This window comes from Dreissena polymorpha, chromosome 4, assembly GCF_020536995.1.
Source record: "Dreissena polymorpha isolate Duluth1 chromosome 4, UMN_Dpol_1.0, whole genome shotgun sequence".
Lineage (NCBI taxonomy): Eukaryota > Metazoa > Mollusca > Bivalvia > Myida > Dreissenidae > Dreissena > Dreissena polymorpha.
Window position 1 is genome coordinate 66778851 of NC_068358.1, and position 72089 is coordinate 66850939.

The following is a 72089-nucleotide window of genomic DNA, read 5'->3' on the forward strand; positions in this document are numbered from 1 at the left end:
TTACTATTTTTTGCATACTATTTTTTTGTTGTTTTTGTTTGGTTTTCATCAACATAACAAGCATCAAGAGGTGTCGCAATAATATTGTAAAACGACTGCAACTATCTAAACGACCTTGCGAAATCCACATGATACATTCTGATTTTATACTTTTAAATAACTGCATTTCGAACCGTAAATAGTTGAAATTGTATATGTGTACATATGTAAATATGGAATCATATTGATGCCTTATTCATAAAACATAAACTAATTGCTGAATTGATTTAATAATTATATTACCATTATCAGCAAATTGGTTATAACACGAAAAGCTAAAGGTATGTAACTCTGTATATACTAATTTGTTATTGCTGTTCATACTCTAGACCTTGACCATGCGTTGAGTTGAAGCACATAATATGGGCTTTTAAATTAGATAATGAATCTATTGGTTTTATTCAACGTACCTTAATTTTGGACGCACTAAACATAGATTTATTGCGTTATCTTACTGCTAAACTATTTAACGTCGATATAATTATGCCCATTTTCTTAGATTTAAGGAATGCAATATTACGAAAGCCTCGTTCATGATAAATATACTCCGTCCAGATCAATTTTCAGAAAGGATAACTGTGCGTCATTAAAACATTTAAAGCAGTTTCAACGCAAAAATAATACTTTCTAATACATTTCACACGTGAAATTAATTAATCATGTAAAAATGAAATTAGGAAGCAAAGTGTAAAAAGTGTACCTATTTCCAGCCACAATTAAGTAAAATGCGAATACACTGGTTCCATTTCATGATTATTATTTGGTTCAGCTTTAACTATATTTAACGCTTCAAAAAAGTTATTTTAAATCTATTGCTATTTTCGAATTACATGAGTGTCCTTATATAGAAAAACATAGAGAATTCTATACCGGTTTCAACATTTAACGGTAGCGTGTTCACATGCTTTAATACATGTACTAACGAGTATTAACGAAACTATATAACTCGATCTATAGTTACATAGTACATATCTTTTTTAGTATTGACACCATTTAGCTGGTAGCTTTGTGATGCTGGATATTTCATGCCAGATGATAAATGGAGAATCCATGCACCATACACACACGGGAAATAGTTTCTGTAATTTCGTGAACACGTGAATTGAGTCTGTGATACAATTATATAATGAACGCATAGATAGACGTAATAAACATGATTATATTTTGCATACATTATTCTGATAAAATTTCCGTTTAATATAATTGATATTATTGTGTTATGTGTATTATGTGGATATTACAGTAAGAAAATCGTTTTATAACATGTTCAATCTTAATGCAATCCACTGCATAGTTGTGTTATAAATTCGACCTGAAGAAATAAAATCTGACATGAGCTATTCATTTGATAAATATTTATTTAACGAGGCTGCAAGAAAGCTATCATTTAATTTGGTCAAGGTCACAATGTAATTATCACATTATATTAATTATGTTTTGTATAATCTGGAAAAAAAATCCATTTACGTTGATTTCTATGCCATTAGATGCTACTCCCAAATTCCAATACAACGACGACAACATTTTTAACGATAATCTTTGTTATTAATAAACGTTAAGAAGGTGTATTGAAATAAATTGCAGTTATATTTAGTTTATGTCCACAAATAGAACTTTTAAACAAAGTTGCACATTATTTGATAGGAAATAAATACAGCTTACATCGATATGGCAATTAACCAAAGAGAACAGTAAACAACAATCACCTTCAAATATTATTATCGTTAAAACTTTCAAAACCAGGTATTTACTACCCTGTAATTTATTGAAGTATACGCATTTGTATAATTTAAATTGATAACATGAGATACATGGTGAATGGTATTACCGGTGTATTAACATTTAGAACAATATTATTATTCAAAATAACTTGTACATGCCTGCACAATTGTGTCAATCCGGTAGGTGGATGCTTTTTCTACATTTTTCTGTGAAATTTTACATTATTTACTCAGCATACAGTATATGTGTCGTGTTTTTTCAAGCCACTATAAGCGGACCTAGATTTTACAGGAAGTGGGTATTACCGGTGCACTGTGTATTTCACCTCCACAAAATCGTCATAAACAAGTACTGGTCAAAACTTCTATTACATGTATTTTATGTCACACATTCATTTTCACTCATGATATAAATTGTCAAAAGAAGATATGCCAATCTTAAATGCAAAATTTGAAAGTCTAATAAGAAGTATACCATTTTTTTTGAAATATCAAAGATTTAAACATTAAATGAAAATAATTTGATCATTATTAACATGTACAATTTTTTGATTTTTTTTTTCAGTTATGATTCTACAATGGAGGTTAAAGGGTCGCAGTGTGGACATTTGAAATCTGCTCCTCTTCACACACATTTGATTTTGGTGCATTATTTAAGATTCAGCCAGTGTTGGCATTCGGAACACTCAGCCCACTGAACAATTTCTAACACATAGTCCAAATGTAGTGACTCTGGTTGGAATTGTTTGCATATGCAGCAGAGATCATTTTCTTCATGTGCATCGGAGTCTTCATCAGTTGGAATAATCATTGAATTGAGGGTTCTGATGAAGACTGATAATGTTTGGATTTTACTGAGACATTTTGCTCTCCCATCTTAAAATAAAGGAGGGTTGCCAAGAGGTTATATAATAAAAGATCATTTATTCTTTAATTCGGAAAGTAAGAGTTATTGCGGATACTATTCTGGGCAGTATTTTAATGTTTTGATCTAGTGAATTGTTCGTTTACTTCGTAAAATTATATGACAATTATCGTGTTTACAAATGTGTGTATCCCTTATAGGGGTGGCATATGGTAAGAGTTGTTAACACTTTACATGGGTAAGTAGCCAGTGAGATGGATATTGTACCTTCTTATATATGGAAATCTTCGCATAAACAATTGTCTATAATGGTGTTATCCTGCACGTTTGATGTATAGCTATTAGTATCGCCAGTAGAAAGAGATTATCATAATGGAGTTATGTTGACGTTATTTCTGTTTCAAGCGAGAATAATTCGTCATCATTATGGAATTGCGATTTTTCTTGTAGAATACAATGCTAGCAATAACATAACTGTAAACTCCGTCACACACATATAACCGTTACACGTTTTCACAATTATATTCTAGAGTAGTAAATTTAAACATTTTCTTAAGATCGTTGATCACAAAAAAGCCCTGACCGCCTTACTTGTGTTTGTATTTCACTCACCTCGGTTTTGACAAAGTGAATAATCGGGTCAAGAAACACAATCGTACCGGTCAAGTTTTGTGTTTTCTTGGATACATATTACATCAAACGTTTTAGGTTCTATAAAATCCGAAAAATTGGATGTAGATTGTAAGCATCATATATTCAAATACATTTGAAATGTCACTATAACATACATTAATATCTAATTTTTTTTCAGGAGCGGTTATATGAGCGTTCGTAGTTTTAATGAACGGCGGGAGATTAACATGTTCGCAGTGCGTTTAATAGGAAGAACACGGAATATGAAGATATCTTTCACAAAATGCCACATTGCCCGTGTGTCCCTAAACGATAGACGACTGAGTGCGGTCGTTTTTGCTGGTGTTTTTTGTCTTCGGAACGGATGTGTAGAGAGATGAAGACTTTGGAGACATGCTGGCCAGGTAACGTGAACCTTCATCACGTACCCAAGTTGTTGGTTTGCGACGCGCGCGTCCTCGTCCCTATTTTGCTGACGGCGAGCTTTACGGATTAGCGTGTGCTGGTCTTTGGGCCTGCGGTAGGGTTTCCTGTTCTGACCCATTCGATACGCTATCGATGAATTCTGGGACCTGTATGTGATGACCCAGCTCAGGGCATGACTCTCTCATTTTTAATGGGAAAATATTACAATACATTGTCTGAACGCTGCTCTATGCGCGCCTTAACTGCTGTTCCTCTGTGCAGCTTGTGAGAGCAGGCTCGCCGATAGTCGCTGAAACCGCTGTTCTACATTAGGGGGGAACATCGGCGTTTCTGAAGCCGCGGAGCGTGCTGTGCTAATATGGGGGAAAATCGTACTGTTTCTTCATGGATTACCAGCGCAGCAGGCCAAACCAGTTTAACATTCAAAGCGCCGTATTTGTCACGCGCCGCCATGAACTCGGACCACACTTGTTAAAGGGCGTCGCTTATTTCGCGTGGGGTAGTCTCGAGAGATGCCAACGGAGATGACACGTCACAGAATTGCGTTGTCCATTATAGCGTTCACGGCAAGCAAGTCAGTGAATGTAAATAATATGGCTCTACTACGTGAAAGTTGTTTAGAGCAGATATGCATATTCCTGTGCATCAACCATAATTAATAAAAAAAATGTAGCCCGTATTTAGAAACTTCACCTTGTATAAATTCCTCTTCTATACATGTGTGCGTTCTTCTATGGACTCAACATAGACCGACATGCTTCTGTACGGACTAATAATTAATTGGTGCATGCGATTTGTCAAAGAGAAATAAATCTTGCGTGACTGTCCGCCCCATCCAAATAGACGGATTCGAATATGTTCTATTGAACTTTTTTTCCGGATACCGATTTATGTGTGTATGTAACATTAGTTATTGATCATTTGACTTGATATTTGATATTATATTTGCTTATATAAAACGTTTTGATGCAATACTACGGTGAATTTAAACAGCGCTCTCATATCCTAATATTTAAATGATAATGATTGTTTCTTGGCTACGACCCGGCCTTTCTTTCATTGTTTACGTCCTTCTTCTGATCTGTTAACAAAGAATTAGCAATAGAGTTAGTCTTTATGCTATGTTTGTAAGTCCGAATACTTGGTTTCATTGATAATTTATATATTATTTAGTGTTGGTCTTCTGTTTTGGCGGCGAACCTACGTGTAGATGTTATGTCTTTCGATGTTTGTCGCACTTTCGTTAACTGTCGTGATATTTTGGTGCATCGAACGGGACCGTGTTCTCTTTTTATAAGGACACACGCATTTTTTTTACGAAACTTACCCAAATAATTTGAGGTTGTTAAGTGTTTAGCGGCGACGGGTTGGAAAACGCATCATACATTTATATGGAAAAGATAGTAATAAATACTACGATCATATTACAGATTGTTTGGAAGTTTGTTAAAAATGGCTCTGAAGAAAGCTCTGCTTACAATACTGTGTGGAAATCTACGAAAACAATTTAAATATACATTATAATTAACCTCGCAGTGTAAGTACCTTGATGTAGATAAATGCCGATGTGATTAAAATTTCGGATATATATTATAAACGTAGTTCGGAACTCACTGATGTTGGAATATAACGCTAAAAATAAAATGTCCCTATAATTTGATGCTTGAATACAATATATCATACTATATAACATGAACAATACATGTGAACAAATGTATAACAGCCATGTATCTGACATGATGTACACATTGCATTTTACAATACAAAATCAAGCAAATTGTATTTTGCGATTTGGTACTTGTTCATGTGGTTTCGTGCAGGGTAGGGTCAGGGGTGTGGGTGGGAACGGCAAATTTCGCAACTAGAAATGTTGAAACCATGCTACACTGACAACGGCTATCATAATATATCCAAATGTATGCAACTAACTAGGTACGAGTTTTTTTATTTTAAACCATCATAATGACAAATTAGATGAATATGTTGGTGTTTTTAAAGGAACATTTAAATGATGTTTTACAAGTTAAATGTTAAGTAAAATCAGATATTTATTAAAAATGTAATATGTACATATATTGTTTTGGAAATGGTAAAATATAAGCAGACGATATTGAACTTAAAGAAAATAGGCAGAACACTGACACTTTTTTAAAACGCATATAACGAACACAAACACATGCATATAATATAATGTTATGAAATAAAATAAAATGCGCATACCATATGGGAACAGAAAAAAACAACAACATGCAGTGATATAAGCAGAAAACGTATTCAACAAGTAAACAAAGGCAGAATCAATTAAATATTATTGAGTTCCCACATGATTTAAAGATAAGAGACAATCTGGGAAATATCAAAATATTGATTTTAAATAAAACAAATAAAAACAAGACATTATGGAATAACAGTAGTAAGAATTTTATTTTTTATTTATTAAAGCAATAATGTTTTATTATATTTTTTATTTAAATAAAGCAAATGCGTTTCAAATATAATAATAGTTAATAAATTGTTAGTATAAATTATTTAAGATGTGAGAACTTTAAAAACAAAGACATAAATGTTATATTGTTCACCAAAAAGCCGTCCGAAATTATTCGATGTATTCGTTTAAAATTCATACTTTGAGTCATAAATGTTAGTAAGATCAATATATATGCTATTTTTACCATATCAGATTTATCAGATTTGAAGGATTACAACAACGTTTTAAAGTTTTAACAACAATTTCAATCCAATGAATGAAACACGAAACCATTCTGCATTTACTGTCTGTGTTTACATTATCGCGGTTTTGGTCTATGTCAATATTATAAGCGTTTAGCTCATGCGTTTGAATAAGTTCCATCAACGGCTGAAGAGTAAGTCAAACCGGCCTAATATCGAACCAGTACATGTCTTCAAAATAATTATTTTTCGATGTTATATTGCATTTGGGGTAAACATTATACACAACTGACATATGGACACACTGCCTACAAACTTGAAGGATTTTCATGAAACAACGTAGCTTAAATGGTCCTTTTAGACGATGTGAAAGAAAAGGTAAGAGTCATGTACAAATGCTCAATGTCAAGGTCACACTAAAAGGCTCAATATTGGCAGACAACAATTCATGTCTAATTCATAGACTATGCCTTTAGACGGATTTGTAATGAAACTTCCATAAACTATAAAGGATTAGTTATATGATGTACAGAAGACACCATTTACCATATTACCTACATATGATTGCTTTCATATAATTATTCAATATTTGCATTTTATAAGTTTTGCTGTCAAAACAAGCAATAATGAATAGCAATATAGATACCACCATTCTGCTGCATTTGAACAACGCAATAGAACTATGCAATGAACATTTCATAGAGTTATTAAAGAGTAAATTACACTGATTTCGAATGAAACAATAAATATTTAAGAGGCATATCGACGTAGATACGTTTAATGTCTGCCAGAATTATCGTTAAATACATTTTCTTTGAATGATTGATTTAGAAAATAGGTACTGTTTGATAAGAGCGAAGTTGAATACAACTATGAGTTAACATATTCTCATTGACGAGCTTGATTTTACTAGAATTTACTTCAAAACCTCAATCGAGGTTGGTATTGAAAAACAAATTAATTTGTATTTGTCGTCTTACAGTGTAACTAAATACACATATTTGTGGAATGAGGTAATATTTGTTATATCAATGTGTGTCTATAATTAGGGAAATTACCGTCGATATTCCCCTTTAAAAGTAAATATGGCATGCTACAAACATACATCCAATACATTAACGAAAGTCAATCGAGAGCAATTAAAAATGCTGAAAATGATTTCCAATCAATGTTACACATTCTTACGACCGTTTGACCGATCCAAATAAAAACAAAGACTATTTATTCTTCGATGCTTTGTTTTTATTTATGTGTTTATGTCCAGATACACTTACGCCATGTGCACTTGATACGTAAGTTGTCGATTCTGGTGAGCTGAAGTTATGAAATTTAAAGGCTCATATATGTTGTTTTTTCCGCAGAAAGAAACAATCTGAACTAGGAACACACGGAGGCTTTAATTATTTTGGTATTGTCTCACCAGTGCTGTGGCGAGTTTTATTGGCGTTTTTTGAGTTTGTTTGACAGAGAGTTAATATTGTTGTATTTATATTGTACTCACTTTTGATAATGCTAAGTTGAATGTAAAAGCAAACGTTTTTTTTTAAATAAAGAGAAATGACCTTATAAGTTGTATAAATAATTGTTTGCAAACATGCGTACCAAATTTCTATCTCTAATTTGCCGTCCTGGCCATAACTGTATTCTCCTCTTATCCCGCTGTCCCATCGTACCTGAATTGGAAATGGCACATATGCTCATCAAAGTAGACACTTAAGCTTTTCGCTTGCATTATACTTTAAAGACGTGATAGGAATAATCAATGCCTTTAGCGTTCAATGTAGCAAACTCAAGAAACTGCCAGTATATCAGGAATAAAGCATCATATCATTTTCATTATTGTTCTTCTCTAGTTCATTTACAACATAACACCCACTATAAATATATAATGATTCCAACTTCGATCACCGCCTAAGAATGGTCGATGCCAAGCATTGGGGGTTACTTATCGTTAACGACATAAATATTGGAACGAACTCATTTTAAAATTACACAAACCATATGTTATTATTCAATTTGCATTATGTAGAAAACCAATGTTGTAATGCATCTTCTGCGAGCTACACTACTTAAGATAACATAACTTAATGTTTGAAAGTTTACGACAATACGATTGCTGCAAGCCGTTTATCGTATTGAGATACGATGAAAATGTATCACAAAGTTAAAGTTTACAATCGTTTTAACGTACGATACTTTGCATTCAGTTTAATGAAAACACCACACACTTACCCTTGCTTTTGGCGGTTTCATCTTGATAACAACACCTTTGTTCCACGCGTGGACATTTCTAAATTTGCCATCTCGACCTGACGGTGGGTAAACATGTTTATAATATCTTGATATCAATCGTCTAAATATTTGCGCAAACAAACATTGCCATGATGTTATGACATTTAAATGGGCTGCCATTTAAAAAACTGCGCGAATAATCACTATATACACAGGTGACGCCTGCAGCATACACACAATCTAAATTCTATGTTTGTCTATTGAAAGCTGCATACGTGTTTTGTGAGTATTAAACGGTTTGTGGTAAGCAATAGGCAGTATCCACGTCCTTGATTAAGATAATTAAAAACCTTACCTGGTTTTACATGACATCCGACAGCCATAAGCTCTCCAGATTTCAGTTGTCGAACGTCATCAACTACCAGGACATCATAGAACCCCTGCCCGTATCTGTACGTGTAGGTTCTAAACTGGTTTTTGTCCCACTCGACCCAAACCCAACAGTCTGCAAAAACAAAATGTATATTGTAGATGGTATTGTTAAATACAGCACTGATACAAGTCAAAACCAAGCATAACAAACCGCACTCAAACATAGCATAACATTGATTTAACATTATATAAGAATGAACAAATCACAAAACATGTTTCTCAGAAAAACGTACCCTTAGTATTGAAAGCCATACATAAACCGACGCATTGAAACTAAAATGTAAATAGTTTAACCAATATTTAACATAAACATAAAATAAACCATTTTCCCAAAATTATATTTTAATATTTATTGAAACGAATGGATTATACTATTTTTATGGTTTTATCTTTTCATAAAATAAACCATTTTCCTAAATATATATTTTAATATTTCTTGAAACAAATTGACTAGTTTTATTTTCATTGCATACTTTTCCATACAATAAAACGTGAAACGCATGCTTAATATTTAAAATATTATACACGGCAATATTTAGTTCATCAATTTAAGACCAACGGTCGATAATGCAGCAGTGACAATATACACGTGATATACAAACAAGTGAAAATAAAACTTACATAGAGCGAAATCATCAATAGCATTATTATATTTAAAACTCAGCGATATATACAAGTATAACATAATAAGTTTCTAATAAAGCTAATATGTTATGAATTGCAATAAATATTAAAAATAAGTATTTACAAACATATAAGAAAACGTGGGATATGGACAAAATTGTTTCCTGCGTTTTCAAGAATTATGCTCTTACCTTTTCACAATTAAATAAACATTGAGAAACCAATAGTATATTTATGTCGTTACTACCTGAAATAACAGGGCATAGCTTAATACTTCTAATAAGTATGTCATTGAGAAATATAAAAGGTCACTTCCACAGAGAAGAATATAATAGACAAATCATAAACGAACAGTGTTCATATCCAACTGTATACACCTGTTGCGAAAGAACAACTACGAACTATATCATTATTCACGGGTATTGTTTTCAACCAGTTTATGCCTTGAACAGCGAAAGTTTGAGCGTCACTGTTTGAATGCAAACGGTATTTCAACAAGTATCGTTCCATATGTAATACCGTTCAAAGTTTAAAGTCAATGTTGAGGTAAAAAAAAGTCCGTCAGAATGTTTTAAACTTTTACACACGCCTTCATTTGACTGTATATATATTTAAATATTTGCAGACTCCGCTCCTTAATACTATGTCTCGCTATAAATTGCGATATTTGTTAAGGTCATGACTTTAAACTCCATTAAGTAATCCACGTAGAAATGAAAAACCGGCCTCCTCAGTTCGCTATATATTTTTTGAAGAAGTTTCAAATTAGAGTTGTCTGGTGTTTGACATCTTTAAACGTGCGTGTCAACATTTAGGGGAAATGTTCTAAACAGTCCTAAATTCCTCCAAAGTAGCGGACATACTTAAATAGCGGTGTCGGTGTCAATATTTAGTATTTAATGTTGTTCAGCCTTTAGCTGTACATGTGAATTCTATGTTATGATTTCAGTCGGTTCGTCCGACAAGGGGGTAACTATCCATCAAGAAGCAAAGCGGCTTGAAACGGGTGTATAATCAATTCCTTAATGTTACGCGGTAAGCAAAAAGGATCAGTTTGATATGCGGTTTTACCGAATATAAAATGACGTCGTTCTCTAGTATAAAGTCTCATTTGTCATACATACGTGTATTTAAATCCCCCGCGAATAATATCAGCGTATTAGAGAGGATGCAAATTTTGAGACGACTGTGAGTTGTTTTTAAATATTTACAGAATGGACATGCACTAGGCATTATTATTTTCATATCTCGGAGATCTCTCGGATGCGAAGCTGGTATCACAAAATATTACTTCCTGCGAGATACAAGTTGGTTTTCTATATTAACGAAGTATAACGCATTCCGAAAATTCTTATACATTTGATCAAAAAGTGTTATTTATTTAATAAACACAAAATCTTAAACCTTTCCGCGTCCTGAACCATAAGGCCAAAATTGAAAAAGTACAGCCATCAAAGGAAACGTCGAATTTAGCCAAGGGTCTTTTTAATGTTCACATAAGACCATAATTTCTATTCTTAACAAAATATTTTAGAACATCCGTCGCTGACATAGTTTGGTAGACATTGAACATTAAGTGAGAAAAAATATTAAATATGTATTTTTTATCAACATTGCAGACTGGGCTTTGGCCTAAAACCTATAACCAAATTAAAACGGACATTTTAGTTAGCTATCCGTTTGCCCCAAATCAACGATTTTATTATTTCGAACACTGTGATTTCCTTGTTATTACCATGCGGATACGAGTATTCGATTTGCACACACTTCATCTGTTAGTTTGATTTTTTGAGTGCAAAATGACATACTTGTTGTTCCAAATGTCTTGCGTTTTCATTTCCTTTAACGTAATTCAATATATTTTGAGATTAATTTCAGAATCTGATACACATGTTTCTGAACATACAGTTCGGTCGTTGTCATTTACTGACTGAAGGCTGTGTAACATGGTGGTTTCGATCCTGTGGCGTTGATTGTTGCGAGAGGTGAAGAACATGTTTAATCTCATCAGTTGGTTGACCCATTTTTCGCCTAGTAAAAAGGCCGTATTCTTCACACTCCCGGTAACTGTACCGCGGTTTGATCCATTAGCCACATATCTTTGTCCTTTTGACAGATTGCGCATGTTAGGTTACGGGTTCATCTCGATGCACTGGGCCGCTTACGGGTAAAATACCCAGTTCGTATAGACATTGATATGTGAGAAAAGTGCTTGGCTTGCAGAGGTTTTGCATGTCGTTTCGTCCTAATCGGCTGACTGTGGTTCCCATGCGTGAGTTGCAAGTAACTAAATCAATTCTTATTTCGTTAATGAAGACTACAAGCGCTCAACCTATGCATGACGAAATCCCTCTTCAACCCCACTTATCACTCAAACAAAAATCAAAGATATACACTTGTTCTGTTGAAAAAAAACCATCAATGTTTTATTTTTTATCTAGATATTCATAAAGGATAAACTGAACTTTCAGTTAAATGTTCCAATATCACTTTTACCTAAATCGGTGTAAAACTGGTATTTACCTGAGAACAATACATTCAAGAAACATAAACTAAGAATATACTTTTCTACACAAACCGACTTCTTATTGAGAAGAAGTTTATCACTTGGATTTTATATTGTAATGCTTTCGAAATAACTTGTTCACCTCATTACGATTAGTGAAACTAAATAATAAACAAAACCAGTATCTATAAACAATTTAACTTGGATGACCGTTCTTATATTTTAAACGGTGTATAGCTAATTAAATACTTTCTTTACGCAAAGTATTTAAACGCTTAAACTTTAATAATGCCATCTTATCAGTCACTGCAATGCCTGCTTCATCAACTTGTTCTTATTGTGTCAATGCTCGCCTTAATTGGGGCTTTACAATATTTTACAGTTGTTTTCTAGAAAAATTTAACTTTGTAAAGCACGGCCATGTAATTAAAGACACTTCTTAATAAATATTTAGTCTGAAAACATACATTCTTAAGCTATAAAATAGCTTAATTATGTTATAAAATAGCTTAATTATATAAATTGTTGCTGCTTTTTTTATACAAACATTCCATTTTAAACCGGACCAATAGCTTATAATGCTACATACCACTATTTACAATGCTGTATACCACTAGTTACAATGCTAATAACGAAACTTATTTTTACGAACAAATCTCTAACCGTTTTCACAATGTCCGATCAGAGTACCAGGTCCATCCATGTCTTGGTTGTCCCATTTCCAGTCAGGCCCCCTGCGCACTGCGAGAGCCGACGGTGGGAAGTGTTTTGCAAGGTGCTCTCCAGATACGCGTTTTTAGGTTGTCTTGATGCCATAACATCCGCAACATGTTTTCGCGTCGTAGTAGCAATGTCACAGTGTATCTTCCTGCGGCTCGGATTATAGAAAGTGAGAATATACAAGTGACCTCCTGCTAAAATTACTTCCATGTCCAAGTTGGAAATACGGAATGAATTCAATTCTAATGAAGAATATGCTGATGATCAAATTAATTAGTTAAACACGCGCTTCAATGGTTAACTCAATTGAACTATTTAATATTAATACATTACTATTGACTATTAGATTATTTAATTGATATTTAGCTACAATGCGTCATTTATTTTAACTTAATATAAATAGTAAAATATCTTCAACACACTTGATCTTCAGATGACAAAGTCCCATCTATCATCAGTACATTACTGGTCGGATCGCCAATCAACTGTTTTCGTCTAAAAAATATGGTTCACAGTCCATAACATGAATACAAAAGTCATCGGTATGCGACAAAACATTGTGATCTGTAAAAGTATGCGATATTAAAATGTTATTGTTTATAACAAAATTATATTAGCCACAATATGCATAAAGCGCTTGTATTTATATATAGGTTTCTTACACAAAGGTAATTTCGTCGAGCCAATCGTCTCCCATCATTAAATGCGAATACGTTCCTGTACGGATCATAAGAACGTATGCAGCCGAAAAAGGTCTAAATGAAACAATAGTTTTGTTCTTCGTTACAAATAGTCATCATTTGTTATAATTTTACCATACGTTTACTAATATATTATACAATTAAACTACACAACTAAATATTTTAAGAGCAATTCAAAGCTGATTACAGCATGACGAAAATATTGATATAATTAGAAGTGAACGATGTGTTTTCTATTTATTATTATATACTAAGTATTATGCTTACTAGAGTACCGTCTATTTTAAACAGCATAGGCTGTAGAAAAAGAAAAGTAACGAAAAAAGGTTTTATGAGTTGTGTGAAGCATTATTAGTACTTACTGATTCATGATATGGTATTTCAATAAAGAAGATCGAAATTTTTGCATCGTTATATGCGTCCAACGTACACAATAGATTAGCTCTTTCCTGCAAATAACCGTGTTCATTTGAAGCATTTTACATAATTAACTGTCAAATCAACTCAAAATTACATAATTATGATACATAATTCATTTAAAGTTATCTTCATGAAAAAATTGTATACATTACATTATGTCATAACAAAGAGCGGACATAGTGAAAATAAATGACGAGAACGCATTACTTCGTCAACTAGACTGTCATTTACTAAATCTGGCCCACTTGACAATGACATTTCTGTTGGCTGCCCATCCGTTATAACGATGATCTTATGATGCATACTAACATTGTTGATCAAACCAGGGTAAACTGCAAAAAATTATTAGATTAGGGCATAGTAAAAAACATACTTATAAACCCTTATTGTATATCAAAATAAAATAAGTTGTTAAAAATCTACGACTAGAAAGTTGGTTTTGTATAAATCATAGCATTATTTTTAGTGTTTTTATTCATGATCAAAGTTAAGGAAAAGGTGTCCTATTACCGGAATAGGAAACATGATCTGGTATCTGCGTCAGAAGACCGAACTGATAAGTAATTATACTTTGTTTGTTACGCCATGTCAACAATTTTATTCGTTCTGAATATTTAGAAAACAAATGATGCATTCGCGTAGCATAGTTCAGGTGAACAAAATCAACGTGGGCATGTGAAGAATACATAAATTAATTACCACGTTGCAATCGATCCTAAAACAACGTTTTCTTTTTGCACAACACCTAATTCAGTCGCGCAAATCGATAAAAATTAACGCTCTTTGTAAATTAAACATTGTTTAAAAACTAGAATGTAATTTGATATGAAAGCCAAAGATGTTCACAACATTTCCACATTTTTCTTTTTACTAGGTTTTTATACTGTATTAAACGATTCTGTATGTGTTCTGGTTGCATAATTTGTTGCATTTACACATGGTTACAGGCGGTGAGCAGAGAAATACGATCAACTTACATTGAGCTGACTGCAACATCGCACTTGCTACCAAGAGCCCACCGACAAGCGGGCTTGGACCACCAAGTTCGATGTTATCTAGCAATAGATAGACAATACAAGGTTTTATATACACATACAGTTTGTCCCTTAAGCAGTTGATTATTTAAATTATATTAGAGTTTAGCAATAACGTTCGACGGTTCGGGAACCCATATAATATGGTATCAATTGTAAACTTGCCTATGCTATTCCTTATAACTTTGAAATCTTTCGTCAATGGTACTTCTATTTGAGTTCGATGTCCAAATGTGACTAGTCCGACGTGCTCGTTGAAGTGTCGAAACGGTTCAATGAGAGATGCATGTTCTTCTACTCCTGTATATAGATGTGTATTTTTCGAACTCACAAAAAAATATTAATTACAAAATTGTACACAAAACAAACACTGTTAACCATATCTATCTACGTGATAGTTCGAACTCGTAATACATTGTTGGCATTTTCTTCGTTACAATAATTGACATTGTCATGCAAATACAAATGAAACTTACAAGAATTGTTAAAGTTGACTGATAAAATTGTAATACGGGGCATCTCTCTCGAAGCAGTAGCAATCAATAGTGTTAAGATATAGTATTATACACGTTTTTGTTAAAGGGAATGATTTACATGACAAGTTGGTAATTCATTATTGTCGTTAAGTTCGTGTTATATCCATGTTCGGTATCTGATCTATATATCTTAAATAAAAGATACCCGATAGAAAATCATTCACGAATGTGTTGGCATGCTTCCACAAATCCCCGGTTGTCATGCTTTCTGATATATCCAACAACAACACTGTGTGGTAACTATCCAACGGTCTGGTTACGGAGGCGACTAAAATAATAAGACATTGTTCCCATGTTTATGAAACAATCTTTTAGAAAAATCTTGTAAGAATAGGCATAACCTTCGCATTATTTAGAGGTTAATACCTTGTTGCTTGAAGGCCAGAAGTGATAATCGGCACGAAGAGTGGATAATCGCCCCGAAGGCCGTAGGCCTGAGGGCGATTATTCACTCCAGGGTCGATTAACACTTCTGGCCCTCAAGCAACGATGGCATTAACTTCTTTAATACTTAATTCCCGTTAGCTGTACTATTTATTACAGAACCAGCTTTCCGTACTTTAATTTTTATTCAGTTGATCGCGCAATTTATGACGTACTCATGTGACGTAATACTGTGACGAAACACAGTTTTAGCTAGACTCTCTGGATTTTAGGGAATACAATTCCGTCGTGGATGAGCTATATTTATTTTTAACAGTTAAATATGTTTAAGCATCGAACGAATCCAACACTTATTTCGGATTGTGTGTTTGTCATGCATTATTAGGAATCAATTTTGTGTAATCGCTCCGACAAGTCATTCGATTTCGTAAATCGTGTTTTTGGTTAAACTTTAAAGTGGTTAGAATTAGATATAATGGTTTAAAAAAGTGTGATTTAAAATCAATATAAAATAACGGATGGAATAACAAAAAAGGAAGGTATGGCACATCGTTGCTATTTTATTATAATAAACATCGGATTTAAGTTGTCGAGGTAAGTGTTTCTTTAACTATAAATAATATATAAAATAACTTTTGCTGTTCGATGAATTCTGTTAAAGCTCAAATAGAGGCATAAATCTAATGTATATAAGAGTTTCAGTTTCAATCGATATTTGTATTATCCAAACTGTGTGCTACGTGTCGTTAACATTATGCCCGATTGTTTCGTTGAGTTGTGGTTAATTGTATTGATCACCGTTGGCTGAGACTGAATATGGACGCCATTTTGTTATTACGTAACGCGTTGGCCGTAACGTCACGTGCTTTAGCTCCGGGGCCGATTATCGATTATCAACATTTGGCCCTGCAAAACTCTTTGTCGTTCCATAAGATTAATTAGTTTTATTAATCACCAAGTGTATGCAAATCAATACTGTGTATTATAGACTCTTAGAAAATGAAGTTATAAATTGAACAGACAGAAACCACGTTCGTCGATAATTTGAAATTTATATTAATATTAAGGGTGCAGTCAAGAAGTTTGACCAGCTTAAACTGTAGATGAAATTCTTTCTAAAATTCTTTTCATGGTCACCCCAATAAATGCAATGTTAATAACTGTGAATCAATATAAAGAAGTGAAACTCCAGCTGCTGGAGAAGTATTGCATTCTCATTACATACACTAACTTGGTCCTTTCAAGGCGTTTGTAGGAACTCACGTTAAAATACGCTTTGAAAGCTCATGGGAGATTATACAATTTCATAGTAATTATTAATGACACGTCTCGTTGCTTGAGGCAAACGGTTATTACGGATAAATGACATTTCCAGGCATTTTTTCTCTCAATTTATCCAGAATTTTATAATTTCTTGTAAGCTGGTTGTCGCATTTATATCCGTCACAAATATGATATAAAACAACCGTCACCTTGAATAAGTTTTAGATAATAAAGTTTTTGCATTAGATATTATTTTATAAATAGCCATTTTGGCATTGATCCAAACGGGAGATTTGTTTAAGAAATGTGTGCAAAATATATAAATACTGCACCATGCATCTAATGTTGAACTGAATAATCAGAACTATATATCTTTATATTGAATTTACAAATTGCGAAACAAAATGGAAGCGCACAATGAATATTTATGGGTTTCACGACTTGACATCTTTTTTAAGTTTGGGCTTTTTGTCATGTACAATGTTCTGAAATGTTATCCATACAAATATTTTTGTCTGATTATAATAAACAAAAAAGCTTGACATTTTAGCACGGTGAAGACAACAAATCACCATACAATATTGAAAAGGAAAGGTCAGCTTGAATGATTTTTTGCTTCATCAATTTTAAGAAAAAGCTTAATTATGAGAATATTTGTAAATTAATCTTTTAAGAGTGTGTTTAAACAAATATTGATCATGAGTTGTCACAATAAAATTTTACATATCATCTTACAATGAGAAATTATATATGGCATGTTAACATCGATACAATGACTATTTTAAATGAAAATGTAGTTGTTCGGTTGTCACTTATAATAATTCTCGATTCCACCAACTAGTTTACTTTTGCATATTTTCTTACTTGCGTATATAATTATTATTACTTTCAACGTTTGTTTTATTGTCAATATATTGTGAGTAGTTTAATAATTTAATCAGTAATGATCACTCTGTGTTGTACCGTTCAGTGGAAACGATCATACAACCTTAAACAGTTTCATATATGCATGGTTTCGAACAATACAATGTTGTTTTCAAATCTTCTTTTTGAAGCGTTTTGTTATGTTACAGGTATTTATATTGGTCATCCAGCGGGTCACGTATTTTCATAAAAACGAAATGTTTATGTCAAATAATCCCACGGTATAAAGATGAAAGCGAAATATATGTACTAGGTTTGAAAATAACTCAAACATGCTGCGAAGAATATATACATCTCTACGAACGTACCCTTTTCAGCCTCTTGTTGTGCAAGGAGATGCCATTTCTCCAGATCCATCGAATTCCTTCTTTCCAACTGCCGTTTCACACGTGCAACTACATGAACGAACATGCTGTTTAAATGGTGCGTATTACAAGTAAAAGCTACAATAAAAGAAAATAACTAATATATCGTAAAAACATATGATGCCCTAAAATTATCGAGACACGACACTATTAATGTAGCATATCACAGTTATCTACATAACAAAACAATATTCCTTCTCTAACAAATTATAACAGAATGCATCGTTTACAACTGTTTCTGAACAAGACTATTTTTATATGATAGTTGTGTTCTTTGTTTCGTTTCATGCGAGTAGATACATAAACATGCTCGAGGAACAAATCCCTAAATGTACTTGACTTATTTAACACCAATTTTCATCAATTATTGCACTTGCAATTATACGATAACAAGTTACTGTTAACGCTCCACAACCATAACGCTCCACAACCATAACGCTCCACAACCATACACTAATTAAAACCTCGCAAGGATGGTACAAACAATTACTGTTGTCTTGTGTTACTGATATTTTATGAATTATACCCACTTGTATTCGTGTGCTGTATCTGTAAAGGTATTTTCGATACTCGACCCAATTCTGAAGCGCCATGAGATGAAGAAGTCAAGTTGTGTGCCTTTTCGTTATCATCCCGTGCGCAAACATGTTTGTTATTTTTAATAGTTGTTATGCTTCTCTCGATTTCGCATATCATTGCGGTGATTTCTTCAAATTGTTTTGTTCTTGCATTCCTTTTAAATTCAAATCTTTCTCGTTGTTGAAGACATTCTTCTTCTTTGATTGACACCTTTTCTTCTAGAGCTTTTAATTCTATGTCATAGCATTTCATTAGTAATTGGTTATCATTATAATAGTAATCGACTATGTTTCAACATTACGAAATATTCAATAATTTATGTTGCATTATAAGGTGTTTAGGTCATTGCAATGTTTTATTGTATATACTTATGTAACAATGATAATAAAATCAATATACCTTTTTGAAGTTCAATAATGTTATCTTTGCTGAAAAAGCAATGGTTCATATTGTCAGATATTAATTGCATATACACGAAAGTGTGTTTTCAAATAAATAATCATCATAGCAAACATCAATTTAATTACGTTACAATATTGTACCATGATTTAATAAAAATACGTATTAATTATAATTTTGAAAAAGTGGTTTATGCTGCAAAGTGCTATTAAATGAAGTAAATACAGTTGAAACGAACTTTATTATAAATGCAAAAGTTTTACAACATAGTTAAATAAAAAAGTAAGTAAATGGATAAATGAATGAATGAATAAATAAGTAAATAAATAAATGAAAAAAAATGAAAACAAATAAATAAATAAATAAATAAATAAAATAAATAAAATAATTAATAAAATAAATAAATGAATAAATAAACAAATATATGTTTCAATTTTTATTTGTGAATATAACTATTCATAATTTTAAATAATTGACATTAATTCAAACCAGTTGCATGCAGGTTGTTGGCTGATAGTCTGTGTAAGGGCATGAATACGTTCTGTGTCTGTCTTGATTTCAACAATATCTTCCGGTATCTAAAATGGTTTGTTTTGTTATTCAGTTAAAACAATATGGCCTTTACAATGCAAGGCAATCTGACTCAGACTACATTTTCCTTGTTTCGCTATTTGTACTTGGAGGTTTTGTATTACTGTGACCTGTATTTAGAGTCATGGGTATAAGCACAGTATCTTTATATTTATAAACACTCTGATATATGCCGTTTGAATAAGTGTTAAATACTTGTTGAAAGAGCATTATAAAAACATATGTGCGCCCGATTAATTTGCGCGATAACAAAATAATGATCAATCTGATCTCCTAATCTGTGTACGTTCCAGTATTATATATCGTGCTCTGCGTAAACAGTTATATCTGTTCTCATGTGTGTTTGTTACAAACTGCTGTTAAAAATCTGTTTTGTTTATTGAAATTCAATATCTATTTATTTTATGGTATTTTAAAGTTTATTTAGTTGATTTCAACATTTTACCTGAGTATCCATTTCTTTAATCCACTGTACGGAAGGAAAACACAAATCCGGATATTCTAAAATGACTCCAAAATAGTCGAGTTTTTACAACATCGATGTTAAATATACACGACATTCGGCTAAGTAACCTTCACAAAACGTGAACCCGGATAAAAGTATCCGTAAAGCTAGCTGTTTGTGCATACAAGTGCAATAGGTGTATTGTATTTCAAATTGGTTGAGTGCATTGAATCAACCGTAACTCAGCCCATAAATAACGATCATTAGGCGTGTCATTTCTATTATCTGTTCGGAAGCTTTAAGGTAGCGCACCTATAATGATTTCCCGCGATTTATTTTACGATCATTGCCGATCTTCAATGATCGGTTATTTCCGAGAGATGCATTTGATTTTTTTCAAACTTCGAATTTTGATATGTGTTTACCTAATTTATTTAGAATACATTATTTTCACTATAAATATTGACTTTGATCCAATCATCATCTGAAAATTACGATTTGCTGATTTCTTCAAAGATAGACGAGCTTTTTACCTGTTTACTTTAAATATCTTATTTAAGGTTGCACTGATATGAAGTTGTCGTGGCCGAGTGGTAAAGGCGATGGACTAAAAATCTTTTGGGATCTTCCCGCGCAGGTTCGAATCCTGCCAACATCGCATACTTTTTGCGACGCGTTTTATTTCTTTTCTAACGTAATTTGATTAAATATAGCATATAAGCTGTGCTTATTGTTAAATATGTTGAAAATTGTATGCACATCCTTCAATTTTTAAAATTATAACAACGTTATGGCTAAATTGGGTAATGTACTGCTGAAAATACGAATGATGCATGTTGCATTTTTATTTTTATTTCAAAAAGTAAACGGTAAATCTGTCTATTTCTTGGTATCTTTGCTGTATATAGTGTTTCTATAAAAACTAAGTTTAAAATATAACTTAAATGATACTATTTTGAATTTTATGACACTTTGTTTTTAAGCGACCCAATTTTTACTTGGCTGATATCACTTACATTTCATGGCGCTATTCCATAGATACAAAATTGTAAAAAATATATGTCTGAAAAAGAATACTAATTTCATCTTGTTTAAACTTTAAACACCTTTACTGCATCTGTACACACCGACTGCATGCCCATATTTGGAGATTTGAATTAATTATGGAACTTTTTAATACCCCAGGGGTGAAAATATACTGGACAAAAGCCGAGCGTGAGGGCGGTTTTTAAAAAATCGGTATATATTTTTAAAAAGCATGGAAAGCCTACCTACAAATTTGCATGTAGTTCAGTGAAATGATGCTGATTAGGAAAATAATTAATTAGATTATATTTGGATATGTGTCCATTAGGGGTGCGCTACCTTAATCGGCAAAGTGTCTTACCAAGGAATTGAACTTTGTTTAAAGCTAATCGAAGGTTTGAACAAATTTTCGCTTGTAGACCACGAAATAAATCTAAAAGTTAAATTGGCAAATTTGAGCGAAGTTACCAAGAAATATAGGCCGCATAGTAAAAAAGATCTGTCACATATTTGTGTTTAAATTACCCTGTAATGACGTCATCTTTGAAGCTATTGTTTCATTCAATGAAATTATTTGCCATTTTAATTAACATCTAGAACAATCACAAGACCGGTATTTTTAAAGACCATTCATTTTATATTCGTAAGGAAATATTCAATATTTCCTGCACCTCGCAATATATGTAGTAATATGTTGTAAGTAATAATTGCTATGGAGCAGAATGGTTAATGCAGCTGCGTTGTGTATTCTTATGCGCATATATCCCTACTGCCTTGATTTTCGTCGCAAAAACAATCAATGTATGCTAAATAGATAACCTGTTACGATTTGGTTTATATCTTTTTATAACTGATTTTACACATAGTGTCTGAGAAATTCTTCCAAAGGAATGAGTTTTAAATCTGTTCATCCACAATGGAGAAAAACGCATCTTATCTGTAGGTACGAAGACCAAAGGCCCACTCATAACACTTGCATTCAAGCAATATGATTGATTAATTATGTGATTTGGAAATTAAGTTAAACGTGTTGCCTTTGTTTGTATTCTAAGATATGTATAGTTTGTTCGCCATAATCGAGTCCATTCCATAGTAAGTTTATTGTATACATTGTATTGAGTTGTAACAATGCGCGCTCTCTGTCCCTCATCCTGTAAAACTAGGGTGAAACTGAATATGTGCAATAACAAACTCTTGAGGCGAAATGATCATGTATTCGATATTTGTGCGTCCTTTATATATGGACGCGAAATATATGTAAATGTCTCGAATAGTGTATATGCGCGAGTTCGGTGAATATAAACGTATTATTTGTTTGAAGAAAAATATTCGACCAGTGTTATTATTTATATTATCGTGAATCATGGCTAAGTACAATGTTCCAGTTTGTTTAAGTACTTTAAAAAAAGATTGTATGTATCAGGTTGATGTGTTTTATATGTTATGTAAAGTGTCGTATATAATGTACAATATACACGTATATAATGGCTTTTCAGGACCGAGATCTTTGATTACAGTACCTGAAGTAATGTGTATACGTGAAATCCGCAGGTACCTTTAAGAAAAATACTCTATAAATACTGTACATATATACAAGTGATACAACTGTTTCAATTCCTGCACAACTCAACGGTCTGAACAATATCGAAAGTTGCTATCAAACGCAAAACATACACCAGATAAACTGTTAAATAATAGCCATGCCATAACTCAAAATCTGGACAATGAACGACTAGATTGAAATTAAATTAAAACAGAAAGTTTCATTCATAATTCTCAGTATTTCTTACTTGATTCAGGATGCACAACTAAACATGATATAATTTATTTCTAGTAGTGTCTATGCAAGTAAGTTCTTCTTAGGCTATATATTCCTTGGCCACTTTGTTGTCTTCGTGTTCAAGAACTTATTCGCAACTGAGTTGGCATTTTGCGAGAATATTCTATAGAAAACTTATATAATTTAACATTTCATTTCATTTTGGATAAATTACTACATGTTTTTCACTACATGCTTTTCAAACATGTTGATGGTGTGATCTTCACTGCAGGAAGTGTTCAGCCAATTACGTTGCAAATTTGATTACCTAATTAAGTGCGTACGCATTCCGAAAGATTGTAGGTTTTGTCAACGCAGTAAATATTTATGGTCTTTTACACATATGCATTGACATGCATTCAAAAAGGTGTCTACATATATAAGCGCAATGTACAGTTAGCGAACATGAACATACCTAAATGTTTATGTACATAAACAATTGGAATATTAACATTTTGCATAGTCGATGGTGAGTGAGTTGGTTTATTTATTTTGCTAGAAATAAGCATTCGATTCGAATGTTCAAGGGTTAAAGCATACCAACCTTTTGTTGTTTGGCGAATTTACGACCATGAACAGACTGGTGACGTCAGCGAACAAATGTATGTGTGCATTGATGTCAGCAATAATGTAATTGTTATACACAGAAACATAAGTGGTCCTAAAATACAGCATTGGGGGACTACGGCGAGAATTTCTATATGGGTTGATTGCAATGCAGGCGAGATTACTGTTTGTTTACGATCAGAAAGATATTGTTACAAAACGATAATAGATTTCATCGAATGCCTGATTTTTGAAGTTTGCATAATGCACATTTTTGCAAGACTTTATCACAAGCTTTACTTATATCAAAGAATACAACAATACCTCAAGCTCATAGTATAAGGCTCTGCAAAATGTATTATTAATATATTTAAGTTGTTTGATAAAAGAGTCACCAGGCAAGACAACATATATAATTGGTTCAAAGGTGACGGAACCCTTCATAAAACAATCAAAAATTGATTTGCAGAAATGAAAGACGATATATTGAAATCTGTAGTTAAGAATGTTGAAGTCCTAGAAGGTAGACTCTTTGAAAAAGAGCAAGAGATTGATAAGCTAAAAACGCAGTCACAAGTATTAGAAACAGATATTAAAAACCAGAAAGAAATGAACGAGAACCTTCTTAAAGAATTGAAGAAAATAGACATGAATAGGCAAAAGTATGAAAACGAAAGCGAACAGTACTCACGTTCAAATAACATCAAAATAAAAGGAATCGCGGATACAAACCCACGAGAAACAGCAAGACAATCAGCTGAATTGGTAATATCCGTCCTGCGCGCTTACAACGTGTGCCAAATAACCATGGCGGACATCAACATAGCCCACCGACTCCCAAACAAGGACAACAAGAACAGAGACATAATAGTGTCGTTGATTAGCAGGCAAACAAAATTCGACATCATAGCGAATAGGAAACAGCTAAAAGGGACAGACATCTTTATCAATGAAGTCATGACCAAACTTAACTTACATGTCCTTATGTTCGTGAAAAAGAAGATGCCAGACGAAATAAACAGTGCTTGGTTCATGAATGGTAAGATCTTTTACAAGAACCATATGGACAAAATTCAAACTGTGAAATTTGAAGACTATGAACATTGGACGAACCTGCCATAGCCAAACAACACACCGAAGAGAAAGTAATGTACGCACCACACTTGGACGCTTTTCTTTGTTAACAAGTATAGTATAGTGTATGTGCGATATAGATTAACGCTTCACTGACCACAGAGATTCGCTGAACAAAGTGTGACAATATAAAATCTACTGTGTCACGAAAAAGATAAACGCTTCACTGACCACATTATTCCGCTGACTGAACGAAGTGTGATAATATAAAAACTACTGTATCACATTAGGCATAATTAATATTAAGAACGCTTTATTTTATAGATAGTTTTACTTAACAAATACAGTTCAAGCACAATATTTACTCGTGTAGTATTTTTGTAAACTATATACAACTCACCGCGATTTATATATGTTTTAAACCACCTAGAACAAGCAAATAATATGCATCTTGTTGTTTGCTACATTGGTACAAATGTTTGTCTGTCACTGTCAGCCTTTGTCATTCTTGTTGGAGGTGTATGTCGAACAGAGATATATTAGCGACCATGTGTGTATGCTTGCAGACAAATAGGATTATATGTGCATGCGTTTTTTTTTTGTATCTTTGCACACATGGATTTGTTAAAATTGTGTTTTATATAAATAAAACACAACTTTTTTCTAGGCAGGTGTGCGTTTTTTGTTTGTTTATTTAATCAATTTAAGTAAAACAACACTACATTGGTACAAATGTTTGTCTGTCACTGTCAGCCTTTGTCATTCTTGTTGGAGGTGTATGTCGAACAGAGATGTATTAGCGACCATGTGTGTATGCTTGCAGACGAATAGGATTATATGTGCATGCGTTTTTTTTGTATCTTTGCACACATGGATTTGTTAAATTTTGTTTTATATAAATAAAACACAACTTTTTTCTAGGCAGGTGTGCGTTTTTTTTGTTTGTTTATTTAATCAATTTAAGTAAAACAACACTTTGCTGGTATTTATAAATATATTAATGTATTGAATAGTTTGCGTCCACGCTTTTTGATAAATATATTGGAGGTGTATGTCGAACATAGATGTATAAGCGACCATATGTGTATGTTAGCGGGAGAGTAGGAGTATTTATGCATGCGTTTTTTTGTGTCCTTGCACAAATGGATTTGTTAAATTCTGTTTTATATTAAAACACAATTCATCTTAGATGCGTAGATCTCTTATTTATTTATTTTTTATAAATAGTCACCATTTAAACTGGCATATGTGCACTGTCATATTTTGTCAATTGAATTGACTTAAATAATAAACTCAATAACACATCTTTTATAAACAAATAAATTACGCTGATAAACAAATTGTAATGTTAAGACAACAAATATTCTTTACATAATATATACAATGACATGATCGGTACTTTTTTTGCAACAAATAACTATCAGATTTTTTTTCTCCCTACTGTGAAGGACAATCAAATGGAGCCTAACTCTTTACAACTATCATTAATTCTATAATCACACAGGCATATTAAAATCTAGTCAAAATGTTGATACATAACTTATATATAGATTAGTTTGTGTAGTGAATATTTACATACAGGAAAACAGAAAATCATAGGCATTTTAAAATCAAGTGAAAATGTAGATACGTAGCTTATACATAGCTTTGTTTTTTGAAGTGTATATTTACATTAAGAAAAACTGAAAATCACAAGATTGCATGTATACATGTGTGTATGTACGTGTGTATATGTGTATGTATATGTGTAGGTGTATATATATTTGTTAATATATATGAATATACCTTGAACAATATCTCCTTTTTTCGGTTTTCAAAGGAGGCATTTGATAAAGGTACTGACATCTTGTTAGAATCTCTCTCTACGATATCTCTTCCCAGGGTGAAGAGAAATCAAGTAGAGCTGACTTTTTCCACCATTATTTTGTACTAAAATTTTCATTATCCGAAGTTAATATTACCAAAAATTGATAACGAAATAATGAAGTTTTTCTTGTGTGGTTGTTTCCGGATAGTTGTATGCACTACCATCATACATATAAGCAACAAAGAATACTTAAATAATATATATATATGTATATATATAATTGCACATTGTATAATTTAATACATGTGTGTATGTACGTGTGTATATGTGTATGTATATGTGTAGGTGTATATATATTTGTTAATATATATGAATATACCTCGAACAATATCTCCTTTTTCGGTTTTCAAAGGAGGCATTTGATAAAGGTACTGACATCGTGTTAGAATCTCTCTCTACGATATCTCTTCTCAGGGTGAAGAGAAATCAAGTAGAGCTGACTTTTTTCCACCATTATTTTGTACTAAAATTTTCATTATCCGAAGTTAATATTACCAAAAATTGATAACGAAATAATGAAGTTTTTCTTTTGTGGTTGTTTCCGGATAGTTGTATGCACTACCATCATACATATAAGCAACAAAGAATACTTAAATAATATATATATATGTATATATAATTGCACATTGGATAATTTAATACATATATAACCACTGATTCATGACATCATATGTAAGCGTTTTGTTGTTGTTTTGTTTTACATATTTCTGTTCTCGTCTTAGATACTTTAGCAGTACATTGGAAAAATATATCATTACTTTGTTTAAAAACCCATACCAATACCGTATGTTTTATTCTTTTTTGTTTTTTGTTTTTTTGCATCGCTGTGTTTCAATTGTTTGGTGTTGTTTTTTTGTTGATTTTGTCCCTTTATATTTTTTTCTTTGCATTTATTCCACTTTATATGTCATGATGAAATGTTTACTATATTTGTACATACACATCACTTCTGCATCGAATACCAAATCATGGAAAAATTCCATTGACCTATATCTTATAACCGAAATCAACTGGACATGTTTTAAAATAGAAACTAACTGGACAAGCACACACAAATTATCAGTAACATCACCCTCCACCTTTTCAAATGATTAAATTATGCACTTTGAATGTAAAAGGGCTAAACAATAAAGATAAACGCATAAAAATCTTCAAATGGTTAGACGATAAAAATATAGGATATGCCTATTACAAGAAAGTCACTTGACACACACTTTAGCACAAACCTTAAAAGATGAATGGGACGGAGACATCTATCTCAGTGGACAACACACTAATAAACAAGGCATTGCCTTTCTGATAAAAAATAATATTGGGATGACAGTCGATAACTTTAATGAAATAATAATTGGCAGACAAGCAAGTATAGATATCAAAATACACGAAACACAATTAACATTAATCAACGTTTACGGCCCTAACATACATGATTCCTCTTTTTATGAAACATTACAATCATTCATAATTAATAACCAAGATAAAATCATTATAGTCGGTGGTGATTTCAATACTGTTCTTAACCCATAATTAGATAAAAAGATGGGAAACCTTTATACTCATCCTAAAAATAGAAACATTTTGAATAACATAATTGATAATTACAATATGTTAGACATCTGGTGTACAGTAAATCCAAACGAAAGCAAATTCACCTGGCACTCTAACACAAAACCAACAATATTTTGTAGATTAGACTACTTTTTAATATCTGAGTCACTTTGCAACATAATTGACACATGTAGCATAAAACCAGGATTTATGACTGATCACTCTCTAGTCGAACTTAAACTACACAAAATACAACCTGAGAGAGGCCCAGGATACTTTAAAATTTATAACAGCATCTTATTAGATACACAATATCAAGCGCAAATAAAACAAGAAATATTCAATACAGTTCAAGATAATAAAGATGCAAACTCAAACACCTTATGGGAAGTAATTAAAGGAAATATACGTAACACAACAATCAGATACACATCATTTAAACAAAAAGAAACACACAAACTTGAAGCTGAAACCATAAAAATCATTGAAACACTTGAAAAACAATTGCATGAAAAAACAAACGATACAACCGACATTGAAAATGAAATAACATAAAAAAAAACAAGTATTAAAAGGAATTTATCATACACATCTCAATGGAGTAATACTACGAGCACGTGCCCAGCATGTTGAACACAATGAAAAAAATACAAAATACTTCGCAAACATTGAAAAACGTAGAAGTGAACAAAAAACGGTACACAAATTAGTAGTCAACGGCGAAGATATAACAAACAGAACTCAAATACTAGAGGAACAACGTCTATTTTTCGAAACCCTCTATAAACGAAAACATGTTGAAAATAACACCCTTTTTAAATATAAACATCATGCTTTAAATCAAGAGGAAAAACTATTGTGTGACGGATTACTCAATGAATATGAATGTGGACTACCACTAAAAGAAATGCAAAACAACAAAAGTCCAGGATCTGATGGCATTACAATCGAGTTTTATAAAATATTCTGGAATGATATTAAAATATATTTAATTAACTCACTGAACTATTCATTTAACAACGAAAACTTAACAATGCTTCAAAAACAAGGTATAATATCACTCATTCTAAAACCTGGAAAAAACCTAGAATCCTTATCAAACTGGCGTCCGATTAGTTTACTAAACAATGATTATAAAATTGCAACTAAAAGTATATCAAACAGAATTAAAAAAGTATTACCATCAGTCATTTCAAGATCTCAATCTGGTTTCATTAAAGGACGATACATTGGTGAAAATGTACGTCTGATACAAGAATGCATAAATTATTTCAACCAACCAAACAACGCTGGCCTCATCTTCTTTGCAGACTTTGAAAAGGCTTTCGATTCACTAGACCATTCGTTTATGTTCTCTTGCTTAGAAAATATGAATTTCGGTGAAAGTCAAATTAAATGGGTAAAACTATTTTATACCGATATTAACAGTATACTGATTAACAATGGCTTCTTCTCAAACAGTTTTAACATCGAACGAGGGGTATGACAAGAATGTCCACTTTCATCCTCGCTATTTATTATATACATCGAGTATCTATCACACTATATCCAATCAAATAAACATATAAATGGAATATCGCTAGAACCTGACGAAGAAATTAAACAGTCCCTATTTGCTGACGACGCAACTTATTTTTTAAATGACAGTATTGACTCATTCAATAATCTTATAGAATCGCTTACCCTTTTTGGAATGGCATCGGGTCTTAAACTTAACAAAAGTAAATGCACTGTGCTACGAGTAGGTAAATTTAAACAAAGTAATATTCATCTTAAAAAAGAAATGAAATTCCACTGGACATCAGATGAAGCAACAACGTTAGGAATAACCATTACAAACAATGAAAATGAAACCATTCTAAAAAACATACTGCCTAAATTACAAAAATTAAAAAATTGTTTAAAATCATGGAAGCAACGTAAACTTACGCTAATCGGAAAAAACACAGTGTTGAAAACGTTTGCACTCCCTAAATTAATTTATACACTAACAGTTCTCCCAAACCTACCAAATGATATTATTAAAGATATACAATCAGAAATATTTAATTTCATATGGGACGGTAAACCTGATAAAATTAAGCGAACTCATTTAATTCAATCTGTAGAAAATGGAGGTATCCAATTAACGGACATCGACTCATTCTTGAATGCAATCAAATGCAGCTGGGTTAAAAGATATCTAGATAATACCAATACAAGTAAATGGAAATTATTCTACCAGGAAATCCTAAAAAAATATGATGACTCCTTACTTTTTGAATGTAACATCAGCAATACCATTTTGCATGAAATTGCAAACGAAAACATATTTCTGTCTCATGTTTAATCGACATGGACTAATGTTACTCATAATCTAGAAACCCAAATCACCAGTAAAACTATTTTATGGAACAATAAAGACATAACTTCAAACAACAAGACCTTTTTCTATAAACATTGGTTTGAAAAAAAACCATTAAACATGTCGACCAATTGTACGATTACAGAATAAAAGACTTCTACTCTTTTGAGAATATATGTTATATATACGGAATACCTTCGGGCAATTTCCTAATGTATTACACATTATTTAAAAGCATACCCATACATATTAAATCTACAATTAATACAAATAATACACCATGTACTCAAACATCATTCACGGAAAACATACTTGCAAAACAAAACAAAACAAACAAAATATTTTACAAACTATGAATTAAACTCCCTGCAGAAAACTCCAAGATTCAAAATAAATGGCAAAGCCTTCTTCGAGAACAAGAATTTAATTGGAAACAAATATTTATCATGCCATATAAAACAACTATTGATAGCACACTGAGAAATTTTCAATATAAATATGTCCATAGAATCATAGCTACAAATAAATACCTTTTTAAGTGCAACCTATCCAACACAAATTTATGTGATATATGCAGCGAACACATTGAAACAATAGAACACCTTTTCTGGGAGTGCAAACATATTCAAATTCTATGGAACCAGATAACAACATTTCAAGAGAACCAACAATTAAAAGTAAAACTGTCTCTCTTAAATATCAGTTTCGGTGTGAATAATTTTAAAATACCAGCAATTAATAACACTGTGAACCACATTATCATATTAATGAAATATTTTATATTTAGCTTCAAATACAAAAAACAAATACCTACTTTCAACTGTTTTATAAACTATTTAAAACTAAAGATCCAAATTGAAAAAGAAATAGCCCTCAACAACGATAAACTTCATATTTTTGAACAAAAATGGAAACGCATAAACTTTCATAACCCAGTCCAGTTGTCATCTACCTAACTCTAGTAATAACAGCATACACCACATGCAACCAAAGAAAAAAACAACAGTATATCCTAGCATATTATGTATAATATGTGTTTGACATTATTACTGTTTTATTATACCACTTTTGTTCTTGCTTATGCACATATTTACATTGTATGTTTTATATTGAATAAAAAAAAAAATAATAATAATTGGTTCAAAAAATGAACTTGCACGAAGAAAATTAAAAATGAGTTTATGTAATAAACTCTTAAAGTCCTCCTTAGTAGTATATAGCCGTTATATGGATCGATAATTGAACGCTTATTGGGCACACATTTACAATTTTCCAACCAGCAGAAGACGAATCTCTTCGTGTTAAAAACAGAAGATAATATGCTCCTATTGAAGACCAATGTTTTTAATGTATTCATTCATATAAGTTGTAAATATATTTTATATAAACTGTTATATTTGTCAACAGACATTGAAAAATGTGCCAAATAATATATTTAATATAAAGCGTATGGGGCGACTCCTGAGACGCCAAATGCTCAATGACATTCCTAATTTTGCAATTGATATTAGTTCTCCGTAATAAGTATATGCCTTTTAGGGGGTGTGGCGGTGCGGTCATGTTCGCTTACGCAAGTGAATCGGTCACGGGACGGTTACGAGTTATGTAATTTTGTGAGCACTTGTATAATACGGAAATAGTATTCAAGTCTGACTGGTTGTAATTCAATTAACTGAATGCGTCCAGTCAGATACGCCTGAATACGCTCAAAGAATTGAATCTATAAGTGAAAACCAAAGAAGCTTTAATGAAAATAACTAACTTTTATTCTAAGAACTAGTAAAATTAAGAACAATGATAGAGAGTTAAGAACAGGTACAAGCCAAGTCTAAAGAATCTAAGTATCATTAAAAATGAACAAAATACAGCAAATACATTAATGAATGTCAAACAAAAGTTCACAATCTGTCAAAAACTGATATAAATATTAGTTACTGTAAGTCTAGAAGTTGCTTCAATAATCTAGTTTAGAAAATAGGTCTAATTTAATCTGAAGAACACAATTTATGGAAGTGTGGGAAAACTTCAGTGAATCAAATGTTAAAATAGAAGAATTTACTTAAGTTATTTAAATAAAATAGTCTTTCTAATTTAGAAAATACAAAATAAAAATAATCTAAATAATAACAATAATTTGTAAAATAATGCCAAAATGTCTTGATGCTGGTGTTACAATAATTAAGAGTTTAATTAATTATTTGTTTATAAAATTTGAAAGTAATAAAAAAGTGATTTAATCAGCCAGAACAACTTATTTTATACAGCTCTGAGAGCACTTGCAGAACAGTCTATTTTCCCTTGAAAAAGTCCATTTACAGACATTTGATTGGCTAAAAATATAATCCCTTCACATAGACAAAAAAAAATAAAAACACTCAAATCAACAATGTTATTTAAATTTAACATAAACAACATACTTCTAATAAAATATGCAAACTCTACAAGCATTCAGCTATCAAAACACACCAATAATTAATAATCAATATCTAAGCTCTGGGGAACTCTGCAGGGGATTTTCTCAAAGAAGGCATATCAGTAAAGGTTCCCATTATTGACTAATTTGCAAACTTCTGATAACAAATGTGATAAAAAATAAGTACATATTTACACAAGACAATTATATCTTAGATAAAAATATCATTATATTAGAAAAATACGCATTTTAAAGTATTAGACCTTAAAGTGTTTTGAAACCCAGGGGTCTAACAAATTCCAAAGTTGATATACAAATAGATTAGGGAATCTGAGTAACCAGGTTAAACAAGGGAGATAAATACTGCAAACTTATGTACAGGTTGTCTTTTTTTTTAACTATCCTTTAGCTGATAGGCTTATCATAAGTGCTGATGACTTACTGTTAATTATGAAAAATCTGTGTTATGAAAAATAACATCATATAATTAAAGTTACATAATAATGACACAATAAAACTAAACTTTACTACAGGGGCATTCAACATACTTGTTGACGAGATTAATAATTATGTATCAAGTGGTGATAAAGCTTATCGATCCGACAGGTATATGGCTTGTTCGTTGTTCACTAACTATTAACTTTTTTTTTCAATAAAAGCGCACATTTTCCTTATTTAATAACATATGTTTATCATATGAAAGTATGCTTCATACATGGGAACCCTGTTAAGTATATAAATAGTACAGGATGACCTGATTTAGTTCCAAAAATAGAACATAAAGAATAACACAATGGATAAACAGGTAAATACATTTTGACCACAATTTACATTTATAATTATAAGGTGTGTTTGGTATCGTTTCGCATCGATTAAATACCACAATTATTAGTTAATTTTACAGGTGCTCGACGACATTCAGGATATCATGAAAATTAATAGATCCAATTTTCAACGACTTCAAGATCTGAATGAATGTGGACGGAGAGCAGAATGTCAGTGGTAAGAGGAAGTACTTGTATTATTTGTAAAAGAAGCATTAGTTTGAGCTTTAGAAGTGTCGTTGTAGTAATTTATCATTGTGTGTTAATATCTTGTTATGTTTTGTACTTTTGTATGTTTTTTTTTTTTAAATTTCCGATAACTTGTGTTATATTATACATCGCATGGCCAATAAATAAGATATGGCGGTGACAGATCACAAGATTCAGCGAGTATAATCGGTGTCGCTAAAAATATAATTAGTCATGTTTGTATGTTGATTACGTTACAGACTTTACACTAATTGATTGCGTTGTCAAAATTTTTTTTTCTTTGTATGATTATAAATATCAGAATATTCCGAAAAAATTAGCTTTGTTAATAAGTATTATAGATACGTTTGTTTAATGTACGAAAAATTTGGGAAAAATTCCCTTAAAACCAGGCTTTGGCATTTAAATAACAGATTGTTGAACCAACAAAGCACGCTATTAAAGTATTCAGGCATTTTTGTGATTGATTAATTGAGATTAGATGTGTTTATTTACAGTGCAGATGTAATCGATCGATTGACTGCAGGTATAACAGAACTATTGCTGATTTTCTTTTATCGCAAAGTAGCATATTGTATATATGCTAAGTTATGAGCAGAACTATTTCAAGAATGTAATATAGTATTTTGTTTCATGTAAATTTAATTATAATAATTAATATGATGCAAGCATATCGCAATTTGCAGAATATTTCTTTCTAAATAATAGTTTGACCTTAAACCTTATCAATCATCAAGTTTTGAATAGCCAATTGATCACTTTTCTTAAATAAAGGACTCGTTGATGTTAACAAGAATTTCTCTCCTGATAATTTTTCTTGAGCTTCAACATCCTACCTCCTATATTCTTGTTTTCTTATTTCATCATTCCGATATTTAAAATTGTCCTGTAGGAAAAATGTGAGCATTAATGGTTTGGCATATTATTGTTTTAGTTGCGTCTGATTTAAATGAGCGCCTTACAGAACTACACCTGCGCGAGAGCGAGGTTGATACGGAACAAAATGATATCGTTCAAAGATTTTCCTACATTGAGACTCAATTAGATGAACTTCGACAAAAAGTGCACACCACGAAAGATATAAGTTGCAATACGGTTTTCGCACACAATTCTAAAGACGGCACTTATCGTGACGTGTCATCAAAAGATTCAAGTGTTCCAAAACATGGTAGTAGCAACGTCCATACAACAACAACACGTTAGCTCAGATTTATATCAGAATACATGTACCTACATGGCTAATTATCAATAAGAAAACAAACTAACCAATATTACGTATTTTAGGTAATTTTGATATATATTTCACAGTTGCAATGTGCAACTATTTTTATTATTATTTTTTCGACACACGGTTCAATAACATATAATTTGATGTTTTATTTACAGGAAGTGTAGTTAGACAAACTCATAAGTATTTCCTTAGCGGCAATGAAAAAACATGGGACACATTGGCTCAGAAAACATTAGACAGAGGTGAATATTTGAACGTGTATTATTGCTATTGTCGTTTAGTTTATTCACTTCACAATTTAAGTACACACCGGACGTTAGAGCTACAAACACAAATATGCGGACGCACTATTTATTTTTCAAATGTCATTTGACACAAAGTGTTGATTTTTTCCATTAGCTAGGCAGATTACAGGTCAGTTAGAGTGCGTCGCCACGGTTTTATGTCTGGACATATCAGAAAGCATGGCGTCAGGGAATGCATGGAATCAGGCTATGGAATTTGTCAACGACTTTTTATCAGGTGGAAAGATATTACGTTTCTATTTGACACAACTAATGGTTATTTAACACATAATAATAACACATTCAAAATATTTTCTCTTATTCAGACAAACACGGGAAGATAAATAAAAACGCTTAATATTTCATTGTATAGTTTATTATGGAGTATATACGACGAAAATCTATGCAAGATTAACACTGTATTGTGCATACATATATTTGTTTTAGGAATAACCCTCACCATGTATGTACTCAACCTTTTAAAAGGTGATTGCATACATTGTTTCATATACGTTATTTACATTTTTGTCAAATGAAATAGGTCTAGAAGAGTATAAAATCCACAACGAAGACCGTATACGAGAATTTGTTGCGCTTGTAACATTTGGTCATGAGACGAAATTACAACAGTGCCTGACCAATAGGTTCGACGATGTTAAAAAGCAATTAGGTAACTAATTTTGTTACTATTTTTTAATATACAGTTTTTAACATTAGACAATTTAGCAGATTCCGCTAAGATTCATACATGTTAAATATGTATTCTTTTCACAGAACAAATGCCTTTGGGTGGCCCAAGTCCTCTTCTGGGAGGTCTTATGTGTGCTAAAGCTGGAGCGTTGTCTGGTAAAAACGGTAAGAGGGAGAGAGAGAGAGAGTTAAATCTAGATTGTTTTGTTAGTGTATCCGTTGGTCTCAAATATGCTTTAGCTAAATGAGTATGTCTTTAAGGTTGTTGACAATCAAATGCCAATTTAAACTACTGAACATTTAACGCTGGCGTTGTAGAAAGAGTGTTCGTTTAATGACGGAAATGTAATTAGTTCGATATCTACCGGGTAAGCGTGTTTAGATCTTCCCAAAAGACACTTAGTATTGTTTCTACTCCGCTAAAAGATTTGTTGACGTCTCAATAAGCAGTATGCTTTCGAGGAATTGAGCTAAAATTAAGGTTTATACTTTTGCACAGAAAACTGATGGAAAATAAACAACCAACCATAGTTTGTGCAAGAAAATTTTCTATAGTTTTTAAATACAAATATTCATTTTCGTACTTTTTATATAATTATTGTCTTATAATAACGAGCTACCTGGAGAAGTAAGTGTTTTTTTTCCAAAATAGTCTCGCATGACAACAGCAAATCTGCAGTCATACTGAAATAAAACACACACAATAATTTATGAAAGAATATAAATTACGCTATTACTACCTACTTACACGTATTTTGAATAGGACCATCTGTCAACGGCTTAATCATAATTCAAAAAATAATCGTGGTCACAGACGGTCGCCCCACTGAAACATTGTTACATGCAGGACCGGATGCTGAAGACGAAACAAAACATGAACAGGTATATACACCGCTCTTTGTATTCCATAAATATTCCTTTCTAACATATTAAAACACCGTGTATTCAATTTATAATTATACAATACTTCAAATACATATTTTTTCCTTCTTTTGAATGATTCCCATACAATATGTGACGTTTTGCCTTTATACACATATACAACTCTTGTGTATATAGTCGTTGTGTTTTTGTGTAATATATGGTATTTTACAGCTACTTTGTAATAAGTATTTGTTGATTTAATACCTAGCATAATTCATTAGAGTCACAAGTTATTATTGGCTAATGATCAATATGGCCAATGCAAAATAAGTCGTGTTTCCAAAGAATATAGTTGTCGCAAAGGGCAAGTTATTACACGATTACGCTGAAATACATTCCCCATTAATTTAAACATTGAGAAGGCATACATTTCAACAGTTGTACAAGTTTTTACTAGTTTGATAATTATTGTTTCACTTCTTTGCGTACTATCAATCAAGTGACAAAGACATAACATAAAATGTTATAAGGTCTAGAGAAAAAAACAAAAACATTTATAAGAATAAATCCAACATTGGGCGTTGCTGAATTTGCAGAAAATCATACATGGTTATATATCGAAGGGAGAAGCTGCGCATTAATACAAAGTATAATCACAACTTTTAATGCATTCATTTAACAAACACAACAATCTTTACAATGTTTTGTATACTTCATGAACACTAGCCGAAAACGATATGAAACTGACACACAATGCCAGTCTTGCACATCAATCTTGAACGAGTCAAAGAATAGCATGATACCTCTGCACGTAATATGAATAGCTAGTGTCACCAACTTATATTGGGTAGCTTTTTAACTTAAGACAAAAGTGTTAGCATTGCCTTCGGTAAAGTCTTAGAGATACCTTTTGTGCAATCAATTAAGCGACGGTGTACAAATGAAATAATTGCCAACAAAGAGCAAATAAGTGTATTTTATTATTTCTCGACAAGACTCTTTAGATAAAATTCGGTATTTCAACCCCCAAAAAGAAGAATGTCATTCGAATCAATTACTTTTTGCGTAAATATTGCTAAGTGGTATATAGTTTGAAACTGATGCCTTAAATCCCAAAAATATTCAAAAAAACGAAGAGAACAATAATAGAAACATTTTTAGGAATAGGGTTAAGTCAAATACGTTTGGTAACAGTTATTGATCGAACAGTTATAAATATGGCCGCAAAAGGTTTGCCCCTCATTTGATAGTTGTTGCATGATCTCGTTTAGTGATGCATAGGTCATGTGTACATTTTCATCCTCTTTGCTATATTGACCTCCTAGACAATAATTAAAAATAACTTCATCACAACTTTTGCTATATTGACCTCCTAGACAATAATAAAAAATAACTTCATCACAACTTGAACTTGATGTATATTTTTATCTCAATCGGGACATACGATTTATAGTCCTTTATAATCCTCCACACTGTGTTATTTTCAACAAACCGCACCAATCTTTGAAATGCTACTTTTATCAGGGCACTTTACATATCGTATATGCATATCATCAGTGTTTTGTTTTCAACTGACGCAATTCAGCCTCGCTTTGGAGAGCTCATTTTAAACATTTGTTTATTATTGTAGACACTAACCTATTTGGCAGAGGCGATTGATGAAATTGATAAAAAAGACATAGACGTATCGTTTATTGGTGTTGGAAATTACGACAAGGTATCGACGTCGTCCATTTACACATATTGATTAATTATGTAATTACATGGTAAATCTAACTTACTGGATAGTATTACATTCTCCCGCTTGATATTTCTATCATTGCAGGGTTATATTACTTTAAACCTGTCCGTCGGTCAGTTGGTTGAATGTTCGGTCCGTATACCTTTTTTCCGCACGATAAGTAGAGAACACTTTGATCTACGACCATGCTAATGGCAATTTCAGTTTATATATAAGAAGACGCCTATCGATTTTCAGGTTGATCGGTCATAGTTAAAGGACATAGGTATTTTGAGTATGAAACACATTGGAAAAATGTACCGTCACACTCATGCAAATAGTATCTTAATAATAATTTAAATTGTGAAATAAAATGCGACGAATATCAATTTTGCGTTCAAGCACGCAATCCTCTTGGCTTAGTGCTGACTTATACAACTGTTTCAACCAGTTTCATATCCTTTAACTGATTTGAATTGCTTGCTGATTTCGTGATAAACGAACAACTTGAATTTTATACACGATTTGTGTAACCCCAGTATGAGATTATGCAGTTTAAGCTCTGATTTATAAATAGTTTATGTCCCTATATAAGCTGAGCGAATCACACTATCTCAGCAATATCAATTACAATGAAGTAATTACCTGTTTTCGTTTTACAGAACTTTATAAACATAATGGCGAGTCTTAGTGGTGAACTAAAATCATTCACATACAAAGATGGACGCAGACTTGCTCGGCGTGGATATCTTGCAGTACGAACATATTTGTAACACTAAGTCGATTAAGAATTTAAAAAAGTGTACTTAAGCTTACACTTTTATAAGATGTAATTTAGTAATCAGCTTTTATCCGCATAAAGTGTTTTAAAGTGGTTTGTGTTGAAATAAATTGCATTGCTCCTAGTCACTTGGCTTCAATCAAGGACCTTGAAGTGATGGTGAAAATGATACTTGATATCGTGTCACTTGTAAGCGATACATGCATTTCTGGTTTAATTTGAATCGAGTATTTTTTATTGTGTCCATTTAAAAAGTTGTTAATGTACAACACATACCATATATTTCAGGCAAATTTACTGTTTCAAGACCTGTCTTTGAACGTTACTTTGAATACCGCCATGACAAAGGAGGACGAGGTAACACGTTAGACTGTTTGTCGTTTATTCAGGTTGTAAATCAATAGATAATTCGTAACGCACATATATTTATTACTCAAAATGTTTATTATAACACGGCAGGTGCCGAATTTCATATAAACAAAGAAGAAAATCGTCTTTGGGTTTTTCTGCAACAAATTATGGGCGGAGCTTAATGTTTCGAAAAATAGTTCCGAATAAATAAAGAAAATATTGCAGTAAAATGCACGTGCTAAAACCCGCTCTAAAAGAAATATAATAAATGTCGCATGTACATAAATGTAATGAAACAACAAATTGTATAAGTGGTGATAAGTTGCATATCCACCCCTACAAAGAATGTAATTTGTTAGGAAACGTAATTAAGAAAACATTTATAGCATGTCAGCTTTTCAGTAGCATCAATAAACGTGACGTCATTTAGTTTCTACGATTTTTTTTCTCAATGGAAGTGACGTCATTTGCAAAATATTAATGAATGAAAACGACGTCATGTGTTTGTACAATTTAATGACGTCACTAAAAAGTGAACTTTGTACTTAGAAGGGCGTAGTATTGAGAAATATAGTTCACGTCCAAACGTTTGAACCAAATCAACCAAAATCGTGTTTGAATCGAAATAATATTTTTCTATGATGGTTTGTTGTCGAATAACCAACAGTAAGGAGTATAGATGCGTGTAATCAAATCACCCGTGCTTCGCACTCGTGATTTAATTCCTACGTATGTATAAAGGGATAATACACGTTTTCGAGGGCATGATCATCTGCGGGCGCTCGAAAAATCCGTTCCAGGAATGGATTTTGAGAGCGCCCGCAGATGATCATGTCCGAGAAAATGTGTATTTTCGCTAATATTGCATAAACAAATCACACATATCAAAATAAATTAAAATAACATTGAAAACAATATGTCTTGTTCATTCGACATCGACAAAATAATTCGATTATTTCAATACAGTTCAAGGTTGTGTTTTACATATGCCTAACTCGGTCATAATCCGAAATGACGAGGCTTTACCTTCGGATTGGCAGTTTTCGATTTCAAATGTGTTTAAACAGTGGATTAATGAAAAGTTGAAATGCAGCCGCGCAAAGTAAGAAATGAGGACTTTTTTGGAATTTACAGCAGGAACGTTGAAGGTACATAAACACTTACATTTACAGCATAGTCTTTTGAAAGTTTTGAGTAAATAACCTTAACTTCATTGACGTTGCCAATAAAATAAAGCTGGTATAAGTGAGTGCAGATGGTATAATTTGAAAAGTGGAATGAAATAGCCATTGCCATTTTCTTTGCATGCATGAGGAAACTGGTGCTTATTCAGTTCCCCATTTATGCTTGGAAAGTCGTCGAAGGCTGGAAAAGGGAAATAACTGCGCGCGGACCAGATTATGGATATGAAAAACACATAACAGGGCTTGAACGGCACGTGAATCGCCTTATTTATACACGATTTCTCCCGTTCAAGCCCTCCTTTTGCCAAGTTTCTGCACCCCGCCAGAGGGCATTATAGATAGAGTTTATGCAATAATACTCCTTACTGTGGGTTATTCGACAACAAACCATGATAGAAAAATATTATTTCTTAAATAATGCCAAATATTTTTCTTTTGCAAGTGGTATATTATTCTTTCAAAGTATGTATTAATTCACATTTATAGTGAATCTAAAGCACGCTGTCAAACTTAAAACGCTGAAACTATTTTGCATTCTTAAATTTCGCATATTAATTATGGATAAAAAATACACTAACATGTCTTTACATATTTTAATCCTTAAATGTTAAGTATATGCGCTTTATTTCATATTCTGTGTTTTAGTTTCAGAGACGCACATATTATTGAAATAGCATTTTCACGTGTTACATTTACATTCGAGCGTTTTACCTTTTATTTAATAACAATGTATTGAGTTATGTTATGTCCCCAAAACGGTCTTGTCTGTTTCTGCTAATTACAGTCGTTTCGCATCATTACAGATACCGGAACAATGGGGTCTTAAATTACATTTCATACTTCAGTGTTAGTATTTTAGTATTTTAGCACAAATTATCTGCAGTCTATTTATTCTCACTTGCAAATGTTAAATAAACATATGAATATGCATGCATTTTCATCCCATGTTTGTCTGTAAATCTGAACAAAACAACAACACTATGATTGCATAATTATTCTCAAGGAGGATATACAAGCCCTGCGCGACCGGACGGAAAGATTCATGGAACGAGACTTTGGCAGTAAGTTTTATAAGGAAATCAAAGGCTCGGAAATTCCAATTCTTGGCTCCCGCGTGCGTAGGGGACCTGACTGGAACAGAGGGAATCTGGATGGCAATAGACCCGGAACTGTTATAGGACATATTGGTAATAAAATATCTTTATGCTTTGAAACATATGATTAAAAAACTTATCTTTGTGCTATGTATTGTTCTGTTATTTCGTTAAATTGTTTTATGTCAATCATAACGTTATAAAATGTAACTTAAACATAAAGAATGTATTTGACTATTGCGTATGTATAAAGAACAAAATAATTCCTACATTTACTTTTCCTTTAAACATGTGTAAGTATGGACACGCTACGCTACACAACTTATCGTAAAAATCCAATACATATATACATATATATATATATATACTTTTGCCGATTTATTTTCATATTTTATCGAAGGGGTTCTGGCTATCAATAGTCCTGATAAATATGCCACCAAGCGAAATAACATTAAAGTACGAATAACATTTACAGACTTTTCATATGTTATTTAAAAAGCCACATTTTATTATCCGGGCTACTGTAGAAACTGATTCATACGCCCAAAGTCGCAAGCGGTTTCGACGATTTTCACAAGCACATATGCACAATAACGATGCGTTAAAATGTGTTCAAGTTGTCATATTAATGTATAGCGTATTTTACATATTAACATTGCAGAATCAGATCAAATATTAGTTCTTTGGGATTTTAATGACTGGAAGATGGTATGCAGATACGGAGATGCTGGATTTGACGTTAAAGTTGTCAACGAACCTAGAATTTTAGATGAAGGAGAAAACTTTGCGATTGGATGTAGAGTGAAACCAAGTTGGTTCAATTTCTTTGTATTAACATTTAAATTAATATATCTCAGTTAAGCGCACAGCGATAGTATATAAGTGGTGTTTGGTTTTATATATATATCAATTTTACATCGTTTAGACAGCGCTAATATTATATTAGTGGTAAGTTATTAAAATTAAGTATATTGATGTTAAGATTTATTGTTTTGCAGAATCTGATATGTCTGTGGAGCATAACCTTTCCGAAACTGGCGTTGTTCTTCAAGTGGCTGACAATAAAGCTCGAGCAAGTATCGATTAACTGATTATACTTATTGAAATAATTGTTTGTCCCGTTTTCTGACGCATTCAAACGAATATTTAAATCGTATGAAAACCCATGTCAGTAAACACGCGTAAGATATGTTCTCTTAAATACTGACATTTCATTATATGTTCGGTATTTGCAGGTACGATGGAATGACGGGACCATAAGAGATTATGAATATGGAATCGAACGCAAAATAGCGATAGAACTCTGTTGAGTTTATTATTTTGTCAGCGTCTTTGGTTGTGATTCGTCGCCATCAGCAACATAAAAACATTATTAGTCTTACCATTTTTTTTAAGTCTTATCTATTTGACCGATGGTAATTTGTCAGTACATTGGATACGACTGATCACTCTTTCAATCCAATGAAAGATAAAGCCTATTTCCATAGACTTACTTTTCTTTTTTAGTAGAAAAAGCAGCAACATTTTTGGTACGTTTTATTTGAAACTACTTTAAAATATGAAAGTTTGGAGTGATTTATTGAGGAACTGTGCTTGTGTGGAAATTACATTTCCGTCAACATTTTTTCTGAAGATATCAGAATTTGGGCTAATCGCACCTGCATAAAATTACATTAAACATATTTTTTTATAGAAATGTTCGAAAATAAAATATCGTACTTTAAATTGATACCATACTGTATTATCTTAAATAAAGTAATTGTAAGGAATTGCCTTAAATTTTAGCTATTCTATAAAGGTACCCGTCGGACATTGAATTTATTAAAATCTAACGATGAATGGTATTTGAAGAGACATTTTAAGAGATGATTAAGATTTATAAAGCAAATCATTTATGTTTACATGTATACATATAGAATAACAGGTTACTGCCTGATCTTTTTGTAATATATCAGGCAAGGCTTAGAATAATATAACGGCGAGGCTTGCCGAGCCGTTATTTGATTCGTGCCGAGCCTGATATATTACAAAAAGATCAGTCAGTAACCTGTTTTACTGTTTATTCTACCACAGTCGCACACGTATGCACATTAGAATGAGAAGGGAGCTTACCGTCGGTTATTACCCCGATATACCAACGTTTGTTTAAAGTGACGTCACTTTGATTGTCCGCGCACTGTTTATGAATGAATACGACGTCATTTGATTTTCATTGTTTTGGTGACGTCACGTTTTCGCGGAAAAATGGAGGACGTTCTGTTAATATAATTGTCATTTCTAACCTTAAAATCGCGGATAACTTATTAATGAAATCGTGTTAGAATCGAAATAATTGACGGGTAACCGTTGGTTATTGCGGTAATAACCAACGGTATGTCGTTCCGATGCTTGTTATCAAACCAACCGGACTACGCCCTCGTAGTTAAATTCCTACGAATTGGAACTCCATACTGTTTTTTATTACCGCAATAACCAACGGTTACCCGTCGATTATTTCTAAATTAACCACACTGCTGATGTTAAAACTTATAATCATTAAAATATATATAATTCCCAAATTTCAAAATTTGCCTCTTGATATTTTAATTTTTTATAATTGTTACTTACCTACGTTAACAAAACAAAGATTTTTTTGTTGTTGTCGTCTTTTACACAGAGTAGCTCTGATCCTAAAACAACATTATGACACACATTTATATTTTATATTATATGTTGGCTCAAATTGTATTGTTTACTATTAAAAAGAAAGACTTCACAACGTGGTTTTCTGTAGTAATATTTATTTTTATTTTCTCCGCCCCCGCGTTTGTCCGAAGATACATAAATTATTTTATTACTGCAATACCAGCTACACCTTACCAGTCTAATAATAAACAGGGTCGATAAACCATTTAAACATATATCTCACCATCTTAGTAGTAGGAAAGTAGGTATTTCGTGGCCATCTTGGATGCCATCTTTGACATCCCAACGTTCTGATTGGTTGAAATGGAGTGAGATCGGTCTTCTGATTGGTTGATAGGTTTGGCGGTCTTCTTGGCGGTTTACAACCGTCGGTTTTTGGCGGTTTGATATATGATGAGTAAGAATGTTGGCGGTTTGACGCCATCTTGACGGTTTCACTTCCGTCGGTTTTTAGCGGTTTCGTATGAGTAAGAATGTTGGCGGTTTTGCGGCCATCTTGACGATCTCCGTCGGTTTGAAATATAATACGTGAGCATTTTAGCGGGCGGTTCGAATTATTGCCGCTATATTGACGATTTCACTTGTATCGGTTTTAAATATGATAAGTGAGCATTTTAGCTGTTTTACTACTATCGGTTTAACATTTCATGAGCGAGCATTTTGGCGGTTTGAATGATTGCGCTATATTGACGATTTTACTTTTGTTGGTTTGAAATATGATAAGTCTAATTTTACAGACCATATTTTGTAAATCAGTATGTGGCAAGAAGGCTTATGTATGGTAAGCCTGTTGTAGCAGACGATAAATTCCATTCTCCTAGCAGAGTTGTCGTTGATACCTCAACATAACGTGATGAACCGCTGTGTATTGGTACACTTTGCAAAGGGTTTATAAATATGACTTAGTGTTTAACAGCCAGTAAAATGAGATTGGCCAGTCTGGTGTTTATCATTGAAATCTGTACATATTGACTGCTTTCAGTGAAAACAGGGCTTAATGCATATCAAATGAGATTAGCCTGTGTATATTGATTAGCCTGTGCAATGCGTAGAAGCTTATCAGAGACATTTTACAACAGCAAACACGTTCAGTGCTTATACATCAATTTAACGAAGCATTTTCGAGTGGTTATTCTTTTCGAGCCAGTCCGCTAGTATAAATAAGCGCGCGTCTTTTACTCAATAAACTTCACGAGTTGTTTTGTTGATTGCATTAGTAATGGTATAATGGTGATTGTGAATAGGAGTTAAAAACATGAAAGCATTTTACTCTAAAATAAATACAGCATTCAAAATGTACCCGACTAGTGGTTTACATACTTAAGCGTCACAATCATGGGGTGTAATTTGTAGTTAATTTAACCAAGAGACTTTTAAATCTGTTAGTCAGCGTTTGAAGTATCATTACACTAACCCCCTTTTCACTAAGCGCATTTTTGTAATTTCAAGTACAAAAGAGAAGTGAAGCGGAGTTCATTACAGTATATTATCTAATCAACAATCCATTGAAGCGGACGAGACGAGTTGTCTAACATACATTGCGTGGAGATTATCAAAATAGCATTTGACAGGGGTGTCTAGGCTCCGACAGAATTATTCAATTATAAACAAAGGTCAATATAACCTTTAATTTAGATAGTTGCGGGTTTTTTTATGATAAAAGCCCGGAAGACCGATTAGATTTGTCATTTATTAAGTTATTATTTTTGTTTTTAATTTCAGGGTAGTTAATTTAATAAGAAGTAGTAAGAAGGATTTTTTTCTGATAACATCACCACAAGACCAGTTGAAATAAAAAGATAACTTCACAGGAAATACTTAAATTGCCAAAGTCATTACTTGGCTTAATGTCAGTAGTAATTAGTTAATACACGAATTCCACGCTTGACTTCAACATAACTCCAACAGTAAAGGAATTCACCACACACATAGTCCAAGTCCATTTACTGGTACAACTAATGAAAAAGCGTTTTCCCTCCAAAATTATGACATATTATTGAAATTATTATTATGAATAAAGACTTTTAACTTTCGTATTATTCGTGGTTCGTATTACGGGACACACTCTTGAATTGGCGCATGTGATCATAGGATTTTGAATCTGGAAACGCAGAATACCTGGTAAGTGAATAATTTAATTTCTTACATTTTGTTATCTAAAATAGTCGTTCCATAATTTTTCCAAAATTTAAGTGAGCAAATAAGGGGTGTCACGACTGCTATAGGGACACAAAGCGTATCGCAAATAGTTCAATCTTTTGATGGGAACCCAAAATAATTTAACATTGGATTAAAAATGTAAAAAACTATGGACCGCGTACGAATTTAGAGGAGAATAAATTAAAATCAAATGCGTACCAATTAAGTTAAGGGTTTGACAGTGACTACATTCATCGCTATCTGACTCATGTACAAAATGGGCATGAGCACATTGAAGTAGAAATTATAAGAACATCATGACAATGAATTTTTTAAAGAATATTTTTGAAGAGTTTTAAATTGTTTATGATGTATCACACGAATATAGAATTATGCACGGATTGGTATTTAAAGAAAATTGTTAAATTAGTTACATACACATAAAGTAGGAAGTGTCAAATGTTTACATACTTTTAAGTAAGAGATAAATAAAGAATTAGAGACGCACACATAAAAATAGTAAAATTAAAATGACACAATAAAAATAGAAACAGTGAAATGACAAAATAAAAATAGAAAAAGTAACCTTACAAATTAAATATGGTGTAGGTATATATATTCATTATCAGTACAATTGTTTTTAGTGCATATATATGTTACGTCTTGTTAAATGTGTAGTAACTGTCTTGAGTAAATTGATTTCAGAATAAGTTTACATTGTTTTGTACTTCATCAGAATTAAGAAATTAACAATGAACAGAACAGAACAGAAGACTGGTTAAGACTGACGATGTTCTATGTACAAGTCGTAAAAAAAATTCTGTTTTTTTCTGTTCTGTTATGGACCATGATTAGCTGCATGGGTTATTCACAAAGATCCTCGCAAGAAATTTATCGATACTTCAGATAAAATGATAATTAAAACAGTTACAGATTCCGTAGTAACGACGAAAATTAAATAAATTTGTGCATTTACAGACTTCGCAATGTTCGCGATCAAACATGTACATAGTTGATAAAGGTTATAATTGTATACGCTTCTCGACAGCAAATGATACACATTTTGACGTATATAATAACACCAAGATGTAACGGCATGCGTATTTCAAACCTTTATCATACAGTTTATTTAATACAATTCATTTTTTTCCAGACGTACAACTACACCACAGAAAATTTAACGGACATCGCAACCGCCACCGGAACCGGATACCAATTTAATTTACCAACAAAACGTTCATATTTAGTGCAGAGAAGTATAAGCATGTTCGCCGAAATTGTCGTGTACTTTGGATTCCTTCCCCTACATTCCTCTTTTTTCGACGGTTTTTTAGATTTCACCCCCCGACAATCCAAGACATACAAATTAAATTACCCCTTTCGAGTAAACAAGATCTACGCGAAATTGCATTCTTCTTCGAAACCTTCAATGAATTAGACAAAGTACGTGACAATGAGGAAAGTTCTGTATTCTCATATATGATATTCTCTAACAAAATCTCCCTTACTAACCTACTTTTTGGCATCGACTCATACATAGCTCAAACAGCTTATCTTCGTTTGACCCATTCAAATTCTTTCCCACAAGTTTGGCGACGTTTACCAATCACCGAATTCGTAGGTATGAATGACAAAGCATTGGATTTTTTGGATTTATCTATGTCGTTACATTTTGAACATCTTCCCAGTGGTCATCTCTTTACATGTCACATTTGTTGGAACAAGCTATGGGGCACATATCATCTTAATGATTGTTGTCAATCCGGTTGTCACGCCAGTTGTGGTGATTCGTATATTTTCAAAGAAACCACCCACACATGTAAATTTTGTCAAAAAACGGAGCTCAGACCGATACCGCGACCCGCAAGTCCTCCACGTGAGCCTCAAAACTGGGAAGATGAACTCCTCTTCTGAACTTGTAGTTAATAAAATGAATGAAAATCCCATACAAATAAAAATAAAATAAAAAAAAACCTTGATTATGATAATGCATTGATTACTCTACAAGGAAATGATAGGATGCACATTTATAGTCTACGTAACATTATTACATTGACAATATGCGAGAAAATAGAATGATATATGTGTGTATAATATAAAATTATCATAGAGAAAATAGCATGATGTTATGTATATAATATAAAATTATCATATTTTGTCATGAAAAGTAGTCTATGTTGTATTATCGCATTGACGATATGCGGGAAAATAGCTGGATGTTGTGTTTATAATATAAAAGTATCATATTTTGTCATTAAAATTTCAATATTGCTTCATCCTATTTTACACGGAAAATATCTTTGTGATGATCCTACATTGAGTAGATGATATGAAATTCTCATATTCTGTCATAGTTAAGGTCAATACTGTTTTATTTTTTTTACATTTATTCTTTTTTCTTCTTTTGCAAATAAACGAACCTTTCGACGCCACAGGAAGCAATCGCGCGACCAGACGATTCATCACCGGCGAGGGGTCCCATACCTACCGTCACCCCACTTTTACATCATGACGCCAGCGTTTACTTTTTAAAAATTGATACGTTACCATGGAAAATTTTGTCATTGCTCATGATGCTGTTAATTATGCTTTTTATTATGTTGTTACATATCATACTAAATTTGTCATACTCTGACATCTATTATTTCTTTATTGTAAATTGATTTTGTCATCGAAAATCTAATATTTTTTCCATCATAACATATTTTTTTTTGTACTGATACCTTGTCATTCAGGGTTTGATATTTCTAAAGTTTTTAAATTATAAAATATTAATTTTTTTTTGATGAAAATGAGGTATGTGACGTAACTTTAGAAAATTATATTAGGCTTAATAATTTTATAATCTGAATACAGAAGCAAGAAATATATAAAATCATAAATAACAACTCTATAACTAAATAAAGCCGATAAGTAATTAAGATACCAAACGAAAACAAAGTAATTAACGTGTCATAACACAATTAGGTCTCTTCTACATAATACCTTAAAGTATCGTTACACGTTAAATGCATAGAAACAATTAAACATACATTAGTCAGGGAGAGGCGGCTTCCCGAGATGTATTCTAGGTGTAGATAACAAATTGGGAATGTCTATTCAATTGGAAACCCGCGCGTATAGGAGGCATATATGTCATCTATCCAAGAGCGGCGAACCGCCCTGACAGGCGAGAGTCACTACGAAGTAATTGAGTACGGAACGGGTACTATAAATACACAATCAAACAGAAAGATTTTACCCTTGGCTTCTCTTAGGAAATATTCGTTTTGTGTTATTTACATTGGTTTTGAAACTATTTGTTTATCTTAAAAAAAGAACTTTAACTTTACATTCAGACTTGTGATTCATATTACATGACACTATCAACCATATGTAAATTAACCTTAACTGTAAATCCCCGCCTGTAGAAATCATGTGTTGAGTGGTTGAAAAATATCGTGTGTGGTTTAAAACAATGGCGTTGGGGAGGGGTTTTAACTATGTATTATACACCCCATCTGAATGTGTTCGCTGTTGTATAATCTTAGACGCAACTCAGTTTTCAAAATTATGTTATAGCTTTTCATATCACAGGTTGAAAAGACCACAACCCATTTAAATTTATAAAGAGGGTGTCTTAAAACGCAGGTCGAGATGTGTGTTGTTGTGTTTTTTTTTCTAATCAGTGTGTACAGACTAATCTTATTTGACATGCATTAAGCCCCGTTTTCCTTGAAAGCAGCCAATATGTACAGATTTCAATGATAAACACTAGACTGACCAACGTTGTCTTACAAGCTGTTAAATACACTATGCAGTGTACCAGTGAGAACAGGCAGATTAGGTGGTTAAACCAAACGCTTTAAGCATTTGTTGTCTGCTAAAGTTAACTAAAGTTATCCACACAGGCAGTCATGGGTTACGGGTCCTATTATAGCAAAGGCATGCATCATTTGTGAGCTTCGCTCACAAATAATCAAAGCGCTTAAGGCATTGAAGTTGTTTGCTGTTATCGTCCTTGATTAGCTTGTGCGCATTGCACAGGCTAATCAGTGTGCACAGGCTTATCTTATATGACGTGCTTTAAACCCCGTTTTCTCAGAAAGCAGCCAATATGTACAGATTTCAATGATAAACACTAGACTGGCTAATGTCGTCTTACAAACTGGTATATACACTCACTGCTAGAGCAGAATCATTTGTCGTCTGCTGCAGACAGGCAGAGTTAATTGTTCCTAGCAGAGTGAGTTGCGGTTCTTATCGTACCTAAAGCTTTTAAGCGCATACTTATTTGTAAAATATGCTCTGTAAATTTAGTAAAAACGGTAATTCTCATTTCACTCCCACACAATGTTTTCATAAAAACGTAATACATGCGGTGAAGTGGTGAAGGCGTCAACGACCTTCAGTGATTTTTTTTTTAATTAATTTTTTTATTTTTTTATCTGGGTATCTCCCTTTAGGGGGGGGGGGGGGGGTTACGTATTCCATATTGCGGACAATAATTTTTTTATTTCGTTGAGTATGGATGAAATAGAAAAATTAATTAAATTAGTACCCCACATACAGGCGTATAATACCATGTGGCATGGGGTAAGTTATATATTTAACATGAACATCGTGTTTATCTAATTTTAGGACAGGACAAAATAGTGGCTATTTAAACTTATAGTGTGAAAATATTTTCCACCTGTAAAAAGATTCTGTACCACGAAAAATACAGACAAATTTCTATGGTGACTGTAGATGTTGAATAAGTTGACTATATCCACACTTTCAGATGCTTTTTGAGCTAAATCACCAATGACTAAAATTTTGAAGTCAGATTCCATTGACCACACATCCATGTCTTCTTTGCTTGGTAAACCCTCATGAAATTCAATTGTTTCTATTTGCTTTTTCATATTATCAAATAAGGGTTGATCTGTCGAATAGCAATAAATGATTTTTTTTAATCCCCGTTAACATGAATTGCGCATTTTTAAACACATTGAAAAGAAATGATGACTTTCCGCTACCACTTGATCCGGCAATAATGAAAGTTGCAGGGCATTCAAATTTATTACAACAACAACAACAACATGACGTTTATTAAACTCAAATCACAAATACAGTGACACACGAGTATACAGTGGCAATGCATTTTTTACAAAAAGTTATTAACAATTGTGACATGGTGTTAACTATTATTAAGAAATTATAAGAGAGAAAGAGAAATGAAGATAAGATATGGGACATACATTTGAATTGAGTGGGGGAATGCTGATGTTGACCTAAGAAATAAACATTATTTCCTTTGGCCTCAATAACCTGTTTGTTTACCTGGGTAACTGAAACAGACTATAGTTATGTTGTTTTTTTTTCGTTTGGCTCTAAAGCCCATTGAATTTGATTGGTTAATTTATTTTTAGCTATGGCGCTTCGCTGATCTATGTGTAAACCCTGTTATTAGGTCAGAAATGTGCGTTTTATTTGTGTTTTCACTCTTTTATCTGTGGAATAATCGCGGAGAGTGATTCATTAGTAGTTTGCATATTAACTTAAGTAATGTGGAGATTTAAAATGTGTGCACTGTACTTGTCTGTTTAAGGTAATTGTATTTGGGATTAATTGGAGTATTGAAATGATGATCAAATGTGAAATTACACGTTCACGTTACAATGACCGATGTTTATTCACAACATTGTCAGGCCAGATAACCATGTCCATGTTTGACTTGTGTCAGTGACCATGTGATTCGTAAGTAAAACTTTATGTTATTGTTTCAGCAAGTAGCTGTATAATATAATAATGTACAAAAATGTGTTTGACCTACAGTAGTGAAATTGCATGACATACAATACTGTGCATGTATTTTTGTAAGTGTACACATGGCACATGAAGTCTTATTAACTGTAAAGGTGAAAGGTATAGATGAGTTTCATGTGTCATTGATTAGAAACATATATCATTGAGTATTTAAGTAAGGTTAACATTAAACTTGAGGTACAAACATGCACATTGCATAAAATTTGGCTAGTGAAAAGTTTAAAATATAAATTACAGTTTGTTAACAACAATTAAGAGTAAATAAGTAATTTGTGGTATTGATAATGGTTGCCGGATTGGAAAAAAAATATGCATAAACAATATTTTAAACATGTGTAGTGAATGAAGTAAGGTATTCAACATTTACTACGATGTAGTTATACCAATTAATATGTAAGATATGCATTCATCTTATAAAATATTGATTGATTAATTGAAACAAAATGCCAAATATACTGTCTGTATAAGAAAAATATTTTGTTCTCTACATAATTAAGCTTATCATCGTGTTACTGTTTAAAGTAATATTTTTATGGATGTGGATAAGTCCTATAAAATGTAATTGTAAAAAAAAACAAAAAAATAAAAAAAATAAAAATAAATAAAAGATGATAAACATATGCACCAAGCTAAAATATTCAACGGGTTTATGTTTGAAATAATATTTTTATGAATTTGTATAAGATTTTAAATCCTTTAAGGTTCTTGTAGTCAACAATTCTTTGAATTTTAGTGTATTTGTTCTTCAGTAGTAGTATCCTTTTATAAACTTCTTTCTGTGTTCACTAACAAAGGGACATATAAGTATGTAGAGAATAAAATCATTTTGTATTAATTAGTTATACTTAATTTTTTAATAAAACTTTTTGCTTTAACATTTTTCATTCAGGTTATTTCAAATACACTTTTGTCTTGTAATTATTTTCTTCAATGTCCTAAAATAGTTTTATCTTTGTGATTATTATAGGTCTATTTTTGAACTTTTGTTGAAGTAAATATTTTCTAAATAATTTTCTACAAATTTCGTTTTTTTAAACTACTGATTCAAAAATATTTTTCTTAAAACTATTTCTTAGGCTTTTTTTTTTTTTTGATAAAACTTCTTCCTAAAACATTGCTTTTCTTAAAAAAATAAAAAAATAAAATCACTCATAAATAAATTTCTTAAACTAAGTTTCCTAAACCATTCACCTTAAAAATATTTTCCATTTAACTCTTTTTCTATTTAGCTTTCAACTTTTTAAAATTATTTTCATATTTAAAAATAATTTTCATAAAACCATTTTGCATAAATTAGTAATGCTAATTTTTTGTGTGAATATTTTAATTTAAACTTTTTGCTTTAACATTTTTCATTCAAGTAATTTCAAATACAATTTTGTCTTGTAATTATTTTCTTCAATGTCCTAAAATAGTTTTATCTTCATGTGATTATTGTTGATCTATTTTCTTTTCAACTTTTGTTAGAGTCAATATGTTCTGAATAATTTTCTACAACTTTCGTTTTTTAAACAACTGCTTCAAAAATATATTTTTTTAAACAACTGCTTCACAAATATTTTTCTTAAAACTATTTCGTAGTTTTTTGTTTTTTGGTTTTTTATAAAACTTCATTCTAAAAAAAGTTCTTCAACTTTGTCCTAAAACATTGCTTTTCTAAAAATAAAAACACTCGTAAATAAATTTCTTAAACTTAGTTTCTAAAACATTCTTCTAAATTATTCACGTAAAAAAGTTCACCTGTAAATAAATTTCTTAAACTTAGTTTGAAAAACATTCTTCTAAATTATTCACATTAAAAAAATATTTTGCTTTCAACTTTTTTTTTTTCTTTTTTTACTTTCCAAAATCAAATTTTCAAAAATAGATTGCATAGTGTTCTCATTTTATTTTATTTTTCTTAATCTTATTTTCAAAAAAGTCCGAATAACTTTTCATACTAAATTATTTCTTAAGCTAATTTTCAAAAAACAGTTTCTTATATTTAAAAAAAACAACAACATGTGTATAACTTCTCAGATTCAAAAAATTATGTTCATATGTGTATAACTTTCCAAATTCATAAAATTATAAGACCATTTTGCTTTAATGATTAAAAATATTGAAGATTTTAATTAAAACTGTTAACTTTTTACATTTTTCAATGTTCTAAAATAGTTTCATCTTCATGTGATTATTGTTGATCAAATATTTATCTCACACGTGTTTGTTCCATTTGTTATGTTATCGAGGTGGTGTGTATATCAATTCCTAAATGTTTTGCTAATACGAAGATTTTTTAATAACATTTTCATACAACTTAATTCTTAAAAAAAAATTGTTCTTTAACTTATTTTCAAAAACTTTCTCATAAAACACTGCTTTTCTAGAAAAAAATTCACTCGTAAATTAATTTCTTAAACTTATTTTAAAAAACTTTCTCTTAAATACATAAACCTACGTTTTTTATTCAAATTCTTTAAATTATTTTCATTAGTAAAATTATTTTCATAAAACCATTTTGCATTAATGAGTTATATTAAACAATGTTGAAAATTTTAATTAAAACTTTTTGCTTTAACATTTTTCATTTAAGTAATTTCAAATACAATTTTGTCTTGTAATTATTTTGTGTAATTATTTTCTTCAATGATCTAAAATAGTTTCATTTTAATTTGATATAAACTATCAAAACCAGCCATGACTTGTTTAGATATTAATTATGTGATAATTGTTTATCAAATTTAATATGATCTCACACGTGTTTGTTCCATTTGCTGTTTAATCGTGATGGTGTTTTTATCAATTCCTAAATGTTTTGCTAAACATAATGTGCTCACAGTTCTCTTGTTATATTTTAAGTGGTGAATATTTGCATACATTGTCATTTTCCTCACTGCCTTTAATAACAGAGACATCTTCTGGTGATAAGTTTAATACTATGTACTTGCAACTAGTTTCATATTGTGTTTCTGTTCACGCGTAATATTTATATCATGAGTATATGACTCAGACAATACAATTTTAAAACTGATTTTATCTAGTTTTTTCTATGACCTCACAACAAACAAAAGACACATGCCTTAAGTGTCTTAAATTGTTTTGTGATTTTAACAGTTGCAAATATCTTCGATCACCCTCATTCATTTTGCTTTTTATCAAGAGAATGTACTTGTATGAAAATAATTGACTGTGCAAAAAAAAAAACCAAAAAAAAATAAAAAAATACACGTGTTATGCTTTAACAAATAAAGTTTTAGAGTTCGTTATTTTTTAGTAATATCATATTTTTCACAATAAAACTAAATAAAAAAATGGCGCATAAGTTACATAATGCTCAAACATAATGCCTTAATAAAGAGAAAAAACTTTTGACATTTTAATCACTGAATAGCTTATTGCATTTTAGGTATATACACGGAGTAGTGTTAACATTGCACGACTGAACACAGGAAAGCATTCTTATATTGTAATGCATATTATGGTGGGAATGTATATCTAAACAATAAACTCATACCCGCTATTCTTATTTTGGTTTTGTTTTTATAATTTTCAAAGAATTGTTTGTGAACATCGCTTACTGAAACTGTCGAATAATTACATTACATCTTTTAAAGGTTACATCTCTACTTTATGAAATTTTATCTCCCTTACAACCTTAAAATCTAATCGGATATCACAGCTTTAAATCAATAACAATAACTATGAATGTGAACGTAAATATCTGAATAAAAATAGGTTTTAACCATTAAACAAAAATCATTTCCCTCTTGCGTGTTTATATACTGCACCAATTATGTTTTAATCCAGTATGTACATGCATTTTTCTTATTACCGATTAGCTGAACATTATTCAGATTTAATAAATTCATAACATTATTCATAAGTTAATACAAACATATCAATCGACTTTAAAATTGTAATGGGACCTGTAAACAATTAAAACTAGGAACATCGCTTTGGAGAGATAATTACCAAGCATTTGGATGTTAAGATATATCCGATGAAAATCACTAGATTATTTCACTTGCTTTGTAAATGATCAAAGTTAAATCAGCGTGAATCGTACATGTAAACAAAACTTTCACGCCTGTTACTCTGAACCGATGAAATCACGTGACCAAGTCTACTACACCCGTCAATCACTTTCCCACGCACTTGTCAATAACCTATAGTCTGTTCCAATATTTGAAGTTACTAATCATTTAAAATGTATTACGCCCAGGTAAAAGACCAATTACCAGGTCATATAATCAACTAGACACACACCACGTCTCCAATGCCCTAAATAATAATTACCTAGGAAAATGTATGTTAGTTATTTCCCAAATAGATCTTACCAAACCATGTAATGTGAAAATTATGCGTCTATGACTATATTGTTCTGTATACTCATGTATTGCAATTGTAACTTGAGTTAAATAAAGTTCTGTTCTGTTCTGTTCTGGAATTTACATGGAAAAAAGACATGCTGATCATTTAACCCAGAATTTATCTCAAAACATACACATTTAAATATAAAGTTAACCCGATTGCAATTAAAAAATGAAAACCATTGAAATAGAATATCACATAAATTGATTTACTTTATAGCTTCTCGATGACTAGATATAAGCCTAAGCTGTAGATTAATTTTGATTCGAAATTTACTAAACATCAACAACATGGCTTTTTCTTTTTTGTCACACATTTTTAGGATTAACTCGCTAATTACCAATTATATTTATTGAAATGACACTATCATCTGTTTATTTTTATTGCTTCATGATATGTTTGATCACGTCTCTTTCATTCATATTCTCACCGATCGTCAAACATTGAATAAGTGCGTTTGATATTTTTTCAATTTATTACATCTCTAATATTTTAGAGGCAGAACATAAAAAAAGACTTAACAAAAGAATAAAACAACTTAACAAACTTATTTCGGCTTCAAATCATACTGCTGACATTCGTAAAGTAAACCAAATAAAGCCTTTAGGGCTTTCCCAAGCAGATGTTATTGGTTTAAAGTAACGGGTTGTTTTTGCAACGCATAGGAATCTTGATTATTCAACCAGTTGTTGATAAAATTCAAAGTAAACGCTCCTGGGTATTTTTTTCTCAATATGTGTTGAAATTTCACAGCACCTACTTAACTGCCGGGTTGCTTAGCATTAAAATAGTATTCTGAAAGAATACGCTCCTTTTGTAATTTATCCATGGTTAATCAATATTGCTTGTTTATTTATAAACATTGACAGTGTGCACTATTCGAAAACAACTTTAAAAATGAACAACACGAATACTTCAATGCATATAAAATATTTATTTTATTCACATAGTGATCTCATTACAAAACATGTTCAGTACATAATTTTATTTGTTAAATGTGATAAAACACTGATGAGTTTTCTGATATTTCTTTGTTTACAAACATGTGCTTTTCAACTCTCTCAATTGTCCTCCCTACATTCAACAAGACTGGAGGAGTATTCCCCCTTACATTAGCAATCAAATAAAAGAGTATGTTCCCTTATACTATACAAAGTTAATATTATAAACATAATAACATTACAAAATATCAAACATTTACAAAACATGTCAACAATTTAAGGTAACAAGCTTTTCAAAGTATTACATTGAGAAATATTAAGGGTTACACCAAAATCTGTAGCATTTCCGTTTGCAAAATGTCGTATGTCTATATATGTTTGGTTGCTTATTTTACAAAATGACAAAAACACATTATTTTCTAACGAAAATTGTTCCGTTCGATACAATAAAACCAATGGTGTTGTGTTCATTTCAGACGGCTTCCATTGCTGTGGAGTGCATTGAACGACATCATGGCCTAGAAGAACATACCCGGGGATAATACCAGCAGCAACAAGTGTAAGTAAAGTTATCCTTTTCATCATGACAGTTCTACACTTCACGTTTTTTGCTTTTTGTAAAAGTTCGTTCTGTATATTTACATTGTTTACATCATACACAAAAGATACATTCCCATCAATATTATCTGAACACTCCATTTCTACTAGAAGATCAATCCTTGACTGAATAATAACGTTGAATTACTGTGTTTTTAAATCAGTTACAGCGAAACAATCTGTCTTCTATTTGTGTAATTGTAAGCACCATTTTTTTCATCTTGGCTTTCCATTGATCCGTTTTCATTATGGCTAGAAAGTCTTTGCTCTCTATAACTCGTTTGTGAAGGAAAACCATCTCTGGGGTAATATTCGAAATGGCCATCATTTCTTCCCAAGAACGTATTATGGCATTTTCATCGACTTCTTTCAGCATATCCTCGAAATAAAACTCAAGTTGATACTCCTCATCATCACATATCATGAGGCAGTCATGTTCTCTCTGTGAAGGGTGATTGGTTTGACAACCATAACAGTTCTTTCGAACAGTCATTGTTTTGACTTCACATAAAGCTTTTGCGTATAAAAAGTCAAAGTAGGAACGCATCATCATGACACTCGCTGAAGTTGAGATGTCTAATTGAGGGGGTGATGAAAATTCCACCCCCTCAGTCATGTTATTCTCTTCTTTCCCCATTTCATTGTTTAATGATAAAACACTATGTCCATCTTTACAACTGAGCTTAAAATCTTGAGATGATGAACAAGCCATATTCACTATGTGCTTCTGTCACTTGTTAAAGTGGGAATGAAACACATAACTTGGGGATTTCTTTATATAGCTTTATATCTAACGAATTTTGTTTTCAAATTTTTCAGACCACGCAACCGCCAAAATGCACGCCGCCATTTTGAAGCATGTCTGAGTGAACCGATGGTTTCCATGGATTCCATGAAGATTCAATTGATTTGTTGGTTTTTAATTGTCCAATTATTTTTAAAAATAAACATTTTGGTGAATGCTGTTTGTGTTCTTCCAACGGATCATCTTCTTTCCCCCATTGGTGTAATCGTACTGCACACGAAAAACATTCTACTGTATCGTTTTTACCTGTGTAATAAAAGCCAGCTGATGATAACTGAAACTTGTTCGGTTGAATTTGAGGTGACCATAGATCAAATGTTTTAAGTCTATCTTCATAAAATGTGAGGTGTTCAAATTTGAACTCGAGTTCTTGAAATGCATTCATGGTGACTGTCCCTCTAAAAATGAAATCAGTAGTTCAACACTTTCTTTTAAACTACACATCGTTTCAAACATTGTCGTTGGTAAAATCAACTTGTTTTTTCCTTTTTTAAAAACCAGTTTTACTCGAGATCGTCTCTTTTTCAAAACTAGGGTAAAGTTATTGTCAAGTGTACAACTTATTTCTTTACACACCGGTGACCAGATTATGTTTTCAAAACCATATTGCTTAAAATAAGATAGTGTATCTTCAGAAAACAGTAACTGTGCCTGTGCCATTATTCTATACGAAAATACACGCACGTATTGTACCCGCAAACGTCCACAAAAATTACACAAATGGATGAAAAGATAAACCACTTAATCCAACAACACTATTAAACCGTGCATACTTGTACCTTAACGATCTTATTATAACGCATCAATATGGCGGATCCATCCTACATTAAACCGACTTAAATCGTCAATATAGCGGCAATCATTCAAACCGCCAAAATGCTCGCTCATGAAATGTTAAACCGATAGTAGTAAAACAGCTAAAATGCTCACTTATCATATTTAAAACCGATACAAGTGAACTCGTCAATATAGCGGCAATTATTCGAACCGCCCGCTAAAATGCTCACGTATTATATTTCAAACCGACGGAGAACGTCAAGATGGCCGCAAAACCGCCAACATTCTTACTCATACGAAACCGCTAAAAACCGACGGAAGTGAAACCGTCAAGATGGCGTCAAACCGCCAACATTCTTATTCATCATATATCAAACCGCCAACATTCTTACTCATCATATATCAAACCGCCAAAAACCGACGGTTGTAAACCGCCAAGAAGACCGCCAAACCTATCAACCAATCAGAAGACCGATCTCACTCCATTTCAACCAATCAGAACGTTGGGATGTGCAAGATGGCATCCAAGATGGCCACGAAATACCTACTTTCCTACTACTCATCTTGTAACACAAAAACTGTGCACAGACACATACCATCAATATTCATTTACATATCGTTCACATAAAACGTGTTACTCGCCAAATAACAAACAAAATACAATTACTTTGGCCATTTTTGGGGAAAAACAACGGTTTGGAAATATGTGCCCAGTTGTTAAATGTCAAATTGCAATGTCCCGGGCCTCATTCATAATTAATATAAATTAAAAAAAGACGATGTGCAAATACACACTTAACCTGAATATCAAAAGTACAACAGCATATACATTTTCTATCAGAATAAAACAATTTTGAACAAGATGAATTAATATTCATATAATTAAAGTATGTAGCTCACTAAAGAGACCAGTAATAAGCGATAACAGGATAAGCAATTGCAACAAATACAGGCTTGCAAATATAAATGTACTGAAAGCAATCTACATACCACAATCTGCTTTATTAGGTATTATCATAACCATAATTTAAATTTACTGAACCATGTGTTACATTATGTGTAAGCGAACAACGAATGACTATACGCCTTACCTGGGCTTTCCTGAGGCTATTTCAACTAAACGCACGACCGAGCAGCGAAGCTGCGAGTGGGGGTAGGTGCGGGAGGGGGTTCTCCCCTCCTGCTAGGGGGGGGGGGGGGTTTGGGGGACAAACAACAGGCTTGCAAATATAAATGTACTGAAAGCAATCTACATACCACAATCTGCTTTATTAGGTATTATCATAACCATAATTTTAAATTTACTGAACCATGTGTTACATTATGTGTAAGCGAACAACGAATGACTATACGCCTTACCTGGGCTTTCCTGAGGCTATTTCAACTAAACGCACGACCGAGCAGCGAAGCTGCGAGTGGGGGTAGGTGCGGGAGGGGGTTCTCCCCTCCTGCTAGGGGGGGGGGGGGGTTGGGGGACCTCCCCCTAGAAAATTTTGTAAAATTCAATGCAGATGGTGCGTTTTGGTGTTATCTTTCAGCCACGTTTTGGCAATTTTAATTCGTCAAATTCTTAGTGGAAAAAGACCGATAAAAGAAAAAAACTAAGCCCGTCATTATTTTCTGCTGAAACTGATTTTATGTGGGGTATTTGGTAAACAGAAAATTAAATTCTTTTTTAACTAAACTGTAAAAGAAACACTGTTTGAATGAAACAACAGCATGCTCGCTGAGTATTGAGCGAGCATGCTAAACGTTTATTTAACTCTATCAATAAAACCAGTTTGGACAATGTGTAATTTATTAAAAAGAAAACATCCTCTAATTTCACATAAAACAAAGGTCCACTTGTATGTGCAATACTACACCCTGAAAAGTAATGCTAATCTTCGATCTATTCTTTGTGCAAAAATGTCGACCACATGCTCAGCGTTAATTTCTCTTTCCCTATATACATTAAGGAGTCCAAGTCCAGACAAGCGTTCCGTCCCCAGTGTACTTCGCAAGTATGTATTGACCCTTCGCATTGTGGAAAACTATCTTTCTGCAGTTGCGGTGGAGACAGGCATAACGAAGAGCAGCATGAAGCATTTTCTGATGCTGGGGTATAGCTGCTCACTCGCAAAAGCTATGCTCTCTGAAGTGTTTCAGCGGGGTCAAATCTACCCATGGCACACTTAAAATTAGTCGCAATCATGCACCGCGATGCAGGATGAACTTAAAATAAACCTTAATTAAAAGTTTAAGTGTTTGAGCTAGTTTTGGTATAAAGTTAAGAGTATTATATTTTGCTACTGAAATTAAAAATAAACAATAAACAAGGAAATGGTTATATTAGAAGAAAAAAAAGTAAAGTGAAAGGTTCTTGTGGGGATCGAACCACTGCCCTTCAGGTCAATAATGGGAGAAAATGTCGACCAGCTTACCGATTGCGCTACAGGGGCAAGTACTTCAGAACGTCATTGATTTTGAACATAGCTATATATATAGTCTATATATAAACTAAATAGTGAAGAACAATTTCGAATAAAGATACCTACAATAATTTGAATGAAAAAATAATTTGGGCATTGCCTATCATTTTATCATGATTTGAACGTCCAGAAATGTGAAAATTCATAGAAATGCTAGATTTCAGAGATACATTTCAAATTCAAGAACGGGTATATCTATAAATCGAGTCTTAATCGACATATATTAAGGAAATTGTAAAGCTGTGGACATTTTCCTACTTATCTGTTAAAAGAGCTAGCTTCTGAGTATCATCTCATGTTTCGCTGACGCTATCTCTAAAAACATCTGGATAAAGCGATGCGTTCGCCGACATTTTTGAAAATTTGTTCGATGTAAACATAATCTGGTACCCGTGTCCGAATATTGGTTCACAAAAAATTGAAGGGCGACAACACAGTCGTAGAGTAGAGTCTACACAGTGATTACTACCCCTCATCAGTGAAAAAATACTTAACTTCGTATGTTTGGAGTTAAGACTGTGTTGTGTTTTGTACCCACTGTTATTTTCTAAAAGTGGACCCATTGTTTGCTTGTTTACATAATTATACCCCTAACCCCCCTAAGCCCTCACTTTTTATTGCATTTTTCGAGTTTTCATTTTTTCAAGAAACTGAATTATACGCACGTGCGTACTGCCGTATGCCTAGGTACGCCCCTGCCTTATCTAATAAAAATCACGTTCAAAACTACCCGATATCCATTGAAGTCATTAGTAAATGTCAAAAGTCAATTCATAGTAAACAGTTGTATTGCTTATTTTCAATAACTTGTTAACTTGAGAATCACGCATCAACAATATGTACCTTTGCAGTTTAGGGTAAATCGTTAACATAAAGCAAATTATCTTCTACATGTTAATTAATTATTACGTGTTTGAACAACCTAAGTTTAGAATGGTTGTAATGTTCTATATTGACGTAAATAGACCGAATAATTATAAAAATTATACAAAATTCAGCAGTAAAATTATAACAAAATTATATAAAACTATACATCTACTGAAGACAAATATAAATCAAGACGAACAACAAATTAACATGAAGATAAATAATTAACCTCACATAAATATGTTACACACGCATATGGTGACATATGTTGTCATATTTAAAATGTCAGAACTAACTATTGTAGTAAAACGCTGGCGTGATACACTCCTACTGGTCTTGAACCCTTTATATATTGATTTTATGAAGCAAAGTGTACACACAGACTATTCTCACATTAGCGCAGGGTAATTTTGCTTTGAGTTAATGATTTCATCTGTAGATTCATGTACAGTTAGAACATATTATACCATGTCAAATTCGATTGTATTGCGATATGCTTAATATATGCAACTTTATGAGAACACAATGTTGAACTTTATTAGAAATGGACCGATTTTCTGTAAAGGTTATTTTAGTGCCGCGAGCTTTATGGCCTCGAGTTGTGTGCGAAATACCGCGCGACAGTACTTGCACTGGGCATGTCAGACTTGCAAAATAGTGAAATCTTGGTCAGCAAAACGCTAACAATATGCATACTTTCATCTATAAAATTTAACAAACTGGAAATAAACAAATAGTTTAACATCAGTAATTATGTTAACTGAGGAACACAAATTTAGGACCAAAAACTTAATTTCATAAATAAAACCATGATATTTGTTTGAAATCGAAATTTTTGATATAAGTTTAAAACTTAGAAATGGAGTATAGACTAAGAACTTCTTAAAGAACAAATAAGTGACTAACCATTAATTTTTGTTAGAGCAACAAAAGCATCGAAAAGGTCCTATACGAAGTTCTTGATAAATCGCGTAATAAACTAAATTCGTCACATTTTTTTCACGACATAAAGTTAACAATGTGATAAAGAAGCAAGATCAATCTTTGTTGCTAACATTTGTTTACAGGTAGATGTATGGATTGACATACATACATATGCATTACATATATCGAAATAGTAAGACAATAGTTCAGCTTATTTTTAAACAATAAGTGAATTTACAGAAAAATAAATATATCACAGGACATATAAATAAAAAAATATTAAATTCACATTCCGGAATTCATTCAAACTAATAGGTATCTAGCTAACCATCTGTTCCCTCAGCCCGCTTATCAATGTTTTATTTCAATGTTTCCTCTGCATCTATGTATTGATTAGCGCTGATAAGGGTCGTTGCACGGTGTATTGATCAGCGCTCATAAAGGTCGCTGCAACGGTGTATTGATCAGTGCTGATAAAGGTCGCTTCACTGTGTATTTATCAGCGCTGATAAAGGACAGACAGACAGACAGACAGACAGTTTATTCAGACTTATACATAAGTACATCGTCTTCATACACAAATATATACATTGATTTCTGTCACGTAAATAGGTTAACAATATTACATTACATAACATAACATAAATGGTCATTTAAGAATACAAATATAATTAAACACAATCAATTACAAGAATACGTAAATTCCATCAAAGCGGTAATGAAATTTATTTTTTAAACATAACATAACATAATAAGTCATTTACTTATACAAATGTAAATAAACACTATCAATTGCAAAAATACGTACATTCGCATACGCAAGGATACGTATATTCCATCAAAGCGGTAATGGATTTTTTTAAACTTAAAATAACATAAATGGTCATTTGCGAATACAAAAATAAAGAAACACAATCAATTGCAAGAATACGTAAATCCCATCAAAGCGGTAATGAATTTGTTTAAACAACATTATTTAGAATTGTATTTCTTAAAGCAAGAGCTTCCTTCAAATATATACATACATTTGAAATAACTGATTTGTCACATGAAACTAATAACTGGTGGAATTTATATACGGATGGGTTTATATAAAATTTGCGGCTTATATATTTTTTCCTAAGATCAGTGTAACATCGGCATATACATATAAAATGGTATTCATCTTCTAAATCCAAGTCATTACAACATAAACAATAACGTTCATTTCGTGGTTTGTTATTTTGGGCGTATCTCCCAGTTTGGATTCTAAAAGGATGTGCAGAGACTCTTAATCTTACAAAAAAATAGTCGCAGTCGTCTAGGTAGTAAATCTAAATATGTTTCATATTCCAGACAGTTTTTAAAAACTTTATAATTATCTAATACAGTACTATTATTAATTTTACCGTACCATTCTTGTTTAAAATTGTCAATAAGTCTACATTTGAACTCGCTAATAAAACTATTGACATGTACAACGTTTGGATTTTCAAAAACATAACCAAATCCAAAATTATTTAACATGTTCTTGACATTTGAGACCCAGTTTGTAAAACCTTAATTACAGTCGCTCAAGGCTTGTTTGTACACAGTGTTCATTATGATATTATCATTGTTCAGAACTTTAAACCAATATTTAATGATTTTAACAAACTTGTTTACATACAATGGATATCTACCCAATTCTCCATAAACAGCAACATTACATGTATTTATTTTTACCTGAAGTAAGCGTTTGCAAAATTTTAAATGTATACGTTCTAAATCATCGGACTTCGTGAAACCCCATACTTCTGAAGCATAATTTAATATCGAACCCACAAAAGAGTCAAACAACTGGCAAAATATTTTCGGTTTTATGTCAAATTCGTTGCATTTAGACAATAATGTATTCATGGCCTTAAGGGCTTTACCAATCAAATGCTCATGGTTTAGTTTAAAACTTCCAGTATATTTCAACACTGTGCCTAGATAGTTAAAGTTATCAACAACTTCAATAGCATTACCATTATATACCCATTTTTCGTTTTCTTTTAATCCCCCTCTCTTCCGAAATACCATTATTTTCGTTTTTGCAGTGTTAACATTTAACCCCCAAGAATTGCAATATAAGTATAAATTATCTAAATGAGTTTGAACTTCAGCCGGGGACTTGCCTAAAATAGCCATGTCATCAGCAAATAATAATAAAATCAACACAATATCATCTATATTCAAACCAGAATTAATGCTATCTTGTAAGTAAAGTTCCAGGTCTTCAACAAATAAAGAAAACAAAATTGGCGACATTACCTCCCCTTGCCTCAGTCCAACAGCATAACTAAAATAATCTGAATAAGATGAGCATGATTAGACTCGTGACTTAACATTTGCATACATATCTTTTACTATTCTAAGCAATTTACCTTGTATACCAGACTTAAACATTTTCAACCATAATGCATTGCGATAAATACTATCAAAACATTTTAACATATCGACGTATATAACATACAAACGTTTGTTTTCATTTAAATAGTTTTGGACAATTGACATCAGTATAAAAATAGCATCAACAGTTGAATAACCTTTCCTAACACCGAACTGCGCATCCGAAATAATAGTGTTTGCATTGCAAAATGTTTCAATACGTTTATTTAAAATAGTGGTAAATAATTTGGAAAAACAGCTTACTAATGTAATCCCTCTTTATCCCATTTTCACCGCGACATTGACGGTATAACACGTTGTGGAATATACTTGCTTGTATTCAACACTGTGGAATATACCTGTCGCGTGCACGGACTACTTTTTAAGTGACGTCATGAGATATGCGCTAAAATTAGGTCGATATTGTTTGGTTCATTGATCGAATTTTAAGGTCACCCATTAGAAGAAAATGTGCATATTTTGCAGAAAAATATATATATGACATATTCACCAAAAGAAATGTTGAAATAAAATATAAAATTACACGATTTTTGTTTTGTTATTTTTTTATTTATATTTACTTTTCCACTGAATGATTTTTCATAAGAAACAAAGTCGACAAAACTTAAGGTTTAAAAATAATACGACCTTCAACCTTTAAATCTAGTCATATGACATAATTTTTCCCCATCCGTATAATGAATCAGCTGATTGATGGCGTCATAAAATGACATACTTATTGCGTCATTTTCCCCATTTTTTTGACGATTTATTATAAACGCGACTTATTTCACATGTTTTCTACATGTACTGTATGTCGACATATCTGAATTGTCAATTGATCACATTTTCCTTATTTCGTGTAATGTGCATTGTTTATAACCAAAGCATATACTTTTGACATTTAACTAAAATATTAAGAATGTACAACAAGCCATACACATATCGCACAGTTCATGAATAATCTGCTATGTTTGCTTTCCTATTTAATTCACGTTGAATTCACATTCAAGTATAAGATGGTAAAAATAGCACCACACTGGAATTGGGAACGTCCCATTTTGTACACGGGTATTTTCTACTCATTTATCTGTTGTGTACTGGAATGTTTTCCATTCTTTGTGTATTTATATATTAAATTATTTTCTCGTACAAAAAGGGCATTTACCATAGATAAATAAAACATCGTGCAAGTTTAAACATAATTATGTTTGTATGCAGAAATCTGCAAATGCAACCGAGTTTACCAACGGCTATTATTAGATAAACTGCTCCGGTTCATTTAAACAGCAGTAATGTAGAGTACATGACGTAGCTTGTGACGAAAAAGAAAGTTTATCGCGTTCATAAACTCATTTGAATAAAGTGATAGAATGGCATAAGGGTCTTTTTTTAACTATGCTAAAATAATTATTAAACACCATAGATGCAAAATCGTCAATTATTGAGTTAAATGGATTATTAGATGGATTTTAAAGGATAATTAAAGGTAAGATACTAGTTCTTACGTGTTTTGATTTTTGTTTGTACTGTTGTCGTTCCCTGTTCTCGGGGAAATGATTTTAACATGGGCGCCATTGATGCATCGGATCACACACGGCATACCCATAACATTATATAAAAAACATGTTCTGCGCGTCCTTAAATTCGTCGTCCGAAGTCGGAAAACGTATTGCCCTGTATATTTTGTCAAATAAAGTGTCAGTAGTCAATATAAATTGCCGCCATAGAGTCTTTTTATGATTTTTGCTTTGGCAGACTCTTGGCAGATTTATTCTGAACGCGAATTATTTCAGCTAAAAGTTTCAGATGCTGCAATTGTCTGTTTACTCGTCAAAGGTGTCAAGGTCTTCGATAGCTAAAGAAACTTCAGCGTACAGTTTATTTAGTATTGACAGACCTGTACAAAGTCGCGCCAGTCGAAAATCATAACAAGCGACATTTAAAGTTATGGTAGCCAGAACTAGGTCGTCAATGGTGTACATGTATGTTGACATCGACAGCATTTTGTCAGGAGCAATCGCCGCCATATTGGATTTTGATCATTTTCTTTCGAAAATAAAATGAATCATAGTAAAGTAAAATCTTCTTTTCGCGGTCGTAATGTGTTAAAATTCGCATACTGCGTTAAATTGAATGTAGGCATATGGTGATATTTTTACTTGTTTTACAGTTTGTTTGTGAATTTTTTAAAGACTATTTTGCGTACCATAACAAATACATGTATATCACTACGCATGGTTACATTTGTTAGATTTTAAGCGCTTTTATGACTGAATTAAAATTATTGTTAAGGTTATTAGATCTATTTATGTTAAATGTCACGTTAATAAATCAAATGGGATAAATAGAATACTAGGATTAGCGTTGAATACAGAGAAGTGTATGTTGCTCGGCTCGAACACCGAAAGCGCTCGCCAAGGCTCGCGCTTCCGGCGTTCTAAGCCTCGCAACATAAACTTCTCTGTATTCAACACTAACCTAGTATTCTCTATATAGTTATTGACATCATTAACTGCACCTTTTTTATGCAAAGGGATAATGACCCCTTCAGTCCATTTATCGGGGAAAAAGCCCGATACAAAAATACCGTTAAATACATCACATAAATGGGCAGACAAAATATCACTGCATTCAAGAAAATATTCATTTAAAATACAATCGCTACCCGATGATTTATTACGCGTTAAATGTTTTATTGCATTCTTAACTTCTTCAATTGATATAGGTACGTCAAGTTCAGGAAATGCAGAATTTTCTAAGTTAAAATCATTATTTAAACAAAATCTTCTGCTTCAGTATTGCAAAAATCCGACATATTGCTACTAAGGTTTTCAAAAAACTTTGTAAATTCTTCTAAAGATATTTTATTTTTATTCACGTTAGTTTTCGATTTGAAAAATCGCCAGAATTCCCTTGGTTTGTGTTTTCTTAAATTTTCAATATCCGACATTTTTTTCCTATAACAGCAGGCTTTCTTCTTACGAATTAAATCATTATAATGTTTTACTTGTACATAGGTGTTCTCTTTTTAGATCTGTTTTACAAGAGTTAAAAATACGTAGAGCTTCGTGATATAAATTTCGTGCAGTCATGCACTCGTTATCAAACCTTTCTGCGTTCCTTGTACAACTATCTACATTGAAACTAGGGTTTGTTTTATAAACACATGTTTTGGAAAATAACGGATCAGCAATACTGCGAATAGTTTCAGTAAATCTATTCAGCACGTTATTAATTGACGTTCTACATGAATAATCTACATTTTGTACAATGGTATTAAAAACAGGTAACAACGAAATAATTTGTGAGCGAAATTGCCCACGTAATGCATCGTCCCATTTATACTTGACATCAGTGAATGACTGGTAATCGGACGGGACATTATTACATAATAATGAAAAATTAACGGGGCGTGATCGCTAAATTCGTTAAAATCATGCACGGTAAAATCAGATATATTTGAAAAGCTGTATTCGGTTGCCAACAAATAATCAATTACAGACGTACCGTTATTGGAATAAAAAGTTTGCTTACAGCTATTGCCAACTCTACCATTAGCAATTCGTAAACAAGTAGATTTACAAAAATCCAGTAATTTTACTCCGTGACTATTTATCGAGCTATCAACTGAGGCCCTCACAGAGGTGTTATCTGGACAGTAATCGGCGTCATCATAGACAGTATTAATTATATCGTGTACAATGTAATCGAATTTATTGCCAACTCTACTATTGAGATCACCAACAACAAAGATTTTACCGAATTCAGAAAAATAAGTTATATCGTTTTCTAAAATTTCAAACAAATCTACATTAAAAGTGTTATAAACTGGAGACTCATGCCCCCATACATATGTTGCGCATATATAAAAATCTTCTGATATATTAAAAATAAGTGGTCAAGTTTCAACCAGATTATTGTATCGAAATGATTTTTTACAATTTTAATACCATCGGCTAATTCTTCTTTAATATATATAGCAATACCACCACTATTTCTACGCGCTTTTTTGTGTTGAAACTTTCTGAAGAAGTTAAAAGGCACATATCCATTTAAATTGACATCACTGGAACTATTAGCCCAAGATTCATACAAAAAACATACATCATGAGAACTTAAAATATTTACAAAATTGTGAGATGACTTCTTTACATCCGTAAGTCCGTTAACGTTCCACGACAGGATAGATATTTCAACACCGCCGTGCTCCTACGCGCGCACCGGGGTGCCGTCAATGTAAAGCGTGTCGTAGGCCAGGTACGCCCGCTTACCCAGCCGCCTCGCCTCCTTCATTTTCGGCACTAGTTGACGCCTTTTCATCATGACTTCAGGAGGGAATTGTTCGAACACCCGGAACGCCGTGCCATCAAGCTCCTTCCACCTTTTTCTCACCATTTCTCTGTCCTTAAAGAACGAAAACTTAGCAACAATGTTTCTTATCTTGCCATGTGTCGGCGATCCCGGAGACCGGTGAACACGTTCGAATCTAATAGAGGTAGCTACTTCCTGTGAAAGCTTGAAGGCGCTCACCAAATGCTGGCGTAACTTGACCTCCGTCATCTCCGGCGTCTCCATAACGTTTCCGGTTGCCTCTGGTATTGACGTGAAGATAAGGTTGTTTCGCATAGACTGCGATTGAAGGTAGCTTACGTCCTCCCGAAGGGTATCACGGTCCTTTACTAGCACCTGGACCCTCTCTGTGAGCTCTGCAGCATGGATATCTGCCCCATCTACCTTAACTTCCAGGCGTGATACACGCTCCTCCACCTTTTTAGCCCTCTCCTCATGAACCACCCACAGCTGCTTCATCTCCTTCTCGAAACTCTCCATCCGCTTCTCGATCGAGTCCATCACACTCATCTTTGCCTCTAAACACTGTAAACGAGATGAGACGGACTTCAGAAGAAGCATCACATCACGAATACTGGGCTCCGCACTGCTGTCTGCCATGTTGTTATCGATACCAC

General features: G+C 32.4%; 1 protein-coding gene, 2 long non-coding RNA genes and 1 other non-coding gene across 10 annotated transcripts; 3 read left to right on the top strand and 1 right to left on the bottom strand.

The window, feature by feature from the left end:
• Positions 1–7933: 7933 nt before the first annotated feature.
• On the bottom strand, positions 7934–9075 carry LOC127879127 (uncharacterized). Its single transcript, XR_008048922.1, has 3 exons — positions 8942–9075; positions 8587–8663; positions 7934–8027 (listed from the first exon to the last, which is right to left on the bottom strand). It is a non-coding gene; the product is annotated as an uncharacterized LOC127879127 (long non-coding RNA).
• Positions 9076–21085: 12010 nt separating this feature from the next.
• Trnaf-aaa (transfer RNA phenylalanine (anticodon AAA)) lies at positions 21086–21167 on the top strand. The gene has a single exon. It is a non-coding gene; the product is annotated as a tRNA-Phe (tRNA).
• A 12733-nt stretch (positions 21168–33900) lies between these two features.
• Positions 33901–44148, top strand: LOC127879106 (uncharacterized). 7 transcript variants are annotated; one of them, XM_052425759.1, is made up of 16 exons: positions 33901–33951; positions 34051–34148; positions 34678–34706; positions 35115–35378; positions 35567–35653; positions 35811–35933; positions 36237–36365; positions 36470–36550; positions 37149–37267; positions 38880–38966; positions 39632–39724; positions 40039–40107; positions 42289–42472; positions 43041–43190; positions 43378–43451; positions 43615–44148. In XM_052425759.1, the coding sequence occupies exons 1-16, from the start codon at positions 33940–33942 to the stop codon at positions 43687–43689; spliced, it is 1674 nt and encodes a 557-aa protein (XP_052281719.1). In that variant the 5' UTR covers positions 33901–33939; the 3' UTR covers positions 43690–44148. The 7 variants fall into 7 exon arrangements, with proteins under 7 accessions (XP_052281719.1, XP_052281721.1, XP_052281718.1 ...); XM_052425761.1 differs by having other exon boundaries at positions 33923–33951; positions 34039–34148; positions 43378–43455; XM_052425758.1 differs by having other exon boundaries at positions 33923–33951; positions 34039–34148.
• An 8528-nt stretch (positions 44149–52676) lies between these two features.
• LOC127879123 (uncharacterized) lies at positions 52677–59844 on the top strand. Its single transcript, XR_008048916.1, has 3 exons — positions 52677–52924; positions 58764–58846; positions 59704–59844. It is a non-coding gene; the product is annotated as an uncharacterized LOC127879123 (long non-coding RNA).
• The last annotated feature ends 12245 nt before the right edge of the window (positions 59845–72089 follow it).

Excerpts from the sequence above, each read along its gene's own strand:
- LOC127879106 (XM_052425758.1), top strand. Across the intron at positions 36,366-36,469 it reads CGATGTTAAAAAGCAATTAG|AACAAATGCCTTTGGGTGGC; the intron begins GTAACTAATTTT and ends TTCTTTTCACAG. Across the intron at positions 38,967-39,631 it reads GTGTTGGAAATTACGACAAG|AACTTTATAAACATAATGGC; the intron begins GTATCGACGTCG and ends TTCGTTTTACAG.